Below are 72,089 nucleotides of genomic sequence, written 5' to 3'. Positions count from 1 at the left end.
TGCACGTACCAGCTACTATCACTTGTATATTATATTAAATGGCATGCTTGAAGCTGGGAGGTCAGTTGATTGCAGAGCTTTTTTTACATGCAATGCAGCGGCAGGGCTTGGCGAGGGCATCACCGCATGCCAAATTGCACGCGTGAAAACACGCGACAGCTACGGACATGCTACTCGCCAGTAGCTGATAAGCTGCTACCGATTGAACATGCCTGCAAGTATATATTTAGTTTCGTTTGTAGTAGTTTGTAATCATGTCAAGATGGGTAGATGAGAACACAATACAAGTTTTTACGTGTGTACCAAGATTACGTGTCTTTGAAACTCGTGCGTTTCCTAATATACACGTTATAAATAAAATTACACATTATTGTAACATTACTTTAGCTTACAAATCGAATGCTCTTCTTATCATTACATTCCTAAGACCTTGGTTTAATAGTTCTGTATTTGAAGCTATAGTGCTTAGAACCCTGATAATTGGGAGTTAGCAGATCTTATATCCCAGTGTCAAAATAAATCAAAACATATTTTGTTCATAATATAAGCACTTTTGTATATCCTGAATGAATCCTTTAATGTTTTATTCCCAAATATTCGTTTAATTCTGTTAGTTCCTTTAAAATGATTTAAACACCGAGTATTGCTTTTTTGAATTGAAATAGAAAAAAAATTATACATTTTGAATCTGCATTATATTGTACTACACATCACTATTCTTCTATACAAAGAACTAACGATTACCGAGTAAGCGAACCTTCCTGGGAATCGATCTATCGACGTTACCGACGTCGTGATGTCGCGTTGCGTCGCGAACAATCTTGCAATTTGTAAAATATTTGGAATAGTCTCGTCCGAGCCCACCAACGAGCCCTTGAGCATTACAGACGTTGCGCTAATACAATAGTTTTAGTTTAAATGCTTAGTAATTCGTCATGACGAAGGCTTAACTTTTTTATTTACTTAATTTCAATTTATAATATTTCATTTCTTTAATTAACAAAGGCTATAGATTCAGTAATAAATAGTAATAATGACAAGTGGAATTTTTGTTTTACGAATTTTGACGTTTTTATTATCTTATCTGATAAATCACATTACCACATTTACTATACGAACATATTATAAACAGTAAATATTTACTTTACAAAAACCTTACCGTATAAAATAACTAATAAATTATTAGAATGTTTATATTTAAATTGTTGGCAATATCTTATTAAGTCACACAAAGAATTTAAATCTTTTAAAAGTTAGAAAAAATATTTCTGACGCAAAGATAAAATATGAGTCAGGCCTGAGTCATTTTCGTAAAAGCTTCTTATCTATCCTAGCCGTGTGTATATAGTTGGATTAGCACAAAAAATGCTTTCTCAACTACTTATCTGTATGTCGCGGGTGGTCTGAACCCAGACATTTCAATAATGACGGTCTCCTGACGCAATGTGGCCGCTCTTTACGGACGGGACGAGAAAAACTAAATTGCAGGAATATAATATAACGATATTAACACAATAAAAGCTAAATTTGAACAAATATAGTTAAACTATTATTATACTTCCTTGAAATTGGTTACGTAATCCTATTGTGAACTGTCTTAGAATTGTAAACATGGATCTTTTGAAGTTATAGAAATGCCGACGCGTTTCAAACACAAACACAGGTAACTTAAATTGGCTTTGTAAATTGTAAAAGACACCGCCCCAATTGACAAAATAAAATTTTATTGCGTTCGTGCCTTTAATACCTGAGACTAAATTTGTTTTTATAAGTAATTCATGGCTTTTTAATTTTTTTAGTAGGATTTTTATGTTATTCGATGCGATATCGGTATCGATATCTGATACGATTACGAGTCGCGTAACGTTATGTATATAATGTGTATACTGAAAGTTCAAATCTTGGATCATGTGATTCAAATCTACGATCAAATATTGGATCGGATAATCTATACTGACCGGCCTTATTGGCTTAACTGGTGATCCATTATCTGACAATAATGATTGTATACAAATATTGTGTTAATACAATTTTCCAAACTATATTTTGTGTCTTTTGCGTTTGAAAACGAAAACTGGCAAAATAGAAATATAAACTGCGTTATACGTGGATTTAGATTGGAATTAAAGTGTATAAAATTTTAACAAGATCGCTTCTGAGTTACGTACATTTGAAACTGTTGCCTAACTAAGATCGCCAATGATCTCTATATTCGATTTTCTAATGCCTCACTTCACGTAGGTACTACAAAAAATGTACAATTGCCATTAAATTCTCAATTAATATCTTTTTTAATTTCAAATATTTTTTAACGATTGAACTATAATGTTGTAATGTTAGTATTATCTGATGATAATGATCGTGTACAAAAATAACAATTGAATTTTCTTACCATTTTAAGAAGTTTTAAAAGAAAAGTTTCAAAGGATTCAAAACTAGAACTAAAACTATATTCGATAAGGTATGTTTTTATGGTATTGGTAGGCGGGCGGGCAAATGAGCCACCTGATGTTAAATGGTTACCACCGCTTATAGACATTGGCGATGTAAGAAATATTAACCAATCCTTATGCCGTATATATTTCCTTTGAAAATACGCCACCAACCTTAGGATCGAAGTTGATATGTCCCTAATGCCTGCAGTTACACTGGCTAACTCACCCTTCAAACTGGAACGCAACAATACTATGTATTGCTGTTTAGCGTTAGAATATCTGACGATTGGGTGGTACCTACCCAGACGGGCTTGCACAAAGCCCTTCCTCTGAGTATTATACCTACACATTTCCTTTATTAATATGTAGATATATACATACATACAATAAAATGGCAAGATAAGTCACTTCGGCTGTTAGAAGTAAGTGTCCAACACGTTCAATTTATGTATAATAAAATCACAAATATTTATATTATATATATATATTAAATTAATTAAAATAATATATATATATATATATATATTATTTTAATTTAATATTTTAAAATGTAATTTTCACATTCAAAATCAATGATATTGTAAAACATGATTTCCCCTTTTCTAAGGTTAACATGTCCTCATTGCCCCAGTTCGGCGCGAACGTTTAACTCGCATGGGCTTAAATACATATTGGGCATAAACATAAGGATGTGGCTCGTTTCCCTGTCGGGACCGCTAGCGCGCAGCAGTCCCTTCAACCCGACGACGACGGTATAAGTGCACCATCTTTGGGTTCACAGCCTCCTATCAATGTCTTTGATGGTCTAGCGTCACTCAGGAGATCTGTAAGGGTGCTAAGGCATGTTCTTAAGGGAGTGAGGAACCTAGCGGCCGGTAGACTGTGCGACATTATAAGAAGGTGTATTGAGACCAATGGAACAACAGATTGGTGTACACTGCTCACATTGTCTTATACTGCGCTTAAATTACCACTTCTGCAGGGCTCGGGTAACCTTACGTCCAAAGTGAAAGCCAACATAATATCCTGTGGCGCACCCGATGATGTCGATATATGTAGATGTGTCGTATAGAGCGTCTTCAGTCCAAAAGGCGATCGAGTCAAAGGTGTTTGAGGGTGACTTGAGGGGGACAGTGCGCTTGTTAATGTCTGATGATGCAATAGCACCGCCTGGTCCCGAAACTCTAGCTTCCTTGAGGTCCAAACATCCATCCCCATCGCGTCCATTAGCTTTTCCTCTGGCGCCGGATCGATCCATACAAATCTTAAAAGTCAAAAAGGAAGACGTAGTCCAGGCTCTAGGCAGTTTTCACAATGGTTCAGCGGGTGGTTTGGATGGTATTCGTCCAGTTCATTTAAAAGAGCTGATTACGAATTCTGCAGCGGACAACGGGCAACGTTTGCTTGAATCTTTGGTTGATTTGTGTATCTTCCTTCTTAGTGGGCAATTAAATCCGGAAGTTTGTCCATATATGTACGGGGCGAGTCTGTGCGCGCTGTCAAAAAAAGATGGGGGCATTAGACCAATTGCAGTGGGGAGCATCTTTCGTCGTTTAGTGGCTAAGCTGGGGTGTTGTGCTATTAGAGAGGATATGGCCAAATACCTCCAGCCACACCAGTTGGGGTTCGGAACCCCTTCGGTGAGGGAGCAATACACGCAACACGTACAATTTTAACAGAGCAGGGAACGTAGATTGTGTAGTGATAAAATTAGATCTTAAGAACGCGTTCAACTCAGTGGAAAGGGACGTACTCCTTGATGAGGTCAGTAGAAACATTCCTACTCTTTATCCATTTCTTCAACAGGTCTATCAGTTCCCTTCTAAGCTCTTCTTCGAGAATTCCCTAATACTTTCCCAAGTTGGTGCACAGCAGGGGGATCCGCTTGGACCACTTACTTTCAGCCTTACAATCCATAAGGCAATCTTGTCCTTTAAATCTCCTCTTAATATATCGTAACTAGATGATGGCACTATTGGGGGAAAGCCAGAAGACGTGAGGCAAGATATCCTTACTTTGATTCCCATCTTTTACAGATATGACTTAGGGTTAGAGATTCACTCGGATAAGTGCGAGTTTTTTCAATGTGGAGCCAGCCCCTTTAATAAATTCTCCCTTTTCTCTTCCATTCTACCTGGCCTCAAGGAGCTGTCTCGTGAAACTTTTAATCTTCTGGGTTCACCTATTTTTCCGGAGGCAGTTCCCGAAGCTATTGAAGTCGGGAGACGTCTTCTTTTACTTGCTCAGAACCGTCTCACTGGGATCTCTGCGCATGTAGCCTTGGTTCTGTTGAGAATGTGTTTTGCGGTACCAAAGATTACCTATCTTCTAAAGACGTCTCCTGTCTGGTTGTTCCCTCAAGATATATCTTCCTTAGACAGCTCTTTAAGTGTATGGTGGAAAGTATTTTGAATGTGTCACTGAATGAAACCCAGTGGAGCCAAGCCTCTTTGCCTGTACGGTCTGGGGGTCTAGGTGTGCGACGAGTGAGGGATGTGTGTCTGCCTGCCTTTCTCGCATCGGCGCGTGGGGTTGTTAGTCTGGTCTCTAAAATTTTATCGTCCGATGGAGGCAGGACTATCATACCTTTTGCTGCTGAGGGAGTAGCGAAGTGGGAGACGCTCTTCCCGAATGCACCCCTTCCTAGATTTCCAGAAAGGAAGCGTTCTTGGGACGATGTGGAGTACAAGTCTGAGCTCGACCGACTTGTCAGTGCGGCTGGGGGAGCAGATTTGGCCAGACTCAGAGCGGTGTCGAGGGCGGAGTCTGGAGCTTGGTTGCAGGCTTTGCCTTCCCCCTACTTTGGAACTCTTCTTGACAGTGACTTTTTGCGTGTGGCTGTGGCTCTCCGCCTTGGCTGCGATGTTTGTCAACTACACCGATGCATCTGCGGATCCATGGTGGGTGCCAACGGTCATCACGCATTGAGTTGCGGACGATGCTCGGGGAGATTTCCCCGACACCACGCTCTAAACGACATTGTCCAGAGGGCCTTGGTTTCGGCGAATGTCCCATGCGTCCTGGAACCACCAGGTCTCAGTCGCTCCGATGGCAAGAGACCAGATGGCTTGACACTGGTCCCATGGCAAAGGGGAAGAAGTTTGATATGGGATGCTACCTGTGTCAATATCTTCGCGGCCTCCTTCACCTGTCCCACACAACACGGACGGCTGGGGCGGCTGCTGAGAGTGCAGCAGCGAGGAAGCGGGAGAAGTATGCCCCCTTGTTTAAAAATTATTTATTTGTGCCACTAGCGTTCGAGACGTCGGTATGTTGGGGGTCGGATGCCCTCAGTTTAATAAGGGAAATTGGCTCTCTTCTTAGAGAGAGGGGATTTGAAAGTCGCTCCGGGTCCTAAATCCTATGTAATGATCATGATTATAAGTATATATTATTTGTAATTATGATAGTTATATGAAAAATAAATGACCTCACTTATTTATTTATTTTAACAATATTTTAAAATTTTATAAAAAAATTGCTCTAAGTCTGAAAAACAAGTCCTAAAGGATTAACAACAAGAAATAAAAAAACCTGAAAATTTAAAACAGAAGCTCCTTTTTGAATCCCTTTAAAAATGAGCAAGTAAATGTAGACCCCATTTCACAATTCACTTCCCGTCAAAAATATTACACGTACGAATATTTTGGCGTCTCAAATAAATCATCGCTCATTTTATTCACAATTTAGCGTCGTAAGCGGCGGTCTTGTCGACGTTGGAATCAAATTGCACTACATCATAAATAATAACCAATATTTTGTTTGTATACTTCATGTTATATGAGCTCATACAAGAGTAATTTCTACGTGATCATAATAATATTATAAAGTTTGTTGTAAGGTTTGTATTTACCGATTATTTTATATTTAGCTTGTAAATTGTAAATTTATGATAATTATGATAATGTCTTAAATACTAATTCACAATATGAATACTTTTTTTAGTTAAAAATTACTAACTTCAAGTATTTTTTAATCATGGCCACCCTGCATAAATGGTTCTTTATTTTTGTTATGTTACTGGAACAGCAGAGTCGCGCAGTGGAAGCGTGCTGGGCCCATAACCCAGAGGTCCGTGTATCGAAACCACGCTCTGCTAGAAGACTTTTTAAAAATTGTATCAATTCATGTGTTTTATGATCGTCGCTACCCTACATTATTAGTTCGTTATTTTTGTCTCGTCACTGTAACAGCAGAGTGGCGCAGTGGAAGCGTGCTGGGCCCATAACCCAGAGGTCCGTGGATCGAAACCACGCTCTGCTAGAAGACTTTTTAAAACTTGTATTAATTCATGTGTTTTATTATCGTCGCTACCCTACATTATTAGTTCGTGATTTTTGGCACGTCACTCTAACAGCAGAGTGGCGCAGTGGAAGCGTGCTGGGCCCATAACCCAGAGGTCCGTGGATCGAAACCACGCTCTGCTAGAAGACTTTTTAAAACTTGTATTAATTCATGTGTTTTATTATCGTCGCTACCCTACATTATTAGTTCGTGATTTTTGGCACGTCACTGTAACAGCAGAGTGGCGCAGTGGAAGCGTGCTGGGCCCATAACCCAGAGGTCCGTGGATCGAAACCACGCTCTGCTAGAAGACTTTTTAAAACTTGTATTAATTCATGTGTTTTATTATCGTGGCTACTGTATATCAACGGGTCGTAATTTTTGTCAGATCACTGCACCATCAGAGTGGCGCAGTGGAAGCGTGCTGGGCCCATAACCCAGAGGTCCGTGGATCGAAACCACGCTCTCCTATAATTTTAGATTATGTTTTTATTCAATATTTTTTATAAAAAAATATTGTACTTTGTTCTAATCTTTTCTAATCTCTTTCTTTGTAACTTTTATCATCTTTTTAAGATTTAATAAGTTTTGTTTATTTTAAAAATAATCACATGTTATTATCCTACTGCTTAGCTAATGCCTCTTCGCTATTTAAGGAGAAGGTTTATCCACCACGCTGCTCTAATGCGGGTTGGTGGATGTTGCTTATTTATAACAACTAAAATGATAGTGATATTACGTTAATTTTACTCATTTTGGGTAATAATAATACTGAAAAATAAAAATTCCTTTTTCTTTACATAATGAGCAAATTTAATCACCCACACAGTAACGATAAAATCTTTGATTACAAATATTTATTTTATAAAACAGACGAAAAAGCAACACAGAAATGGTTTCCTAACGGTTATATAAAACATATTTCCGCTGTTAAGAATACACCATACATTACAGAAAAAAAACATTAAAGGAATGGGTACACAAATGTATCTCATTTCATAATCCACTTCACGCCAAAAAATATTACACCTGCAAATGTTTTGGCTCGCATCGCATTTTTGTTTAGAGCTAGTGGTTTCACTTTGCTTTTTTTACATATAAAATATAATTTTTTTTTAGACGTAAGCTTAAGATTTAATTTCTTCACTAAAGAGCAGTGATTTAAATTAGTTTATGTAAATCAAAACTGCTCTAAAAGCTTTATATTTTTTACGAGTAGTTTCGGAGATATATAACGATGATTGAAAGACATTTTGAATAAAAGCCTAAAACATGCCGTAGTAGTAGTATTAAACTGAATAGATACCTGTCTTCCTCATATAAAATTTATAAAATTATAAAAAGGCTGCCTGGTTACGCGTCACTCGGAGAACGTACTCACGTACAGATCACCTGGAGCGATGTTCAGATTGGATTATGTATGTATTTAAATCACTGTGTTTGATTCCAATCGATGCGATAATGTAGTATGTAATTTGTTATATATAAGTAAAATATTGTAATTTTTAGTATCAATTTTCATTTAGCTTAAAGTATAATCATTATAATTATCAGAATGGGCTAAGAAAACAAATAAGTTAATCATTTAATTAACGAATTAGATAATATTTATTTTTAAATTTTATACCAAAGTTTTACAGAATAAAAGCCATTTAAGAATTTTCTATAAAAGCCATGTTTATCGTTAATTTCTATAAATATTCTTATAACATAATTAAACTTTAATAATAAAAACATGAAAGGGAACTTTAGTGCGTAACTACACGGGTTTTATGGGAAATTCATATTTTTTACTCATATAGATCAAAAGGTTTAGTGAATTGTATGATGTTGTACTTGATTCGTGTTTTGAATGGATTATAAAGCATTTGAAATACCAGCCAGCCAGAGTTCGATGTGGAATGAATTTGGCCCCAACATTTTATATTGCAATCTATAAAGCATATTAAAATAGCAAACTAGTATTAAGTAGTATTAAGAATAAATTTGATATAATATAATTTTGTATAATAAAATTACAACTGGACCAAATAATTACAAACATGATATTTACAAATGATTCAAAATTGATAAATAAGGCTTATTATACTATAAAAAGAGCAATTTATAATTTAGGTTTCGATTCCCTCGGAGATGTGTTTAGGAATATTGGTATATGACATTTGCATCACAGTAAATTTATACAAATATTTTAACATATCAATCATTACACAAAGAAAAGTGACATACATCAATTTAACACTAGAAATAAAAATAAAATAATCACTCCAAGCTTCCGTCTTAATAAAGTTAATCAATCGTTTTTAGGGCTAGGTATGCGCAGTTTTAATAAATATCCGTAGTCGATACTTGAGTTGTCATAAAGCAGGCTTCAATTAGTTATAAAAAATTAATCTTATTAGTAAAGCCAATTACTATGATACTGAATATATGTCTGACAAAAATGCGTGGATTGAATTATTGGTGGATCTCGTGTAGGAATTAAGTGTATGTAATTAATAAAAAAAAATATTTTTGTAAAAATAAAAAAGGAGTAAATGTACTGGGTTTCTTGCCGGTTCTTCTCGGTAGAATCCACACTCCAAATCGGTGGAAGCGCTTGACGATTCATAAGTGCTTGTAAAAGTCTGTTTTAATAAAAAATATTTCGATTTTGATTGAATTTGATTTATACATGATGATATAAATGATAGAGGAGCTTGGAGTTAGTATTCGTTGATGTTCATATAGGATACATAAATATAATTGTATATGATTATTACATGTAATTTTTTCATCGTTAAAAAGAATATCTACTAAGTTTTTTGTCAGTTTTTCACAGTAAAGTCTTCATTTTACACCGTTGATAGCTTTATATTAAAAAAAATATATAAAATGGACTTTTCAAAAGTGCTTTTGAGAACCTTTTTGAATAAAGTATATTTTTACTTTGAGCTTATTACTGGAATACAGAAAACAAAAATATAAATATCGAAAGTACCACGTTAAATGACTAGAAATGTATAATATAATTGTTAGCTTCTGTTTGTGACATCGAAACGACTTGCTTTTGTTGACATATTCATTAATAAATAATATATATTTTTTGATACAATAGTGGCTATGCTAGGACTTGCTATTTAGCGCTGTAGTAAAGTTTTAAATAAATTATATGTAACAATAGTACAATATAATATTTTTATACAATATAATCTTTAGTCATGAACGCAAGTGCCATCGCGATACTGCTTAAATAATCTGTCAGAGATGCAGAGGCCTATATTATTATAATATTTTTGTGGGGAAATGTACAACAGTTTTCCAACAAGATCAGAAAGCATTTAAAATAACTAAAACTACGTTACAATTAGTTTATGGATTAGCACAACTTGGAAATGAAACGATCAGAATAAACGATTATGATTTGATTTTAATGTGTTGGCTTAGTACCACAAAAATCAAAAAATTTGACTCGAGAGGTGGTGGTACTGTCAAGTTATTAAAAAGTTTTATCATATAGTTATATTATAATTTACCGTGGGCAAATCCAGAACATAATTTCCTAGAATACTACTAGAGAATTAGGCGTAGGAACAAGAGTGTTACATAATTTTCGGAACATTACTAACTTCCTGTAATTCCATGTTTCTGAGAATTCTAGACAAGAAACCCAATGAACTTTGATTGGCCCGACTTAATATTGAATATCGGAACCTCAAGACCGGATGTAATCTTCGCACTTTTAAATCTAATAACGCTTCTAGAATCTTCCAGCAATTTAAATTCCCTATAAGAAATAATATAAGCTAGTATCGTAAAGATTTCGTGTTAAGAGAATGTTCTATTAAGAATAAGCTTTTAGACGTGATACCGGATAAACGCAATGCGTGTTAATTAAGAGTAACTCGCAAAGCAAACGCTTTTCTATTTATGTTTATCAATCTTATTAGTATTTTTATGGCCTTTGCTGTGAGAATGTATAAATGTTTGTTTATTATTCGTTCTTATTGAGAGCACGAAATGTTATTCAATATTTGTTAAAATATTCATCAAAATTCATTTTTCATTCATTTATATTTAACCTAACTTTTATTTCATCTACAGGTATGTATATAGTTTATTTGGAGTTAAAATACTTTATCACTTTGATCAAAGCTTATTATTGTAAAGATTAGTGAAAAAAAAATGAGATTTTAATATTTTGTAAAGTTTGCCTTTGGAAAGTAACCCAAATATTTAATTGCTATATAAGAATTAGATCTTTGAATTGCATAGTAAAGTTATTTAGTTTTCGTAAATTAATGACTTGCAACAAATTAGTTCCTGTAAATAAACCTACTTTTATGAATATCGACGGTTTTTTTTAAATCGATTTATCTCAACATATTTTCTAAAATGACATACTATATCGAAAATCTTATTACAAAAGTTCAGTAACGTAATTTAGTTTTTCTTACAGAACGGATTAAAGTGTGGTAGCTCGGGCCATAAATCTATGGATTAAACTAACCCAATGTGAGATAGCGATCGGCCGTCCGCAAGCTTTCGATAATTGTAACGATATAGATAATCTAGGAAACGGGGAAAAATATCGAGGACAGCTTAGATAAAATATAATTGAATTTAAAATTGCTTTCTTCCCTTCACTTATATCTGTAATTTAGATTTATGACTACCTCGTTCGTCCTAGGTTCAAACTAGGTCAGGCTATTTAAAGTTATTTCGTTTTTATGTTTGGAAATTCACAGTAGCGTCTGGAAATTGTCATTGTTAGTGCTTAAGCTATCTTGCCTCAAAAAGCACGTAAAGCCGTTGGTTCTGCATCTGTACTCTTTCCGGTCATATCGGCTATGCCGTCCCATCGGATTATAAGAGTGAGGGAAAAGAGGGTTTATTTTCAATCTTTCCGTTAAGCAGGACCTGTTGCAGTATTTAGCGGAAAGATTAGGACATTAGTTATTGAAAGATTTTAACTATTATACGAGTAGTTTATAATGCATCTCAAGATATAAAAGTAGATTTAAATTTGGCTTAATCAGTACCGCAGGGAACGGCGGTAAGCTGAAGCAACAAGTGTGCTAATTATAAGGCTACAGATCGATAAGATATCGGAATTGTCACTAACTTTACTTGGTAGTAAGGCTTTGTGCAATCCCATCTGAGTACGAACCCCACTCATAGCATATTACACTACTGCCAAACGACAATAATTAATAATTGTGTTCCAGTTTGAAGAGTTAATATTTCTTCCAATGTCTATGGGCAGCAGTGAACACTTACCTGCGTGGTGTTCGACACCGTGTTAGAGATATATAAATATACTAAATGTATCGGTGTCGCTTACATTATTTATCGAGAAATACTGACGTGTTTCGAGAAGACTATGGCTTGATTTCAACGCGTCCGCTTCATGATGATGGGAAATGAAACCGGAACATTTCATAACAATATTATGAACACAGTAATGAAATATATAAATAGTTTGGCGTGAGTTATGACAAATAATAATAATATAATATCCTGGGACATTATTCACCCACTGCCATCTGATTCCAACAACCAGACAACTGATATACTACATTTACTACTTTTTTTTGTAAATACATACTTATATAGACAATTACACCCAGACTCAGGACAAACAGACATGTTCATGCACACAAATGTCTATCCTGGGTGGGAATCGAACCCACAACCTTCGGCGTGAAAGGCAAGTATCTATCAACCATGCCAACCGGCTCGTCATTAAATTTTTAAAGACTTCGGTTACGATTTGATTACTATATAACCTTGTTTATCTAGTTAAAAAAAATAACAATGTTTGAAAATACTCATTATATTAAAATACTCTAAATAAACGAATGCAGAGGGTGCCATACGCTACTTTTTCTTTGCTAATTTACAGACTCAAAACTTTTATACGTCTTTCTGTAAATTATGAGTAACCCTACATCCCAACCGTACATCTACATAAGGCGTCTAATGCTCTACTTCCATATATTATTTTCGTTACAATCTTTTACAACATGTAAGCACATATTACATTTTTAAAGATAAATGGTTTGTATTTTTCATGAGTTAAAGTTTGTTTCACAAATATTGTTTCACATGATACATAATATTTTTTTTGTAAGTTTCTAATTTGCTGGTGAAATAAGCATATAAAATCATAATTAATTTTTTCACGTATAGAGCTTTATATATGTATATGGGTAGCTTACTATCTTTGTAAAAAATAATCTGAAAAAAGAAGTTGTGATAGACAATCGGATAATATAAATATTGTTTTTATTCCTATAGCTATTTTTATTTACTTTAAAGATTAAATATATACACATGTCATAAATATTAACGTGAAACCATATTGACTTATGCTAAAGGGACTGCAAACAAAATAAAAGATTATAAAATGCGCTCCTTAAACTGTTTGAGTGCTGTTCGTAAATTCAATTGCCATATTGAAATAAATTGCTTGTAATCTTATACCCAAACAGCCGGAAAATAACCGAATGAGCAATATCAAGTTACACCCAAGAATGGTCTCACTTTTGTTTTTTTTTTTTATAAAGCTCGTCATACGATTTCTTTAGAAACTCGAACATATAGACAACCGATAATATCTCTAAGACCGAACAGAAATATGCGCGTTGTTTGTACTCATAAATTATCAAGTTCCAAAAAATTCAAATTAATTTAATGTTAAACTTATATAATACAAAAAGTTTATGATTCAGTTTTCTTTATAGGAGTCAATTAGTTTCATTAATTACGATGTTTTACAGCTACAATTTAGTTTTATTGGTATGAAACATTTTCTATTGGAGAAATGAACCGGCACAGAGCGATCATAAAGAAATTATTAGATAAGGTATCCCATAATTTCATGTTATAAAATGCTAGATGGAATAAATTTTGGACAGAATCGTTTTCGAGAAATCAACAAACATGATAATTAAGTTATAAACTAAATAAAATAACCAATTCGGATTTGAATAATTTAACAAATAGTTATTCAATATATCTCTACGAATCTTTCGAGTTATAAGTAAACAATATCAAAGAGCTAAAATTTCCTACTCAAAACAGACTGCTTATTACCAAGTATTGCTACGCAAATATTTTAAATGAAAAAAAATCGAAATGTTTGAATAAGGTAAACCGTGGGCGTTCCGACAATGAGCACGTCACCGAGTGCCCTTTGAGCTGTCAGCCCCTTGAAGGAACCGGGGCAATTATATTGAAATCTCCCGCAATGCTATCTTTTAGAAAAATAATACTGCTCTTGCGCTAACTGACGTAAGGAGCTTATTAGCACGCCTTCCGTGACGGACAGTAGGGTCCTTTTTGTTTTAACTCACAGCTTAGCTAAAACGCTATTTTTTAAGACAACGCGTACGGGAATGGGAATTATTTTCTTTTGCAACATACTTTTTAAAAAGACAGGTCGGCACGTATTGTTGTTAAACTGCTTTATCGTCTTAATAGCATTATATACTTTGTAAATTATAAAATGAATTAAATTACAATACATAATTGCAAAAAGTATGTATTTAATATATGCTTTTTGCAAATATATAACAAATTCCATCAATACTATATACCGTTGTTATACGGCTTATAGGATGAGTGAGCCACTTTAGTTACAGGCACAAGCTATATAACATCTTAGACCCATGGCTACGGAGTTATACGGAGTTATTAGTGAAGGTGACGGTGGCCCGTTTGCTCGTTTACATTCCACAAGAGAAAAAAGTAAAATTTGAACTAATTTTAAATAAATTATTTTTTATAATTCAAGTGGTTGTGCAAGCTCGTCTGGGTAGTAATATTTATGCCAAAAAAATGTCGGTTCAGGAGATTTACTCGTAGTGCCCAGCGGCAGGATTAGATTTTCTCTAATATTTGCATATAAGGAAAAAATTAAGATTATTCTTATTCAGTTCAATTGATTGATACAATATATGAATATATTTAATAATTTTAGATATTTTTGTCTTACACTACTTTGATATAGCAGTTTCAATGTTGATATATTTGTTTAAATGTAAATATAAAACGCTCTATAAATGTAGATAATATATAATATTAACATTTTGCATTAACTTCCTTTGAACTTTACATAAGTTGTTCTTGTTACCGAGATCATTATTTTCGAGATTAATTTGAAAATATTTAAAAAAATAAATAAATATAAATATTGTTCGTGTACAAAGTCGGGACAAACACAGATATATAAGTGGATTTAAATCACAAAGCCTTATGTGACGAAAAGTCACACCATAGAAAAGTCGGAATCACACCAAGTGAGTAAGTAATATATGATGAGTCAGTGAAGCCATTAAAGCAGTGCTTTCGAATGTGATTGGCCGGTCTAGAGTAGGAGGTATTCCAAAGCCGCCGTAAACCCATTAAGATATCAAATTACCCACTACGCCCAAACCACGGATCGTGTGACTAATTGGTATTAAGGTGCTGTTATGTCTTAATTAAATTATACTCATAATTCCCCAGTAACTCTGTTGCGGTCCAGGAATTTTAGTACGTTACAAATTTCATACAATACAGCTATTCCTGAGGCGAATGGGAAATAGTACGTTAATTAAGGGATACAAGAAATTATGTTTTTTTCGTTTTCGAATACTATTTTATTCACTTAGAAGTATCTTCAACGCACACGTTCTTTGTCTTAATGTTCTTAATGTTTGAAAGACAAATAAAAAAAAAAAATGTTCGCAAGATTATTTTCCAATTTTATTGGAAGATATAGATATATCTTATGTATGTATCATTCGATTAACATTTTCTTTAAGTAAAAAAAAGAACTTTAGTGGTAACATTTCTGAATTAAGTAACGAAAAAATTTTGATTGTATAATAATTTTTAAAACTACATTTCAATTACTAATTAACCCAGCGAAGTGACCTTGTATTCAATCAATATGGTAGGACATACATACATAATATTATATATTAATTAATATAAATAAAAGTAAACCATAATAATAAAAGAGAAGGTAGAAACTGGTTTTAATTTTTTTATATTCAATGTAAGACTTACGAACTGTAATTAAATTTATTCTTAATGTTAATTCTATTATTTTTGTTTAGCGGGTGAATAGTTAAACAATGCTTTGTCTTCTTCTTTCGGACGTCAAATCAATAATGACAGAAAGAGATAAGCCAGTGTTTAACTAGACAGTCGCTAAGCAACGTTTATAAGTAAGGCCGTTAGTTATTAAATACGCTCCCAATCTAAGTATCTAAATTGTAATGGCACTTTGTGCCTGTAATTACACCGGCTTACCCTTTGTTCCGGAACACGGCAATTTTTTACATTGTTTTTTTGAGTTAAAAGTGGTCGGGACTTCTCAGACGGGCTTTAACTTCGTCCTATCAACAAAAACATTACCTATAAGGTTATGTATAATTTTACGTGATTTTTGATGATTGTAACAAACTTACTTTAAAATTAAAAATAATATTAATTTGTCGATAGTAGGTAGTTAGTATGTAGATTAAATCTTCATAAAGGAATTAGTGAATGTAAAAATATTAATTAGCGTGTGTATATTGAAATATATATATTATAAGATTGTTAACACCAAATTTTTACAGTTAGTCATAAACAGGGATAGTTTGCTAACACGACGAAGAACGGTCGAGGGAAATAAGGATTTCTTCGACCGTTAAATTTACGACTTGTCCCAAGGAAAGCCTTGTCTCCCACCCGAGATCTCTTTTTATAATTTATTTGGTTTGTTACGACCGCACGTCCTTGTTGCTTCCATGAAAATAATATACGTCCTCGCAGATGGACGTTGAATTTTCTCATCGTGCGCTTTAAAAAGATTGTACGATTTTTACACGAATTATATACTACATTATTAAAGAAATTTTTTTTTCTTTCTCGTCAGTTTTTTTTATTTATTGCTTACGTAAATCTTTGCAAATTATATGGTAATGTTACTCACTATGTAAAACATAAAGCCACTGAACCAAGTAGACGGCAATCTTTCTCATAATCATGTGGTCACGTCCAATCTTTTCGGATGGGGACTATGCTCGCAGTGTGTAAAATTTATGGAAATTGCATTTCCGCATTATGTCCAATAGGAGGGTGAAACATTACGGGGATTCGGTGGTACTATGACAGTGCAACGACACGCAATATTTATGAATTGTACGGTACGTTAATTTATTGAAATTAAAACAAATTTCAGTTACACACTATGTGGAATGAAAGCATCAATTATATTAGGCTATGCATGTATGACATACTCGTATGCTTCCCATTTAAGGTATACACCATACTTTTATCTCTTGTCTTGTCTATGAAATTTAAGAGGTCTACATATAAATTACACCTTACATTCTATAAAATATTAAAGTTTAAACAGTAACAGCCTATTAATGTCCCACTGGTGGGCTAAGGCCGCCTCTCCCTTTTGAGGAGAATGTTTAGAGCTTATTCCACAACTCTGCCCCAATGCGGGTTAAATTAATTAATAAAATAAACACAAATTAAGCATATGATTCAGTGAATGCTGATGAATTCAGTGGTGCTTTCCCGGATTTGAACCCACGATCATCGGTTAAGATTCACGTGTTCTAACTACTAGGCCATCTCTGCGATTAAAGCTCAAGTCAAAAATTACAAAATTCTAAAAGTTGGGAATAATTCTTGGCGCAGAAACAATTTGTATTATGGTTCAGTACCTACTTCAGTTCCCTGTTAAATAAATACTTAAAAACAAGTTACTCGGTTCATGTATTCTTATTACGAGAGCAAAGTTAGCTACTTATTAAAAATTTTCAAAGAAAGAGAACCGCTTTCCATATAAAAACATTAAAAACTCGACTTCGGTCGTTGCAATCTCTTTAAAGTTATAACGGAATCATAAACACAAAGATCCTTTTGGTTAACTCTTAGGATAATAAAAGGAAACTCATTTAAGTTAGCGAACGATACCGAGCAAGTAGCTACGGCTACTGACGGCCATCGTATTCCGAGCCATCTATAAAGGATCAGAGTTCAATGTCTTCTTGAGCATTATCTAAGTGTTAATACAACTGGTATTAACTTAACTAAAGTTGCTCTTCAATTTATTTTATTCGAACAATACTGTGATTTATTTTGTTTTTATGCTGTACTTGATATAGATAGCATTTTAAAATAATTACTTTTAATTTTTTTACTTTTATAGAATAGGAAGGCAGACGAGCATATGGGCCACCTGATGGTAAGTGGTCACCAACGCCCATAGACATTGGCATAGTAAGAAATATTAATCACCTCTTACATTGCAAATGCGCCGCCAACCTTAGGAACTAAGATATTATGTCTTTTGTGCCTGTAATTACACTGGCTCACTCATCCTTCGAACCGGAACACAGCAACACATTAGATATTTTAGCTCAAAACTGCTGCTTTGTGGTAAAATATCTGTATGTATATCTAAATATCTGATATGAGTGGGTGGTACCTACCCAGACGAGTTAACATGAAAGTTGCAAGTTGAATGGCATTTCTAATTTTCTTATTTTCTTTTATACATTTTTATCCAAAACGCCTTAAAAAAATAACAAACACCAGCGCCTCTATAGTGAACATTTTTTTTTTGCCAACATGAAAATTATTTATTAATTTCTTAAAATCAGTCTAGTATGGTTATATAAACTTTTAATAAAAATTTTATACATTTGACTGTTAGTTGACTTCTATTATTGCAAGCAATCAATAAAGCCAATTTAATGATGAATAATTGAATTAATGAATTAGCAAACATGCGGTCTGATAATTATGTGCAAATAGAATGGTATTTACATATCTATTAACATCTAAGTAAAAAATATTTCTGTATATATGTTAAGCTTTTTTTTTTAACGAAGTTTTCATAAATTAGATGGGAAATGGCAAAGTGCAGTGACCACGCAGATTTTAATCGAAAGTCGTAGTTTCAATTTCGAGCAAGTATTTAACGTGCTTTTGTTTGCTTTTGAAACCTGTATATATCGAATGAAGTTCTGACACATCTACCAGCCTGTAGTGGAGCAAAGTATTGGAACAAACTAAAACAGTGTTCTTAAAAGGAGGGAAGGCAATTACCTAGCGGTGAGACATTTACAGGCTATTATTTTACTTCTTTTTATTATTTGTCTTTCGTTAGTTTTAATAAAAAAAAAAAACAATATTAAAGTGATATATATAAAACTCAAAGCCATTTAATAATATATCTCAATCAAAATTGATACGTATGGTAAGCGAGATAAGGAACAAAATCGTCTTCAATGTTGGTGTGGCCATCCTGGTCAAACTTATACCCGCCAGACTGACAAAGTTCTAATCGAAGTAACGACGTGCGCTCATCGCTTTTGTACTAGAAACTCTTCTGTCTTCAAACAATAGTAGCTTGGCGGTGAAACTCGATAAAGTTTTGAACTCGAAAAGTTAATTTTTACGGTCGAGAATGCTACGTTTTTTTTATTTACACACACCTATAAATATCGTTTTTTCGCAATAAAACTACCGTAACAACAATTTCGTAGTAGCTTAACTGTTAAAATAGAAACCTTAACTACAATAGAAAAAAGTTTGCAAATAAACAAAACATAAATGCTAATAAATAAACCGTTAGTTAACGGTACCGTTGCAAAACTAAATTATTGTCTGTTGTATACGCATTTAAAAAAAACATCGTCCGTCCCTTAAGACGGATTGCAAACCACCAAAGAGCTTGTTTTGTTTTTAAGTATGAATATGAAAAATGCAAAACTCATTTCAGTGGAAAAATAATAAAATAAAAAAAATGTTAAATAAGAATGGCTGTATCCTTCTCTTAGTGTTACGGTTCCATCTTTTCAACTTTATATTTAAATACAGAGTAACGAAAAATAGAAATAACGGTGTATCCCTTTAAGTAATTCAAGAAATGAAAATGAATATGTTTTATGTTTACATAACCTAACTGTAGTTTTAATTTTCATTAAAGTGAGAATTATGTACATATTAAAGCTTAAATAAAATTCATACTTATGCTGTTTTGTATTTAGTGAATAATAAACAACTAATCATGTATAAGATAATACGATAAACTTTTTTATTAAGATTTTTTTTTCAAATTTCAACTTATTGATTGAAATTTACCCTAATTTATTTCTTTGTAACTCAATTATTATTTTTTTCATTTTCCATTTCATTCATCATTTTGATTTTGAACTTTCAGCTCAAATAAATTATTTTTGCTATTGTCTTAACTTTTGTATCAGTAGTAAGTTGGAATTTAATTGGTGTGTGAAATAGTATATATACATAGACTAAGTTTATTTTCTATTTTACTTTTTGTTTCTTAAATATTATAACAAAATTAAAAAAGGTACAGCTTACAAAGCATTATATTTGTCGGAAGACGAAATTTATTTTATAATATCAAGATTAATTTTAAAGATATACTTCAATGAATTTGCTTGTTTTGTCATAGCGACACATTTTCGAGCACAGTGAGATACGTAGCTTTGAGCAGGAGTGTTCCATACAAGACGAGAAGAATAGTCAGGTATATCATATACATACAATATATATATATATATATATATATATATATATATATATAGTAACAACATTTAAAAAATTTTGTATAGTCAATGTTTGTTTACGATTACGTACGAAGATTACGTAAAATTACTTTCTATATTATAATTTTAAAATTAACCTTAAATAACTATTTATTGTTGATATTATTTACCACAACGTTATAATTAAAAGTACATTAAAAGAAGTATGTGAAATATATAAGAAAATTCGAAAAAAACATTAGCTCAAAAACAGCCTCTATTCCGCGAGCCATCTGTACTTGCATAGCAGAAAGAACGAGTAAAATAAAAATGCCGAGACTAAAGAAATAAACGAAAGTATGCATTATTATGATGACGATTTCAGACAAGAATGCTTTGGAGAATCCTTGTGATGGAATTTTTTTGGAGTTTTTTCGCTACAAGGGACAAATCATTAACAAAATAGACACGTTTAAACTTTATGAATGTTTAATGTGGCATGTTAAAATATATGTTTAAAAAGCAGTCCTTAATTAAAACTTCTATGTTGTTTAATTTAAAGTAATTGTTACATCTTTTTGTGTTAGGTATTTTAATACATTTATCTAGCTGTTATATGTGACTGTACTAAAGCATTTGTAAGTATGTATGTCTCATGAACATTACGACAATGTAACGTTTGTATAAAGCTTCGTCGTACTAACAGGTTAATATATGAAGATGTAATAAAGGTAAGATTAAAACTGAACTTACATATGCGAACACAAATTATTGTGTTTGCAAATAACGTTAGGTTATAAACCTGGGTGTGTCGAATTAAATTCTGAGAAATGTGCATCCAGTAACCTGTATTGCAGCACGATGGAATGAGCTCCATTCGTCTCCATAAGAGGACAGAAGGCATTTGGCCAGTAGTGGGATATTTACGAGCCGTTACTTTATTTTTTTATTATTCATAATGATATCCTCCAGACCGATTTCAGTCACGGCGGCTATTTTCAACAAAGATAAGTCAACTGCGGGGGAGATATAATAGTACTTTAATTTAAGGTTAAAGTTTCTTATAGCACAATGGTGACCACTTACCATTAGGTAGCCTGATAAGTTTACTATAAGCTTACATTGGTCAAATCCGGTATTTAAGCCCATGACTTCGGAATTTACATATATAATCTTTATAGTTTTATTACTATAATTTAATTAAATATTATTACGTATTAGTATGTTATCTACGCCAGCGAAGTTACAAACCCAATTTTTCTCTTAATAAATTACAAAGCCCTAGCGGCTTCCTCTTGCAGACTGTCTGTTTTTGAATATTATTATCGTTGAAAATACAAATCGAAATGGAACATATCAAGATATTACTGATTTCAAAATTCAATTTATATCTATGAGTTTTCAATTAAATGTTTAAATTACTTATTTCCAGAAATATACAATATTTTAATCATTTATTAACTTAAATAAAATGAAGAAATTTTTTATTTTGTATTTATTAATTAAAATAAATGAATTCTATATACTTTTCCAGAACAAACAATACTTAGTTGAATTTAAATACTCTGGTGATTAGGTAAAAAAACCTTCGCATTTATAATATTAGCAAGGTAAAATAATAATGTGCCGTCTCATGTGTGACATTGCTGAGGTCGTCTTCGGGTCAATGACTAAGTAAAATAATATCGAACTAGTATTAGAGATTCCTTACAAGTTTAATCTGGACTCACATTTTTATGTCCTTAAAAATAAAAGAAACAAAAATAATTTTGTTTCTAATTTTGACTGGGTTGTATTTTAGTGTATTTTCTTTGCGTGAATGTTTGAAAGTTATTATGAACACTTCGCCAATATTTGTTTAGATTTGCATATATCTTAAGACAAATGTATATATCAACTATAACAATTGCAACGGAAGCGTTTTATGAACAATTTATAAAAAATATATAAGCAAAAGCTATAAAGGAATAAGCTCCAAACCTTCTCCTCAAAAAGAGGAGCGGAGGCCTTTAGCCCAGCAGTGGGACATTCACAGGCTGTTACGGTTACGGTTTATAAGCAAAGTTGTGATACTTGGCTAACTAAGACTTTAGTAGCCTTGGATATTCTTCCGCCACGCTGTTCCATTGTATGCTTAATAATATATTAGGCAGTCAACTTAAACTTTACATAGTACATGAATTTGAACATGCAATTTTCTATTAAGATACGTAATCTTCTATTTACTGGGTCATCCCAGCTCGTGTTTAATCACATCGGTTATTCATTGGTATACTCAGCTGCCGTAAAGATATAATCAAATCAGCTGTTTATATTTATTAAAATAACTATTGAATAATAAAGTTAAAAAGTGGGAAATATTTGAAGACGATATCACACCCAGACTGTTTCTGTTTTCGAAATATCTCTTATAATAAGAAAAGTTTATTTTATTTAAACGCATAATAAAGGAAATCAATTAAACAAAATAAAACAAAAGTACTTTTCAATATTATTTCGTATAAATATTTTCATGTAGAAACTTCATTAGGGGACGATGTCTAAATTAATAATTAATTATAAATTAATTATCTTTGTTACTTTGACGGGCTTTGTAACTTCTTTTATCATAATGACTACTTATCTCTTAAATAAGCTGTAATAAAAAATGTAAAACAATTGAATTTGAGAAAGGCAATTTGCTACAAAGGACAAGAGCTAATTAGCAGTAAGAGGGGAGATGAACAACTAGCGCAGCTTAAAGATTAGTTCACAAAACAGTTTATAGATATAAAAAAGACGACGGAATATTATAAAAAAATAAGACTGTTCAAATATAATGAATGACGGCACCCAATAACGATGATGTGGACAAATTTTATTTTCATTAATATTATATTTTAATTCAAGTGATAATACTATATTAAAATAATATATTTCATACGCATAAATGCAATTAAATTCACATATTAAACAGGCTGAAAAATTGAGAAAAGTCTTGAAAATTTTGCACTTATTTTGATTGGTAACTACATTAGTTTTTTATTTACATATCTATCTATATATTTTTGAGAAAATAATCAGAAATCACGAAAACGAACAATTTGTGCAAAACATTTTTAATGCATTTCGAACATGTTTATTATAAGGATCAAAACTCTAAAGAACACATTAGGATTACAGTATATTCTACAAATTTCAGTAAATCACGAAAAACTTTTACCAACCTGTTTATTGTCATAGTAATAATACGAATGCTGTGTAAAATAAACAATTAAAAAAAACTCTATTGACGAGTTTCAAATATAGACAATACAATAATGGTAAGCTAAAAAAAATTACTTCTATAATCCAACAATAAGGGATAAATTAGTTAATCATTCACCAGATACACTTTACTTGGGAAAAGTTAAAAAAAAAACATGAGCTTCAATTTGTATCTAAGGTTGGAAGGAAGTGGCTGAGAGGGGTTGTTTAGAAGAACGAGGAAGTTAATTAGTAGTTGTAAGAGGCGGTCCGAGCACTAGCACACGAGAGTTTATAGGCAACTAGTGGTGTTAGCAACATGTAAAAGCAACTGAGAAGAAATTTTAAGTACAACTTTCCTACTTTTTATGTATGTTTAATCACTTTTTGTTCTTGTTACAATGTTTGATACGATGCATGTATTGATATAATAAAATTCCTAATAGGGTAACATGGAACTAAAGAAGCTATAACTGGCGAGCGTCGTAAAATGTGAATATGATTTGAGAATAACACTTTGTTGTAATTTTTTATTTAGCCTGTTATTACGTTTTAAGAAATTTAGTTACTTTATAATACATTGAAATATAACTTTCCGTTTTACCTAAAAACAGAATAATAAATGTACATATAGTATGGACTGTACTGGGCATATTACCCAGGACTCCAATCTTGGATAACCTGTGAGGTGTATAAATATAAATATAGTTTACGTTTGCTTTTGTGTTTAACAATGAAGGAAGCCTGCACGTCATCACGTCAAGCGGTCATACGATCTAAACATTTTCCTTAACGGAAGAAAAAGCCTTTGGACAGGATTATACTTTTCGAGTTTTTACCTTACTTGTTATTTTAAAATGTTATAAATAGTATATACTTTGAAATTATTCCATCGCAAATGAATTACAAATATCCCGAAAATATAATAATGTAAGTAGGTTTTCAGACACGAATAGTTGAAATACATTTTTTATCAAGAATAAATTAATTGTAAAATCAAATTCGTACATTCAATATTTTTTTAATACCTATATATGTTTTATATTCGCTTATAATCATTTAATTTCATGGCTATCAGATCTGTCTCAAAATGATTCCAATAAATATAAAATCGATTTTTAAACGCAATTTGTTATCATAAATAAAATATAAAATCTAAAAATTTCGTTTTATTTGGAATGGACAAGAAAAAAACATTTCCATTTCAAATCGTTAAATATATTACTTTTACGACATTCTGTAAAAAGGTATACAAATTTTTATTTACATATTATTGAAGTTGTCTCAAATAGTTTTTTCAAATATATTAAACATATTAAACAATACATATTTAACGTAAAATAACTTAATTTAGTAATTATTGTGCAAATCGGCCAATAACTCGGATTATGAAAGATTAAGGAACGCAGACTCAGGTGTGCAGAATTCATTACTGTTTGCGATATAATTCACGATTAGTCAGGAGCGTTATCCGATGACATTTGTTATTAACAATATGATTTAAGATACGCTAAAATGTTATAAAAATATACGTTTTGGTTGCATATATTTTATATATATTACAATGTATTAAATAGGAATATGCTCAAGCAATGACAATAATTAATTATATTGGCATATTGAAACTCTTTATGGCCGTAAAAAATATATATTTTGTCTAACATTTCTAGATTGAAGATTAAAAATGTTATCTAGACATGTATGCCAATAAATAAATAAATGAGTTAGCTATATTTTAACATAATATCTTGGGATATCGAATCATAGAGAAGATATAAGATTTGGCTTAAAAAGTTCATTTCATGCCAACAATCTATGTACATTAAAAATACATCGAAAAAAGCAATTTTCTGCACTTTTGCATTAAATTGTAATAAATAATATTTGTATTACAAATTTAGCTTTTAGTAATTTAAAGTCCCAAAAAAAAAAACAAAAAAAAAAACAAATTAAATTAAAAGAAAATTGATAATGAAATATGTTTAACGTTAATCACGTATGAGTGAAAAAGGATTGACAGATATCAGTAGCTTAGTATTAGTGTTACAGTTCAATTTCGTTATTAGGACACGGATTGAAAATCAATCTGTCTATTGGTATATTCTAAGGTCGATTTAAATCTCTAATTGTAGATATTATATTCCATCGTTAATCTCGATAGCAGGAAGGCAAAGATTTCACTAACCCGTGTGGATAGGATAGTCTTCACAGTTGGTAGAATTGCGGTTTTTTATTGAATAAGTATATAATAAAGAAGTAACCTGGTGGTAGGGCTTTGTGCAAGCTCATCTGGGTAGGTACCGTCCACTCGTCAGATATTCTACCGCAAAACAGCAGTACTTGATATTGTTGTGTTCCGGTTTGAAGGGTGAGTGAGCCAGTATAATTACAGGCACAAGAAACATAAAATCTTAGTTCCCAAGGTTGGCGGCGCATTGGCTATGTAAGCGATGGTTGACATTTCTTACAATGCCAATGTCTAAGGGAGTTGGTGACCACTTACCATCAAGTGGCCTATACGCTCGTCCGCATTCCTATTATATAAAAAAAAACCCAGGTGTTACTACGGTACCCTAAAAATAATGTAGTAGCTCATAAATATCCCTAAGCTGTGCAAAGATAATAAATATGTAAGCTTAAACAGAACAACATTTTGAACGTATGGAATTTTAATTCATTTACCATTTAAAATTCAAATTTTGAAATAAAAATCAATCGAAAAATTAAATGAATGAGGTAATTAAGTCTCCGATTTTGTTCGATTTTTAATTTAATTTACATAGATGATAAAATATATCACTCAAAATACAGTCATATAAAATCATTAGCATTTAAATTATAATTCAAATTTTTCCCCACAATCATTAAATTTGAATGTAAAATTAAATAGTGACTTTCTTAATACTTTTATTAATATTACAGACGTATACTATTTTAATTATTTTGTTATACATATATGTATATATATATATATATATATATATATATATATACATTTTTTTAAAGATAAAATAATATGTTATTGTTGGATAATTCTGCTCAAAAACATCGTTCTTTCATGTTGTAGTCTGTCTATGATAGATAATAATAATTTCTTGGCCTCGGTTTCTGAATTCAAATGTCTTTTAATTTAAGTTAAGTCGTCACCAGACCGGTCCTTATCATTATTGGATGTGGTTCATGTAGGTTGTATGGCAACAAAATAAAACATTTTTAATCATAAGCTATGCTCGATAAATTTAACTTAAAGAAATCATTATAACGATTTTTATCATCAAGTGACCCTTGCAACTTAATGTAGCGATTTATAAAACCTTCACCCTTGAATACAGCCTTCTTTATGATGCTATAAACCTTTCATAATTGTCTGCAATTGTCAATAAACTACCGACGGATTTCGTTCATTAAAAACACAAACATGAAACGATGCTCGTATTATATACAATTTTATATCGACGATTCCATAACTAGCAGTACTTAATTACTTCAGCAAGAAAAACAAAACTTCAAAATATATTGATGCATGAAGAACAAAACTGTTAAACCAGTAATATATATATATATATATATATATATATATATATATATATTATCAAATATAGTTATTGTGGTATGAATGAAACAAAATTATCCTTGTGACAAGTTAATCAAGTTTGATAAACTATGGCAAGTTTGCTATGTTGCTCGCCTTAGGCGTAATTATGAATAAATAAAACGTCGATCCAATAAGTAATCTAAAAATATTTTGACTTAAATTTTTTTTGAGTAATTAATAATGTTAATTTTAGAAATTAAAATATTTGATAGATTTGACTTTTTTGTATATAAATAAAAAAGAGGATGTTGAGAACATGCTTAATTTGTAATCTTAAAAAGCTACATATAAATTAAACCATAAACAAGTTTTTCTATAAACATTTTGAGACAAAGGCAGGTATTTCCGCAGACTCAGCAAAAAAATCTCAAAGTATCAATTTACGATCGACGATGTAGGTCCGATAGATAGTCGGTATCAAAATTGTGTGCAGTCGTCCACAGGCTCGTCTAGACAAAGTCTGGGAGATTAAAGACGGCGAGATGAATACAGCCAGCTCGGAGATGTTGAAGAAAACGAAAAATGCCTTTTCGTATAAAGGCTTGTTCTGTCACGTACACTGTGTTCTTATTTAATCCTTTTGCAGGTTTTGCGAACGCTCTGCCTTTTGCATATAACTGTTCGCAGACTGTTATATTAAACATTTCAAACGTGAAACTTCTAAACCAAGACAATTACTTATAAAATACAGCAATAATACGTCATTATTATTAGTATATTTATAATAAAAGTCGAAGATAAATCTTTTTATAATTTTGTATACATTAAAAATTCATAAACGTCTTTTAAAACAGAATAGCGTTATTGTTGATACGACAGCCATTAATATTATTAATATGGCTTCACGACGCGAGAACCATAAACTTGAACAAACGAGAGAGGCGGGATACTTTTAACCGCCCGAACTCCCATAAAAACGCAAGCCCTGAATTAGCTCGATTCTTTGTCACCCCTTTTGAACAACCCTAAAATTTCTACTACCACCGTCTTTGTCTAACAATAACCACCACATTCCCATCCGTTAAACTGCATCAAGGAAAAACAACGTAAAACCACCCGAGATGAAACGAGATAGAATAAAATATATGCACTAGTAGAGAGGACAGAGAGAGCGACATACGTAGTAGTAGCCATGGACGTGTACTTTGTAGTGAGAGTGAAGGAGAGGAGGGGAACCCTCGTGTGGGAGCGAGAAAGGCATAAAAATTAACTATCAGAGGGGAGAGGAACAGAGCTTCTTCAGGCGGGGTGGTTAGTCCGCTTTCAACCGCGCTCGCGGTAGCGTCGGCTCTCGGGAATGTTGAAAGGCGAACGATTCAACTTGTGGAAATAATTTTTCTTGTGTGCGCTATCGTTGTCAACACTGTTTTTTTTTCGTTCAGTTTTAATTTGTTATAACCACGCTGATTGTGTACGGCGTCATAACTTTCGTAAAGGATTTCAAAAATTTTATTGGACCTATTATCATGTTCAACGTGCAACCAAACTTACGTTTTGAATAAAGTTACGTTTTACTGACTAAAAACTTTATTATGTCAACATCGTCATTCGGTTTTATGTGCTGGTTATGATAAGAGAGGAACTTTAAAGAAAAATCGCTTTAGTTTTGACGAGGAATACCAAAGAGAATGTGTGCCAAAATGTTATTATATAATTTTTCCTTGTTTTCCGCGATCATAACCTGGATTGGAGTGCTAGCTGAAGAGGAAGTGTCTTCACCTTTACGAGTAGCACAGTGTAGAGCTACATGCTTACAAAAGGTAGGTAATACTATCAAAATAAGTAAAAAAAAAAACGAAATGAAATCTCTTTAGTCCATTCGTTTTCATGAATAATATGTTAAAAACTATTTATTTTATAAATTTAAATATTTTTCGAAAAACATACAATAATAGGTTACCGAAAAATATTATTTAAATTACCACCGACAAAAAAAAGGTATGAAAATGAAAACTCAATTTGAATGCAATTTCACACACAGATGCAAACTTTGAACCTATAGATTGTTCATTTTGTCCTCGAATCAATCACCGGTCTACTTCAATCCACCGACGGGCGTTGAAAAATAAATTTAACTGAACCGAACTTTATAAGCTTAATAAACGTTTAAACGTATCAAAGGCATTACGTTTTATCAACGTAAATACTTTATATGTCAGATGTGGTCAAAATCCAATCTCGTATAGACATTTGTCTATTTGTACATAGAAAAATTTTATAAATAGAATTAGCTTATTCATATTATTCACACGTTTTCTTACTTGGTCTTTTTTCTTAAATGCATTCCTTTATTTAATATATATAACAGTTATTAATGGATTACGAGTATGAGTGATTTTATATAGTACCCACTACGACAGATATTGCAAAAATTATTTCAATGAAATTAATCAAATAATAACAAGATATTTAAAAAAAACGTGTTGTTTTATGTTCTATATTTGTTTGTGGTGTATAATTTAGTATTGTTTTACTTCATTATTATTGCACTATTTGTTTTCTCATCAGTAAAGAGCTCGCATTTCACTATCACATTAACACTTTAAAATATCACTAAAGTTGTTTTTATTTTTAATGGTGTATTAATTCTGCTAAAAATTTTGTTTTAAAATTCGTATTCGTTTCACTATTCATTGGAAACGTCATGTATTGTGGAATTCATTTGTACAAAATAATAAGGTCTGATAATACGATATATTTTATGCATTTAATAACATTAAAGTTTGTTTTATAAATAACGTTTAAGAACTATTTTTCGACACATGATTATATGAAAACTTACGACAAGTAATTTTAAAAAACTTTAAACAATTAGTTAGTATTTGATTTTCTTTAAAGATACCACGCTACCGAGCACACGATGAAGTGCAAGCAAAATATTATAATTTGACTTGTGATGTGAGATTCGGATTTTTAAACCAATGGGTCATCTGACTCTACCTCATATAATAGATAAGAAATAATATTTTGAGTTCATTATAAAGAATTTTTGTTATTCATTTATCATTTTCGATACAATATTATACAGATATAATATCCTATTGAATACTTTAAAAAAACTTGAATTTAAAAATAAAACACAGTTAAGATTGCCACAATTGTGCTGAAAACTCGTTCTTCATAGAGATTTTGTTCAAGATTGAGATAGATGAACAAAGTTATAAAACCGATTAAGTTTCGTATATAGGAATGATAGAGAGATTTCCTAATTTATTATTTATCACCACATAAAAATGTATAAATTGAATTTAAAAATTACGTACCATAATATAAGTACACATTAATTAATATTACTAAAAAAAATCGTTCAGTTTCTCCACTGCAATATAATTCATTAGATAAGTTTGATTTGTACCAGTTATAATCTTGAAAAAACGAAAAGTCAATAAAACATAGCAACTATCACCAGTCCAGAAGGAAACGCAATTATGTAAGTAAGAAATGTTTATCGGCGCACTGTAAATGATAAGCCAGTACAATTTATATCTACCAATATTTACAGATAGGATTTATCTAAACGGGTTATGCTATTTATTTGAATCGTTCCGAACAGGTTGCTCGGTTATCTGTATTGGAACTGTGCCTCCATAAATGTAATTTGTATCGACTATCCTTTTATATGACTAGCGGCCGCCTGCGACATCGCCCACGTGGTCCTTTAATGGGACTTCTTTATTATATCTTTAGTGCCACCTGATAAAATGTATCATGTCTTTGATAGAAGCCTAGAAATTTATCGATCGGTTGCAAAAATATTAATCATAATAAAGTTTTTTTTGAATATTAATTACTGCCGTTTATGTTTATCCAATTAAATCCAACACTTAAATATAGAATAAAAAGTTTTCAACTTCATGTTTTATTAAAAACTAAATGTCTATGTAAATGTTTTTTTATACATAACACAAAAAATTATATTTTTCAGCTTCCAGCGCAGATATTAGTGTATTATTCTCTACGGGTTTAATACGATTCTTGATTGAGTTTTAATTAACTTTTTAAATTTTACGATGAGAGTCAAGCAAGACAATTTGAGTTTTATGTCGTTGCTCAGTCGTAACTTAGTTTTTATCAGTATAGATAAAATAATGCTTATATTAAAAATGTAACATCATGTTTAATCTGCATTATGTTTCTAGATATTTATAAATTAAGAAAATTTCCCAGTATTTTATTTTTTTTTATTAAAACATGCAATAAAATATTCTTTTGCACATATATACATTTCAATTTGCACATAACTATTTTTATCTGTTGAAATTATTTTATTTTACAAATCAAAGACATTAAATTTCAATTTTATGACACTGTTTTTGTTTCAATACATAAAAGTAACAATGATCTTTGTGTGCAACAAGACATTTCACACACACACAATCATTGGACGTAGATTTTTATCATAACATTCTTAAGAAAATACCGACTAAATTAACCCATTGTTTCAGTTAAGTACGTAATTTGAGTCAATTTAGCAATTTTAAATATTTATACTAAAAGAGGATGTTTATTGCTTTTAACTATTCCAAATATTTTTCAAAAAAATGTTTCGAAATAATTAAATTTATTTAAAAAATGTAATTGTTCTCTAACAAAAGTGTTGGTATTTTTTTGCTTTATTTCTTATGCTGTTATCGATATGAGATCTATTAAACGTATTTGCTAATATATCAGACAATGAAACCCATATCACACACATTACGAACGCATTTCAAACATCGACATCTGTTTATAATCCTTAGTATTCACTATGAACACGTTCCGTTTAATTTTTTTGCGTAACGCCTCACTTTTAGTGGACCGCTTTTTTGTTCGAATCTACCTGCTTCTAAGATTAAACACAATAAGAGCGGCATTAGGTTGTTTTATTCTATTTTGAAGGGACGTTCGTGATGTTTCCAAGGGCGGAAGGATAGTACCTCTATTCACATTGTGAGTGTGCGTCAGGAAGCACAAAATATCTGACGATGCTTAAGAGTAATGATAGTACAATAGAACTGTAACTTTATTTTTAAATTTCGAACGGTCTTTTTTTTCAACTATTCGAAAAAGGCTAGATGGAAATAAGAAATTTAAAAAATGTTATTTAATTATGAATTACATATAATAATTATTAGGTAATTAACGCAATATACTTTTAACTAAGTATCTATTGCTAGCTATTAAAAAATTAACGGCATAGTGATCTATGATAGATAAAATGTTTTGGCTGTCTACTATTAATATATTTAATTATACTTTTAATGCGTCATTGATTTCATTTATTTTATTTTATTAGAACTCGTTTAATGTAATTAGTGTAATTAGTGCTACTTTAGAAGAGTTTGGTAACATAAGTTATCTATAGAAATAAATCTCAACGTAGGTACCGAGATAAGAGAATGGTGCTGTTAATAACTTGGCATAAAAATACGCCGGAAAAAACTTTCCGATGAGGAATACTTTATGAGATATATTTTATGTTTAAATTATTTAGATAGGTAGATATTATATTGGTAGTAGGGCTATGTGCAAATCTGTCGGGGTAGGTGATAACCACATATTCTACCGCCAGCAGCAATACTTCGTATTGTTGTGTTTCGGTTGGAAGGGTAAGTGAGCCGGTGTAATTAAAGTAACAAAGAACTTCTTAGTTTCTAAGTTTGTCGGCCCATCAGCGATGTAAAAAATGGTTAATATTTGTTACAGTGCCAATGTCAATGAGTGATTGTGACCATATACCATCAGGTGGGAATATGAGTCGCTTAACTAAAAAAAATTGATATCTGGCTTAGATTCAAGTATGTCAACTATAACGAAAAGGCTAGTCACAAACGATCTATATTTGTGTGTGAGTGATCATTTTTCTTAAATATAAGTATATATTTTTAGTTAAAAAACATATTTATAAATATAAAATCTTTATAGTATTTGAAATTATGTTCATTGTATTTTGTACCAGAAACTAAAACCGGCTTAAAATAGTTATTTAGGCATCGCAACAAAAAGATCAAGAGTAAAAAATGTAGAGCCGTATTGTGTCATTGTGGTACTGTCGACAGAACATTTTTTTTATTGTATTCCATTGTAACAGTGTCCTTTTTAAATATATCGGTTTGTGTTTTTCCATTTCTTCTTTTTTTCTGGGCTTCGTATGTAAATGAAATATTTATATATTATTAATGAACTATGGCCATATTTTATTTCTACGTATCAACATATATTGAATAAAAAATAAAATATTCACAATTCACATTCAATTTTGAAGATCAGTCAAAATTTTTAGAAAACTTGGAGCATTAAAAAGTTGTAGTTTTCATTATATATTTCTTTTAAATGATGTATTTAGATGTATGTGTATAGATATATTACTACAATTAAAATAAATGATCTATGATTTAAAGCTTAGTAAAGGTTAATTACATCATACCCATATCAATACCTACTATATTACTTCTGTCGAAAACTTAGTTTTGAAGTATTTTTTATATTTCCACTTCTAAATTCCAATTGTAGCTTGACTGTTTTTTATCTTATGTTTTCTTAAAAGCGTGCCTCTGTGGATGAGTACTCGGAGTTTGTGTACACGTGATGAATTTTAAAAAGTACCTTCAGAAGTTAAAGTTATAGATATGGATTTACCTTTTAAGTTTAGTAAGTGACTTGTCATGTAAAATATATAACGCTTTGTACATTTAAAGTTGGTTTAAAGTTAATGGTATTCAAGTTACCCAACTTAGAAATTCAAAGTTAGACTTACTTTAGTTACTTATTTATTCTTTTGTTGTAGGATCTTAGTTAAAGAGGGCTGTTGAATAATTTTACATATAATATTGTATACCGATTTAAAGATATTACACTTGTACATCAAGCTTATTTAATTTATTTATATGATGTAATTATAATTACAATATGCTCGAATTATTGATTTAAATGAAATACAGAGTAAAAGTTAATGCTAAAAGATGTTATTTTTAAGTAATTATAAATATATTATTAAATATCTTCATCAATATTATCAAATTTCGGTGAAATATAAAAAAAATACGTAATAAATAAAAACATATTGAAGACAGTATCATACATTGTACTATTTAAGCAATTTTGCGTATCACTAATAACTGATATATTTAAACGAAAATGGGAAAAAAATAAACGAACCTATGAAAAACTCGAACTCAAAATATACTCTATTCGAGTAGGCTCTTATAAGCACTTTTGAATCCTCATGTTTTAGGATTAAATTAAATAGAAAACTATCATCTGAACGAAATGTAGATTCTACCGAAAAGTACCGGCATTAAACTCGGTAGTTACTTTTTTTCATAAATTAAATATACCTTATCTATTGTTTTGTGTGAACAGACTTATCTATTATTGTATTTTTAATATAAGAATTATATTTACTAAGAGGCAAAGATAAAACGTTCGTGAAATTTTATAATTGAATCGATAGCCTTGAAAATAATGTATTTACAGTACAGAGACAGTTATAAGTTTATAGTTATAAGTTTACCTTTACTTGTGTTAAAACAATGATTGTCCTAGTTATTATCAAAATAATCTATATAATCTTAATATATACATAATATGTTATTGTAAGCATATTTTGTTGCAAATATAGTTATTAAAACTTTATTAAAAACATTCCAAAAAAAGGCGTGAGATCCAATATTAGAAATGGATCACTATTTATCGTACTCTTCTTCGCTTAAAATGAAAAACCTTAACAAATGAAGTGAAAATAAACAAAATATACTTATTGTGTATCGATATCAGTTAGTTGTCTAAGTTTTGTAAGCACGTATGCTGCGAATCAAAGTCTTCCTTCCAGGATCACACTGAAGTTTCGTCTATCTGAACCATCATCGGAATCATGTATACTACATAATTATTACTGTTGTTTGATATTACATTAGGTAAGATGAACACTCGCTTTGTATTTTATTTGACATTTGAAAGTAAATTATTTAATTTTTTTCGTTATTAGTGATAAAACATTGTTTATATAGACACAATTAGTTTACTTTTTGTCAAACGTAAAAAAGCATTTAAGTGTCTTAAAATCTAAGATCGCATAATGAAACCCTGATTAGATACTTAAGACCGTTTAAATATCCTCTTTCGGTTTCATTTCTACCTACTTTAGCTGGAATATTATTTTATCACTAAAGGTTCAGTAAAAATTTTTTAAAGTAAAAAAACACTTCAAGGTTTCGGATGCACGTCCTCGCTTAGAAAAAATAAACGAGATACTCCAAAACGAAATGACCCGCGTTTTTGTTCACGATTTGTTTTCGTTTTTGTTACGTTCGAGTTCATTTGGAAGTAGCCATGTCTGTTGCTTACTGAATTAACTTAAATTGCCGTCTTTTTATGCTTAAAATTTTTTCTTTATTATTTCTTCTTTACTCGTAACTCCTACAATTGTCAAAAGAAACAACAAACCCTATGTATACATATCAAACTACAAAACTAGATGTGCATGTATATTGTACACCTATTCTATTTATGTTTAGAAATAGTAATTCATAAATCTTTAAATATGTAATGAAGGTTTAATCCGTTTTAATCTAACCGGATACAGAGCCGACATTGGAGGGATTATAACGTTAACGTTTTTAAAGATGTATAATTACCAGACATTCAGTTCATTTTATTAAGCCATACTATAATAATAAAACTATCATATCACTGTACAAATAAAATATTTATCAATGTGTTTCTACAATTATAAAGGAAAAATCTACGAATACCGCTATCATTTCATATCATAAAACAGGAGTCCGTAATTTATGAAAAAGGCAAGCGTAAGCGGCATATCTTGCGACCTCACCTCGTGAAGGGTGGCTTATCCAACAAGGTAGTCGTAATAGAGCCGTAGACAAGAGCGTACGATTAATGATTCATGACCCCTCGTAGCTCAGTGTCATCAATATTATTCTGTTTGTATCTCGCGCTTGGCCCACCCTCGCCCGCGCCCCGTTCATACATAAATAAGCGCGACACGTCGTCTTCTCTGATTACATCGCACCGAAGTAGTGAGAAATAGTGTAGTCGGATGCTGAACCCGTCTTTTGTTCAATATATTCTCTAGAGACACAGAATGAATAGTTAACACTGTGAGCTCAACGTGCATGTTTACGGTTTCGGATTTCTCCTAAAGATTCTTGATAACGTAGGTGATGGAATTTATTTGTCTCGTGGTAATAAGCTGATGTTACAATCGGCTTTGGTGTGAAGTTGTTACAAGTCGATGCGTATCGTTTGGTAAGGCGTCGGCTGTTATTTAAGCGCCTTTTGTTTGCCTATTACAAAGTCAATGCTTATAACTGAAAGATGCACTCAAAGCAAACCACTGTATGAAACAAAACACTAACGAAAATAAAGAACACACGATACATTCATTATTATTATTGAACAAGATATTTTAAATTGTAAAAAATCAAGATAAAAAAAAACGTAAACGACTTAATATTTTAATATAAATGTGACGTGAACATTACTTATTGGATAGACTTAGCCTTTCGGAGGTTGACAATAAAAAAAACACGTCGTTACTGGAAATTACATGACTTACAGTTAACTCAAAACTTAAAATAGTATCTCTTGTCACGCAATCCGGCAATAAAGCTCGTTTTGTACAAAACCTTAATGTCTATACATATAACGAGATATACATACGTTATAAGACAATTTTGTCTAACTCACGAATAATTGTTACAAAGCAATTTATATTTCATTTTAATTTTTACTATTGCTGTGTAAAGAAAATAAATTATTGACATTTTTCCAAAAGCAAACTCATTGTTTTATAAGGTAGGTAATTTTATAGAAGTAATATATTGTTTTCGTTTCAAATATGTGTATTAATTATCAATAGTATTTCCAAACATAGCATATAATGTCAAGTATATAGATAAATATATTCGATAAAAGATACGTGCGTGTAACGTTTTTGTCTGGTAAGTAATAATAATAATATGTGGTTATAAAATTATAGTTTATTAATATTACCATTTAATTTAATCGCTTTAAATTAATTATTTTTAATGTACTCTTTAAGCATATTTAAATATTGATTCGGTTAAAGAACAACAGTACGACATTGTTTATACTTATAATACAGTGTATACTTATAATAAAGTCAAAATTAACTTTATTCATTGTTTACAATACAAAAAAATAGTACAATAGGTACAAAATATGGTACAATAAATTTCTTTAAAAAATAAACCTTTGGGAAAATAACTTTTTCAGCAAAGATTTTTTCTTACTTTAAGAAAAATTTCAATATATATGTTAAGGCTGTGACTTTTTGAATGAAAAGTACCGCTTCTGATTATTTTTAATCATTGCTGAATTATAAATATTACTGTGAAGGTGATTTCAAAAAATTATTTTATTTTATTAACATGAACATATTTCGAGCTTCAACCGTCTTATCTATCGCCATCCTTATAAGTCAAATGAACAAATTCAATATTATAAACATTGGTATTCGACAGCGGAAGACTTGTCCTGATAAATGATGGGCCGCTACTGGTACATAACTTCGCTTTTAATCCTGAATGCCATTGTATCGCTGTCCGATTTTTGACATCACCGTTTCTTCCACGAGCGACACCTACGGGCCCCGTTGGGTTTGTAAATAACAAATTAATGGCCCTCTCCTCTTTATCTCAGCTGACGATCAATCAAACATGCACGCTATCTAATGGTCCGTCGTTCTGGCTTATCGTTAATGGGGACGTTTTAATACTAATAAAATCTACGACTTTATCAAATCAACCTTTTGGACATCCACATTGTTCTATCAATGACATCGTGCGATCAATAAATCACGTTTTGATAACTTCCAAAGAGGGTGTAGTGTTTAATGAGGACTAACACGTAGGAATGTTACCGGACACTTTTACGTCTATACAATAAATTATACTCTATAGTTATCTACTTATTTATAAATAACAAATAGCTTTGTTTTTCTATTTTAAAAAAGAGATTAAAAGTACCGTTATTTACAATGGACTGGATTATTGTGATATGTTATACACAAAATACCTTTATCGTCAGGTTCATTAAGGTATGATGAGAAAAAAATCGTTCTTGTTATTATAAAATACGAACTAGAGTAACAGTTTTAATGCGGCGGCAGTTTTGATTACATATTTAATACTTCAGTAAACTATTTAATATCATTTGTGAGTTGATTGGGATTCGATTAAAAGCAGCTGCCCTCTACAGACTAAGCCCTGCACAGCGATGAAATGGAGATAGTTTTAATGCTCGTAAATTTCGTTTTGAGACTCGAACGTCCGATCAACTAATCGCTCTCGTTGGGATGTTGACTAACTTCGTAACTAAAATTTTCGAACAAATAATCACGCCGTCGAAGTTACTACTTGCGAGTAAAATAGTGCTCGGTCGAACAATAAAAAAAATGTATACTCATAAATAATACTCTTATTCCAATTAAGACAATTCTATAGTATTGTTTCTGTAGAAATTGTTTATTGTACGTAATTTTAACGAAGCTTTTGTAATATAAGAATTCACTGAGGAAGATGATGCTTCACGCATCGGTAATTTCGTAATTTTAAACAAAGCACAGTAGGATGTCCGTGATAGGCGGGGCCAAGTCGTTGCGTATACGCAACATGCGAGCTTATAATATAAAAGGGGTGGGCAATTGATCATAAGTGGGGAGACGTTATTTTCTTTCTAATTAATTATCCAATGTTCATAGCGTTTTTAAAAAAACAATGTCCTTACGACCGGTTCGTTTATTTTTACACAAAGCAAATAAGGTGTTAAAATTTATTGTCTTCCTTAAATTCCGTTTCGTCTTAGACGCCCCAAATCTTTTTTATCTTAACATTAATCTTTTGAAACCCATAAAAAAAATCTTTGGATCTCACCAAATATTTTGTACGAAATTGATGGGGGACCGTCAGTTATCATGAGCTCAAATCTAAGACGCTGTGATCAAAATTCCTAGAGGTGTCGATACAAGGTAAAAGTATGTCAAAGACTTGAATGATCGCTATTTTAATTTATATTAACATACTTTCTTAAAACACAAAGTTTCAATTTGAACAAAATATTAATAAAAATGTGAGATGATATATCGGTATACAAGGTGAGCAGTTGCGCTACATTAATGAAATTTAAAATTTAAATATGCGACTGCGTCGTAGAATAAGTTGAGAAGTAACAGTTTTTATAAGGTCTCCGCCTTCTTAGAAGTTCCAATAATAGTTTGAGTAGGTATATATCACTACTGTAAAGCCACTTAAAGTGTGAACGATCATAGGGGCTCGCGTAGGCCGCGACACAGTTGGTTCTACTTACAAAAAACATGAGGCACCCCGTTGTTTTAGAGGAAAAAAATAATGAAATATGCCTCTTTATAACAATTTTTTATGTTAAACGCTGAGAGTTTTAAGTGTTGTATTTAAAATGAAGACCGCAGTAAAGAATAAAATTTAGTTACGTTGTTGTTTTTAAATTGAAAGGTAAATTTTGTGAAATAAAAATTTGATGGTCTCTGCATATTAAATGGTATAATAATTTATTATAAAGTGGTCATAAATATTACATTGTATTATTAATAAATTTTGTTTTAAATATGAAATGAATACAATAATACGATTGCATATGTTTATTAGGTTAATATTTTTCGAAATACATTATAATTTTTTTAAAACTGTGAAAGAAAATATCACAAAGGCATATAATTTTAATTTTTCATCTTATCTATTATTATATACTAATTCCACACATTTATCCATGTAAATCTACAACAAAGATAGGTAATAATAATTACAAAATAATCGAAAACTTTGAAGAGTATTGTAAAACTCAAATAACAATAGCAGGTCTAAATTTGAAATTCCGATTCATCTGAGTAAACACGAGAAATTGGTAGACAGTCAACAGCAATAGTGTGACAAAAATACAGATAGGGGGTGTCGGGCGATCCGTCTTTTAGGCTCAGCTGTCATGGCCAATAACACATATCAATGTTGCGTGCATTTGGCTATGCCACTCTTCGTTAATTTTAGTATCACCAATGAGCTACAATGTCACCAAAAATAATTATATTTACCATTCAACTTATTTAAAAACAATATAAATAATCGGTAACGTTTTTGAAGTCAGAAAATAGAAGTTTTATTTATAGTTAAACTGGAATAAAACTTTATAACCTTTTTTATAATCTGAAATTGTCTGTTCTTTTGATATATATTTTATATAAAATTGCGCAGCTGTAACAAATAATTGTGAAGTTAATATTAACTGCTATTTCTTTCAATACATAAGAATATCAAAACGTTCAGAAAAAAAACCATTTATTGTCATATTTCTTCTTTTAACCTTTAAACCACCTTGTCAAATAACCTCTTTATTTTAATCCTCTACGCTTGCAAAGGTTATTTTTTTGTAAGCATCTCATTTTGTTTTAGGAATAACGATGCAATCAAATGGTAACCCACGCATATGAACGAATATAAAATATTTTAAATTGTGTTTTTGACGCCTCGACGCTTGTTCAAACAAAAAATATTAACAATTTAAAAGTTATAGTTTATAGAGTACCCGAATCGTAAATTAAGAGTAGATGGAAAAATTGGCATGAGAAACATTTATTCGTAACTGTAACAAAATAAAAAAGCGATTCGCCGACTTCTTCTATACATAAAATATAAATCAAACTTCAATAATATACTGTGAACAAACATTTAATTAACCGTATCAATAATTCATCTACTTCATTGCTGTTTAGAAGCGACGCATAGACAGGTTTATTATCTTTAGACAGATATTTTAACGAAGTCGAGAATCTAAAATAAAGCGGGATATGTCGGTACATTTTTTGTCCATTGAACACACCATTTAAGTCACAATCGTAAATTTTATTGAAATGTCGCAACAGCGATCGCCGCACGAGATGTCTTGTCTTCGGGGACGAATTTATGCGTAATTCGTAAACAAATTGACGTGCTCGGATACGTTCTTTGAAGAGGACTCCCGCTTCATGATTTGACACATCTTTGAGTCTTTTTTAAATATTTACGAGACAACTTGCTCCCAGGGAATCCTTTGAGTACCAAATTTGTCAGACTATATAGCTCTGTTATTTCGAAAAAAACATACGCGTTTCCACCAAGCGGTTATCCATCCGCACAATTAAAATTTTGTACCATTTACCAAAGTTAAAAATAAATTTAATTAGATAAAGGAAAATGAAATGTAAAAATAGACGCAGTCATTCGTAAAAGTGAGTCACCGCAGCTGATTTTACGTACTGTTTGCAGTTTTAAAGACGACACCTCAATGCATTGTCGGATTCATACGGCTTCTTAAGTCGTAAAAATATCGCATTACACAATAGCTGCTGATATCTTTTCGTTTAAATTCATTTGAAATATAACTGAATATCATCTTGTTCTGCAAGTTAAAACATAGTCTACGGCAGCATTCTTAGAATGCGAAATAATGCGATGCCAAAGTATTTAAAACCTAAAAATTAAAAAATAATAACATTAATTATACACTCGACTCTTATAGATTTGTTTGAAGTACCTTTTAATTTGTGGTAAATTCAATCACGGGAAACAGACGAAGTGTCGTAAACAGGCCCGAACTCGGGCGCCCGCGGCGTGAATACCACAGACCTTCAACAAGGCTTCCTGCTGTTAAGTGTTGCCATCCAAACGGCTATTAGCTCGATTTTATGCGAGCCACGCCGGGCGTTCGTACATGTTTATGTATAATTGACTCTTAAATATTGTTCTTTCGGTCGTTAATCGTGTTAATCGGACATATTTATAGGAGAGCAAGAACAAAGAGTCGGCGTAAGCGGGTGCGGAAAGGAAAGCGGACAAACTATAAATACATCCCCGCCTCCATGAAACTTGTAAACTAAATACTAGTTTCCCAATTGAAGCAAATTTTTTATTTATATTTTAGCAATTGGAAGTATTTGAATGTGCTTTTATAATTAAAAAATATCAAAGAAACAAAGTGATAACAAAGTATTGCAACAACAATGCGTAAATTTGATGTATGTTTTAATATTATGAAAATAACTATGGCTCTTGAAGACCCAATACATTTCCGCTTGTTAATTAAGGACTCGTGGCCAATGTTTATGGTAGGCAATAGTCACAACAATAATACATCTTGAACAGTGCATTTCCTTTCTGAGCTCCAGATAAGTTATCTGATATCGCAGTGGTATCGGAGTAATCGGACTCTGTCGACTGTCCGTATTTTATTTTGTTAGACGCACAAAAAGTTCCAAGTACACAACATAACATTGACGTAAATAAATATGTATTTACATCTACTACAGTAAACGACTTCAAACGTACAGATAAAAAAAGTTGTAACTGTTTCAATTAATTTATATTTTTGTAAATTAACAAAATAAAAATATAAATTTAAAAAAACTATATTCTAGTTTTTAAGTTTAAAATTTGAAATGTGATAAACCTTCTTGATTCGATTTTATTTCGCGATCGCCAAAATATTCAGCGATTCATAAATAACTTAACGAAAGCAATGTATGTTGTGTCTCTTTAGGTAGTTGCTTTTAACATGTGGGTTCCTTCCCTTACATTGTTTTGCATTCCGCCAGCTGTGTTTGTTCACTGTCTGTTCCTTAAATTAAAAAAAAAAAGATTTTGTTTTTTTTTTTTTAAGCTGTCCTCTTCGCCCACGACTTTATGTGACGTTTAGTTTGGAATGAATTATTCTTATTGTTGCGCCTCGCAGCATTTACGCAACGTTGCATAAATTATGCGAAGGTTTTATTTTAATTAAGGCTTTAAATTACCAGGCTTTGTATGAGTACGTTTGTTTTAGGTTTAATTTGACCGGCTTACAATGATTTACTTTATTAATCTTTCCGTACTACGCCACGTTGGGCAAATAGCGGCTTTATTAAAAAGGCTGGAGTATTATCAAAATTGATGGCTACCATTACGTTTTATGTGTGCCGGATGATCAAAGCTAAAGTTGACCAGTTTAGAACATGTTCTGTAATTTGTCTCCTAATTTTGAACACACCATGAATCGACTTACCAATTTAATCTACACTCGAAATTCATCGCTTAACGTTTTGTTATTGAACCGCTTTTGAACTTGTTTTTGTTCAAACACTTGCGCAGATTGTGTAGTGTTCGTTTTTATTACTTGACAAGCATTAGGTATAAGTAAAGTGCACGTTTTATTTGCGCTTTGAGTACTAATCAACATCGGTCATTATCCTAAGCCTCACTCGATCATAACGAAGAAAAATAAGTTTTGATTTATAGCTATGCTTTAGTATACATGGTTTTAACTAGAATTAATTATTTAATTAAATTTAAAAATAATATTAACTTCATTCATTTATGAAACTTCTTTTATTTTTACTTAAAGTTACGGTATGCATTATTATTTAAAATAAAAAATTAAGGATTTGTAAAATGAAATTAATAATTAACAAAACAAACTATACTTCATTAATCAAATTATTAAAGAACGTGTTAAATAAAATTAACATGAAATCAATTACATTAATATAATATGAAATATTCAAATGATTTAATGTAAAGTAAAATATTCACATAACAGACAAATAAATAGTAAATAATTTTTGTCTGACACTTACAGCTAATTAAGTTTTAATCAAAGTAAGTTAATGGAAAGATATATCGTAATAACAACCAATAAACTATAGAGGTCCATTCTACGCACTCAAGCAAATATTAATTTAGTTGTATAATCATCTTATAATTGAATACGTTACGCATTACTTTTGATAAAACGTATTTACTTTTTCTAATTGCAACTGGTGCAAAAACAGTCCCCGACCGTAGATAACGGTAGTGAGAGTTCAGTGACCGCCTTCGATCATCGCTGTGAATGAACAGTAATAGTTATTACATATGTATAATGATTGACCGACTACACCAAGTTATGGCTCATAACGACTACACAAGTACTAACATTGCATGCATGTTAATTATTTGTCGATAAATGCTTGGAATATTCGTGGACGCCAAGGCACGGCTATAACTATTGTTGTATTGTTGTATCATGGCACATCAAATTAACCTTGTTAGATATAAAATGATAAATAGTTTAGATATTGTTGGATAAAATAATTATAAAGAAGCATCGTAGTGATTATAACATTTTCTATCTATATGTTTGCAATTTGCTTGTAGTTTAAACTTCTAATTAAGGAACTTAATATTTCATGTTTTTCACAATTCATTAAATAATAGCATATGTCTATAAATAAAACATATACAATGTTATATACAATCTTTTTGTATTGCATAATAAAGCATTGCTGTAAAAATTTTGTAATGGCATGTGTACGTTTTAGAATTTAACCTCAACTTATTCACATAGAAAAAATTTAAACATCTGCCCCAATATTATAGTCGTCTCCACAATTACATTTTACTTTGAATGATGTGTAGAAAAAAGTCTTACATTATGTCATTAAATTAATTGATTATAGTCGTAGTTACAATACTAATTTGTTGTTTTTTTGCTTACAGGTATGAAGGATGACTTGCTACCATTATAATATAGTAAGGTAACCAAACGTTAATAGCAATTATTTAGGGTTGACATAAATTTGTCCGCATAAATCGATTGTAAATCGCTATTGTAATACCACATTCATATTGTAACTAAAGCTTTCGCAAACATTTCGTGGACATCCGTACCGTTCTTTTGATACAGAACGGAAATCGTTGTAATTGAAATTGGGTACGACAATGTCGCACGAACCCACAAATAAAATGGCCGCCGTCTATTCTGGTGCGAAGCCACGATCTAGTATCATTTCAATAAAAGTTGTTGTATTGAAAAGTGACAATGGGTGCCACAGGAAGCGATGCGCGTCCGTGTATTGAGGCAAGTGAACTGTTTATAATTTGTACATTGTGTATGGATTGGAACGCGACCGTCAAGCCATTATGTGTGGACGTTTGGATACACTTTTTCTAATTGACTTTTACCACTAAATGAAGGCCAAACTGTTGCTAAATATGCTCATTCACATGTTCTTAATACATTGAAATCGATACTTTTGATAGACATTTCCTGATTTGTTATGGAAATTATGATACGTTTTTTATATAAGATTAAATAATTTGTTTGAGAAAAAGTGTTATCTTTAGCGCAAAATGTTTTAATGTTCTCACATTACAACTGTTTCTTATATTATACTGTTTTTTACAAAACGACCGTTGGTTGGGAAAATAATTTAAGAAACATGCAATCTAATGATTAGCATTGCCGTTTTAATCTTCTGGGATCGCCGCCGACAAAATCTTTAAATATTCATTAGGAATATTTTATATAAAATTGTTACATGAAGTTATCTAAAACGATATCAAATTTATTTTAAATATAAAAATAAGTGATAATGGAATAATCATTAACGTTCGAACAATCTATAAAAAAATCCGGAAAAGAAAATATTTACGACCTTATTTATAAATTGTTTTAGTGGCTGTTTAGTTAAACACTGATTTCTCTCTTTCTATGATCATTTATTTAACAATCGAAATATCACACAGGATTGCTTAACTAACAACCCTATCATAAATTAATAGTATTTAAAATTAAATTAGCGGTGTAACTAAACGATACTCGGAACTAATATTAATTGTGAACATATTATAGATTCACGTATGGAGATTACAATCAGAAGTTGCTTCTGCAGCTCTAAACTTACTAATGAATTAAAATACGAAATAAAGCGAGGTCAAACGGGTTACACTAACATAGCCTTGTCGTGTACTCCATACCAGCTATGTATCTTGGGAAAACATTGCACGAGAACCTGTATTACCTTTCCGCTTGTTATAAGTTGTCAATAAACACGATATACGAGTACTATTAAATTAAATTATTGTCTAAAAATAATATCATAGACAGTCAGCCATTATTATAAGCAACTATGCCAATTAAAATTTAAAAAATGATTAATGAAGAGTAACATTTTTTTTTTTATAGAATAGGAAGGCGGACGAGCATATGGGCCACCTGATGGTAAGTGGTCACCAACGCTCTTAGACATTAGCATTGTAAGAAATGTCAACCATCGCTTACATATCCAATGCGCCACCAACCTTGGGAACTAAGATTTTATGTCCCTTGTGCCTGTAATTACACTGGCTCACTCACCCTTCAAACCGGAACACAACAATATCAAGTATTGCTGTTTTGCGGTAGAATATCTGATGAGTGGGTGGTACCTACCCAGACGAGCTTGCACAAAGCCCTACCACCAGTATAATTGACATTTATTGTTTTAAAAAAATTGAAAATATGTTATGAGAATTATAATTAAAATTGATTTGATTAGAATAAATAAGATAATTAGAATACGCCAAAACAGACACTTCCTTATACCTCCGACCGATACCAGCGATGATTTCCTAAACCACGTGATTGCAACACTGCCAACTTCTCAACTTGGGACTGCTAGCGCTAGTGTTGGGAAAAACCAAAAAACTTTTATTTGCACCGACTAAGGATTTAAACCTATTCGTATATATCGTAGAATATATGTACACATAATGTACATATAAAAAGCTATACATTTCTTACGATATATTTTCCTTTATTATGTAAAAATCTGAAAATTTCGCAATATGAATTATATAAAGGCATACTATATAATCTAATGTTTAGTAATCATCGCCGTCAATTTATGAACTGCAATATTGCATTGCAATTTAAAACCATGAAATCTGGGATGCTATATATCCCCTTCAACCACCCTTCAAACCGGAACACAGCAATAGAAGTTACTATTTGAAGGTAAAATAATTGATGACTTGGTAGTACCTACCCAGACGGGCCTGCACAATGCCCTAACCATACAGTCAAATAGTGGTTTTCAAATGGGTACAGTAATTTCCAATTAAAGCTATAGAAATCGAACTCAAGTTATTGTTTTTTCCTTGTACAGAAAACTGACTATGGGCATTTCTTATTACAAAGTTTGAAATGCAATTTCGGATTTTTTTGTTTCTGCAATAAAGTTTAATCTCTTATATTACTAGTTTTTACAAGCAACAAAACGTTCCTAACTCAATTTACAATTTGTTTTTTTTTTTATGAAACGTATTAATAAAAACTTTAACTTAAATTGCTACGTTATTTCCATTACATCAGATTTAAAGTTTGAGCTTCCTGGTGGGTCTATCGAGCTTCTATCGCTGAGCCGTTTATTACATTTTTGTAACGGTCGGTGAATTTGTTAAAATAACTGGTAATTTAGTCACGCGAAGTGAGGCTAACATCGTCATGACAATTGTTAATGATATTTTAAAATAAAATCAAAATGGGCAAAAGATCATTATTTAAAATCAATATGACATTAGACTTTTTGTGGTATGGGTAAACCTATTGTGTCCGCAAAATTGCGTTGAGTTTCAAGACGTACAACTATAATGCAACTACCACCCTTCATTTTGGTGGTTATAGGGCGGGTGGTGATGGATCTGATGAGTGAACTAGTGTAATTATAGGCCAAGGACAAGGGTCCAATTATTTTAGATATCCAGCAATGATATCTAAAATAAAGGGCAATGACCAGCAGAAACCACTTCTTTTAGTTTCTACTAATGTCTATATAGAGTAGCTCATTGCTGGTCCATCTTTAAAAAACGAATTAAGGGACAATTAGTTATCATTTGTTTTATTTATCATTATCTAATCTTTATCATTATGCAGATGATTTGCTGCTCATTCTTAAGTACAATTAGCTCTATGCTCAAATCATCTCACAGGTCTAGAAATATTTCTTTCTTTTTCTTATTTCCCACATGTGGGCTTTAATCTTTGAAAACGGTACTTTTAATCTTTTAAAAGATCTTTCCTGTCCAACAAAACCTACTAAATGTGATCAAACGTGAAATCTATCTATCCCGATATAAATGTTTGAATCGATTATTCATTTCCAAAAATGTTTTCTATTTTTAATCCTTTGTATAAATATTGTATTCGGACAAGTTAATTTTTTATCGCAATCACAATAAACTTGAACAAAAAGCAATATAGAAATACTTCATCTTCTTAAGTGCTCGCCACAAATGCGATAAAATGCGACGGAGACTAAAAATAATTCAAAGATTACCTTCATTTAATAGTGTACTATAAATATATAATACATACAATATTTTTAAGTCTATACAGTTTCATTTCTCGAGTATATCGGGAGTCTCGTTGTAGTCTTGACCTCACAGGCGCAACCATTTGTCAAGCTGAGCTGCATTGAGCCGGCCTTATCTAAGAAAGCTGGATTTAGTTTGTATCGTATCAGCTGAATATCCTGACTCGATATGCGAGCGTACAAACGTATGGAGATATTGTATATTGATATAAATGGTTTTCAAATCTCGATTTTTCCAACGTCGATTTCTTTATTGTTATAGCGCTATAATATAATACTAACTTTGAAGCAAACACATTAAATATAATTCTTAGAATAAACCGTTTTTATGTAACTTATACTAATCTTTTTTCTTGTGTATGTGCGTCTGTGAGTGTGTGTTTGTGTACTTATGCAATCTGGTATTTGTTATAGTAAGTAAATAAATAACAATAAATAAATTAAAGCATGTTTGAAAAATGACTTTGTTAGACGTATTAAAAATTGAAATGCTATGCTTTTTAACTTTCATAATTTTAATAAAGACTAGCAAAATACACAATACGAACAAGGAACAGCAACCTATAAACAGAGAAAGCCCGCTAAGTAACTCAGATAAGTAGGCAAGTGGTAGTAAGTAGCTGTGTGGAACGTTTACTTGCTATTGTTTTTGCTGTATTAAGAAGTGTTGCTCTAAGTGGCCAGCCTGACTCGGTAACTATGTTAATGTTACTTTTTGCTTCACATTCTAAAGTGCTTGTTCAATGTTCCTGATTATTTAAACAATAAATACGTACCTTATAATAAAATATTCATATGCACTTAAGAATTTCGTGACTTTTTCAAATTCGAAATTCCAAAAAAAAGTAATATATTTTTTTTTATTTACAATAAAACTATTGTATTATTTCATATTTTACATTAAATTGTTTAAATGATGCACATTGAATGGAGAAAATGTGATTTTGCCTTCTGTATAGAAAAAAAACAGTCCGATATGAAAAAATAATTTTTGCGAATAAAATTTGATCTAGAAACGCAATCTTGCTGCAATTTATGTATTTAACAATAATGAAAAAATATAAATTGTTTTGATTTGATTTTGAAAAACTTTTTATTTACTGCAACGTACTATAATTAAATATACAAATCGATCAATCTCTTTCTTATCAATTAATATCTAAAGAATAATATCTGGAGTACAAATTACCGTTCCAACGATCTAGTTTTTGAACGTCAAGTCAAGCCACACCGTTATTTCTTCATCAGCATCTGACAACTTCGAAGCAAGAGTCAAAGGTCCCATTCTCAATCCAATTTATTTTCATCAAAGTCAGTTAATAGCGTCTTTTTTATATTATCTAAAATATTTTAATTAGAAAGTACACAAATGAGAATCTATTACGTATACAAACGGACTTCAGTGCGAGCGTGACCATGCGACAAAGACAGGTATCGGATGGTGGGCTCTTCAGAGTAAATTGGATACCGATCGAAGCGTAACGATTTTATCTAACAAAAAAATGTAACCCTTCTTTTGATATCTTTACGTAATTTTGTGTACACAATAGAATCTTCTCAGTTACCTTATCTTACAATTGCTCAAATAAAAACATAATGCGCTGAACGAAAAAGTAAGCCTTTTAATTTTTATGTAATTGAATTTATAATTATTATAATTTATTTTTAAAGATCGAAACGAAACTGTGTATATATTATTAACACATCCAATTATTTTTGTATGTGTTTTGAATATTACAATATATTTATATGAAATATTTATTCACTGTATAATATAAAGAGTATCTCTTAAGTACAGGATTCAAAATTTAATTTCCCAGCTTACTCTGCTACGTGTTGGTAGATTTGATATAAATTTGTAGCTCTACATTTCCCATCTAGAGGTTGTAGATTCTAACCGAGACCCTTCAGTCTCCTAAATCACCCCAGTGAGCCTCACCTCCCCAAGTGATTAGCGTTGCCGTAAAATCTACAACAAAGCTATGTACTATCTACATAGATTTATCTCGAGACCAGAATGAACCATCATCGTAAATTTCCGCCTTACGCTTCCTCTAAACTCTTCTATTGATTTATAGCTTTGTTTTAAAAGTTAACATTTTATAAAACAGCACAGTACCAGTTGTTTCCAACTGTCTGTGGCATCTGTTTTCTTTCCCCAGTTTTTGGCCATTATGGAAACTTTGTCATTTAAAAACATGCGCCAAAGATGTCATAATAAAAAAAATATATTTGCAGTATTTTTTTCTCTTCTTGAACATGATATATTAATGTGTCATAAATTTTAACTTAATTGGAAGTGATTTAGATGGGCACGTGAATTGTACGTCTCTACCATTATTCAGAAGTAATAGCATTGATGAATCAAAAGAAATGTCTTCGCAAGATAAACCCTTATTAATCCAGATTTGGTAGTTGTTTCTGTTACGGTAATGAAAGAAAAGTAATTTATATTTAATTCTTATTATCTATAAATCTAAAACCATAAGTATATGTATATTTTATTTTACATTTGAAACCTGGCATAATTATTTATTATTATTCAATATCGTAACTTAAAAAGTTAATATTTTGTTTTAATTCGAATATGAATATTTTTATAAATAAAAAAATGTAGTATATAATTGTAATTATTATATTTGTTTATGTATTATAGAAAATGTATTTTCTAATTAAATGCGAAATAGTATTGTAGTGCGCACTCAACATGTCAAGACTAGCTTAGCACGGAAGTAATTGGCTGTAAATTAACTTCTTACAAGTTGGTTAGTTCAAGACTTTACTGTAGTTGTTCGCTTAACAAATAAGGATGTACCATGATAAGGAGAAAATTTACTCCGCTGAAGAGTTTTAATATCGATTTCACACTGTATCGCACTCGAGCATCTTAAAGTTTCATTGATTATATATATGATATTGATTCGCTTATCATATTAATACATGAATATTTAAAAGGAAAGATGGAAACACAAAAATTGGTCGTTCATTAGTTCGTTTCTATGGATAGTACAACAATGATGTCGTCGCGAAAATAATAGGACTTGGATGACAAATGGTTGCGTACGTCATAATATTCCTTTTCTACTTATCTATCTGAAGAACGAGGTGGAGTCGTAATTAGCGGCAGAACTGCGACATCAAGTGTACGACGCATGCCCATTTTTACATTTCAGAGAATACATCAGTTAAGGCAGAGTAGTTTATTTTGTTTCTCTGTGATTATTCTTTTACGATGGCACTTTTTAAGTCAACACCTCCCGTTTTTTTCTTAGCAAAACTCTATACATGAGTATTTTTGTACAAAGAAATATAAAAATAAATTCTAGAATGTATCTCCACTTATTGACATATCCGTCTATCTCGTAGATGTCTCCGTGTTTAAAACTTATACATATTCCAGTATCACTATAAATACATTTTAAAATATTTCAAATAATGGAAATATTAACATAAAATATCCTTCGTCATTCCAATTTAAAGTTATTATTTAGAAGACATAACGTGAAAGTATTTCTTCGACGTAACAGTTTATGATATCATACATATGCAGATTACATCTTAATCCAGTTGAGAGTTTCTAAGCGAGTCATTTACATTTTGAACCCGCGGTGCTTCGCCTTAAAAGCCGTTGTACGGTCTGAGCTAGAAGGGATTACCTCACTTTACTCGCACCGCTCTCCTGTTTACCCTCAGGGAACTGAGAGGCATTTATGGTGTTTGTGTCCCGCTCGTGTAATTCTTTCAGCCTGTTTGTCTTGGATTAAACGCATGTCTTTGCTTTTAACGCTACTGTTTACTCGCTCGCCTATATAAATATTTGTAAAAGAATGCGGCCATTTACTTTCTTAGTTATGAACCCTTTAATTGCTCTTATTTTTATACTTTTGAAATACGGCCGTGATAAATAAAACCCGATGCGGTCGTAAACACAATCGTAAAGAAATATTCGGTCGAGACAAGTTAAAATAAAACATAATGAATTATCAATATCATTGGTATTGTGAGGTTTGATTTGATATGGGTTCCGTATCGTTTCTCGTCGATTTCGATCAAGGAAATGCCTAAGATATAAGTACATCGTGCAACTGTACATTCTACTAATAATATCATTGTTCACGTTTTAGATCGATAGGCAGCAAGTCGGGCTAGGTAGTAACGGAAATTACAAATAAGGTGTATTGAATATGATTTGAAGCATGACACCGTTGACTACCGCGTAGCTGTACATAATGATATTCTTTGAATCTGTTTATGCAATTTATGCAATAGAATACAATAATCGTAAACGAATTGCTAGGGTTTATTTGATAATGAACCTTAGAAACACAATCAATGAAACGTTTTTGAATCAAATTTATTTAAAATTTTACATCAATATGTATAAAGCTATGGTTTATGCGAATCTTCAGGTTTCATTCGCTAATAAATAAGAATAAATCGATCGCATCTAAGCTTTCCTGAAACCGTAAGCAGAATAAACGAGGTGTCACTTAAATCAGATACATAGAGAAACATAACCATTTCGATGTCGTCTTTACGCCTTCAAGCTTAGTTGCGAACAGACCGCTTGGTCTCGTTGCACCTCGCACTATTATAAAGGAAACACATGACGTAGATACCAACAATTGATTTTATTGCAAACTTTTATAGCTTTCTATATAATTTTATATAAATAATCCATTACTAATCTATGCAAAGATTAGATTATAATATAAGACAATAAATAAATGTGAATAAAATACGTAATTGTGAATCTTCTTTTGAGATTTACACAAGTAGGTCGTTGTGCGCAAGCGCATTATGGTCATCAGAAATAAAATGTACTATTTTTTAGCTGTTTAAATCTTGAAAATGTATATAAAAAAACTAAAAATAATCCGTTATATAAATATAGAAATTCAAATAAAATTCGAATACACATGTGTGCATTCATTCATACTTGCAGAACGAGCGCTTGGTCTGATAAAGGTATCGACGGAACCGTCAGCAAAAAATGTTCCATTTATGGATTCCCATAATATTACTTGAGTATCAGTTGTACAAAATCACTGACTTAGCATGACCCAATTGCATAGTGTGTCTGTGGATAATTTTCGCATTGCGGCCATCGGATTCGGTGCCGATATCGCTTTGTAACGGTCCTCGTATCGGGCTGCATTCTGCGCATTTCCTTCTCTTGCATCGTGATTGCGCTGACGATATCTCGTGTAAGATATTATATTCAATATACCTGTGTAAGGTTTAAATGAGGACTGACTTTCTAAACGATACAAACGATAATCTAAGATATATTAAGTAAGCAATAAAAACCGTCATAACAAGTGTTGACAAAAAAAATGTGCATAGAGAAAGCTAATATGAATTGTATTGTGGTGATTTTTGCGTTGATGCTTAAGATTGTGAATAAATACCATCTATAACAGATAATACGTAATGCAACGCTAAATCTTAAAATAGATCTTAAGGCAAATAATGATCATTATATTTTTTTGGAAACCTTTTTACATACCAAAAATTAAGTTCTACATTCGACCGTAATATCAGATATGACTTTCGAAATCAAAGATCACCGGTCAAACAATCAGAGATTTGATTGATTATCCCGATCGAAACACGCTTCGTTAGTAACCGCATCCAAGCGCACATCTGTCGCATGCTCCACGGAACTTCTGAGACTCACAAAAACCGACGAGGCCGGCTAGACAGGGATGGATATATAATATTGATGTACGTCAAAGCGGGACAGCTGAAATAAATTAATCCCTAACGGGTACCCACTGTCCTTCAACTTCGATGGATTTGGAAGATTTATGTTCGGTTCGTAAAAACTTAGTTTAATAGGAATTTATAAGCTATATTTAAACCTTGACTCTCATAATATAGAACGCATACGACAGTTTTGAAATTTTGTTTCGTCATTGATATTTCAATGTCCTTGAATTCTTTGTGAGTAGATCACATCTGAAACCGAAAATTATCGATATTCGTCGAGTCAAGTGTTGTTGAAATTATTAATTAACGTAATATTTCGACAAATAAACTCTTAATTAAAGTATAGTGTAGTTATCATTACTATTGTTCAAATTTATTTGAGTTTTTTAACATTAAATAACGCATACAAAGTAATTGCAAATAAACATTTACTTTACAACTTTGCTATTATCAATATTTAACATTGTCTATATTTAAAACTGATATGTTTATTGTTCTTTATATTTGTTGCTCATTTACTTTTATTAACTGTATCTTCGGTAAGTTTGACGTTGATTTTGAAATGCGAGTCCATAACCACTTAACGTACGAAGCCAGTTTTCTTATTGTAAATGCATGCTATTGTCTCCAGCGAGATATAAAATACCGATATGATCCTACGACGTCTTCGTCGCAAGAAATATTCAGGGGATACAGCCCACACTTTTAATAGCGGTTACATCATTTCCACACAATGAGAGCGCCGTCCACACCCATTCTCTGTCCGTATGATTTGAAATTATAGCACCGTTTTATTTGCTCTCAGCGCATTTATATGCGGTCGCCGAGTCGCACAATGTGCCACAATATTATATGTTAAGGCACTTCCATACATAACGCGCCACGGCCGACGACGAGGAAAGTGTCGCGTCCTCTCATGTGTCGCGAGCGCGACTCGCGATCGCGTGGGAGGCAGAATGAAGCAGTAATTTAATCCTTGATTGTGTTCTCATTTAATTTATACGCAGCATAATCAAATTTGGTACTCGGTTGTGACCATTTATACGAATGTTGGCAGCTTGATTTAATTCAGGCTGCGTGCCTGCCTTTCGCACCCAATCGAGACTTTTTCGAAATTTAAACAATGTCTATTGTTTGAATTTTATTCAAATGTTATTATTTAAACACTTTTACACATAGTAACTCGTTCAATTATGCAAGTAGCGTTTATCACTAAAAAGGCTTAATTGATATTTATACCCATGCATAATTACTTAATGAATAATTCTTATAAAGAGATCGCATTCAAAATTTATGGCTCCGAAGGTGCCAATCAAGCTATTGTGGATATTAGCGCATGCCTATTATCCTTTTATTACTAAAATAGATTTTTAGAACGTTGTAGGTGCAATTTAAAAATAGCTTAAGGATAGTTTGATATCGTCATAATTATAGAGGGACGGTTGAACCGGTACCGGTTATAAAAACTGAATGATGCTATAATGTAACGTCAATAAAGTAAATTGGCAGGATACCGCGCCGGCTATAGGTATAATAACAAAATGGGTCAACACTTTGCTTGGCTTAAAATACAAAAACACTCGTTATTTTCAAATTACATTTAGTTAATAATAATACGTTAGCTATATTATAGTTAGTTGATAATACCGTAATATTCAACCGAAGGTATTCGTTAAACGCTTAGAGTAAAGGAGTAGATTTTTTTTTTTTTTTGGGACACGCAATAAGAAAAGTTAGATCATATTTTCAAATATAAATCCATTTAAACTTTCTTATATTTTTTAACAAGATAAAACAAAAGTCTTGTCTATCTATACGACTTAATGAATTCCTGATCACGTTTTTAAATATAACGAATGACATTTTATAGCCTTGTTCGCAATAAGATAAAATTGTAAGGGTCTGTCAAACGAATGAAAAAAGTTGTATAAAAAAGATTCGATGTATATAATAATAGCGAGTTGTGCCTTGTACTCGAGGCAATAAATGCGGACTATACGAGTCCATATTTCATGAAAAATTCATATCGTAGCCGCGCCCTAATGATGCCGATGCCATCTTTTATTGCCAACGGGGATGTATCTTTCATTAATCGTTTATTCTGAATGTTGACACGTACATAATGTATGTATGAGAACGTCACTCAAACACACATGCACGATGTGCTTTCCTAGAAACAATAACATAAAAATGACATATCATTTTGAAAACGTTTGAATAATATTTTGCTACGTTTTTTTTTAAGTATGGCAGAGTAGAATATCTCTCGGTTCTTTCATTTATAGCGATTCTATTATATATATCTTGTATACGAACGGATGACTTTTTATTCTAAAATGTCTATGTAACGTCAAACGAATATGTTTGTAAATGTTGACATAAAAAAATTATAACTTTCTACATCGCTTTTTTCTCATCTCTCTTATAATTTATTTACTGTATATATTAATACAATCCCTACGATTAAATAGTGAGTTTGATCTTTGTTATTTATGTTAGTACATTGTTCATTTTTATATTCCATATTTAAAATCAAATATTTTAATTCTACTTTCAAATAGTCATTCCATAAACACTTATTTATCTGTGTCGAAATAAGTTCAGTTCATTTTTGTCTTCCATATCCAATAACCTAGTTTCCACTAAGAACACGCTGGGAGCTGAAATTGAATTTCTACTTGTAAAAACCGTCCGGTAATAGAGTTTACCTTCAGATCAAATAAAATAACAACTAACGTACGGGAGAGACAGTGCACACATTCGAGCTACGTTCACTTATTTTACTTGCCGGGATTTATCTCGAATAGTCTATTTGCCAAACGGCTTTTAATATTACAGATTTATAAATATTATTTTAAGGAATCGACGTAGGTTGTTTTACTTTAATTGAATACTATTGAATTAATGAATGTTTTATTGGCAGTAAATAATAACAATATATATTTAAATAATACATTACTTTCAATCGAATTAATTAAATTAATATTATAAAATGTCATTTTTATATTTTAACAGAAATAATAAAACAAAATGTAGAGAAGCATAATGAGATAACACATTTATATTTTAATTTGCATTTAGATTATGAAATTATCATTCCGACTATAGTCGAGACTAGGTTCATTTAAGCCTATTGTGCTCAAATAAAGGTACAAAGGCTGTTAATTTAATAAATATGTTTAAAGTTATATATAAAATTGTATTTAAATTTAGTATAATAAGTTTTAAATAGAGAACTCTTTATGATCAAAAGATCAAAAAAACATGAAGAAACAGTGAAATTGCTTTTTTAATTTCCTTTAAATTAAGAATAATAGCTACTGGTTTAATCTTTTTTAATTTGATATACTTCTTTGGTGTAATAGTAAACTAACCGGATTCCTTTATTTTTGCTACGGTCTTCGTCGCGGTCGTACCTCTCCTGAGAAAATTACATTTTTTCTCCGTCATTTGGCGCGCTAGCTCAGATTGTATTTTATCTTTATGTGTAATCATAATTCATGTTTTTTGCTCTCTTCTGTAGAAGAGATTGCTAGGTGTTTGAGTTTTATACTCTTATCTGTTTTACTTGTAAATGTCACACTTGCTATTTTTTATTAAACATCTCTACACTCGATATCACTTATGTGATGAAACTTCAAGATTGAACTCCGACTGAGATAAAGATATTGTCTCTTTTTTATTTCGTTAGTTAGCCTTGCGACGTTGGACAAGTGCCATGCAGCTCTTCAAACAGAATAAAATGAATGAAAATACATATAATCATAGACAAATAATTATATTTCATAACTTAAATGTTTACTTTGTAGATCTTTAGTTTGACCCCCTAGAGCGTCCATGCGCTACTTACAAACGAAATGATAAATGAAGATCATCGATAGTTACTGTAACATATACGCTGATGGATTGATTGTGAGCAGACATGTGTGCCTATCGATCGATTAGTTTCTACCCAAACGCGGCCCCAGGTTTCTCTTATGGACGATTATGTTTAATGCCCTTTAAAAATGTTAAGTGTTTAGCTTATGATATCCTATCGTTTAAAATGTAGTCCTTTTTTCTATCTACTATAATAGATGAGTTCGTGTAAAAATTCCGTCAGTACCCGTTATTAGACCCGTTAGATGAATCAAATACTTTTGTTGATGATTATATAACTTAAAAGCCGGTAACTAGCTTTCGCTCTCGACAATCCATTTTTCTTCCGCTTTCTATAACGGCGTTCGAAGTCAAATACGAAAGATTAATTTAATAATATTCAATAAGCGTTGTTTGATTAACAAAAGAGTAATCTGTGGCGGCATCTAACACAAATACGAACCACTCGTCGAGCTGATTTCAATCACCATCATTCATTATTCACTCACTTCCCTTTGCATTTGCCGAAGTATATTCGCCAGTTTTGTTTTGTTTTACTTTCATATTTCAAAGTTCTCGAGAGGAAGTGCGATACAATACTTGTTATAATTGAATTGATTTCAAGTTTATGTTCGTGTTTTTGTTAAATGGTAGAATTGATTTGCATTCATTAAAACATTTACTTACCTTTGACCCAATTAGGCAGTTCACGTAATGTCTCCGCTGTATCTTTTAATTTATAAGTATTGTATGCGTGTTTCTCGAAAGCAATTTAAAAAGGGTATTATGATTCATTGGGTAAATAAACTGAGGTTTTATGTATCAGAGTAGCACGAAGCGTAGCACTCTCGAGTGTATTTTTTGTTATCATTAGTTGACGTGAAATAACACTTCTGCGTTGTATCGTGATCCAAAAAAATAAATTGTGTGAAAAATTACGATGATTACATCTAATAATGGACGTCGGACTTGTTTGATGGTTAATGTCAGAGATTGGCATCATTAGGCGCAATGATAGTGACCTAGAAGGAAAATAATTTTATTTTCTTTACCGATTGACTGCATAAATTGCATTGCAAATTTTCATTGTTTTAGACATATAAACTAAAACAGTATATCTTTGTTTATAAATCAAAAGGTCATATTTTAAATGCTATCTCTTAATAAACAACTTATATTATTGCAATTTTATATCAGACGACACTAAAAGTAATGAGACATTCTGTTATCAAACGAGATACGCGGCCCATTAAGAGATATTTCTCATTGCTAGGTATGACGATAAAGGTTAAAGTACTTCTGCAGCTTCGAAGCTCTCAAAGGTTCCGATAACCACATTAACATTTAGTGAAAATAGTATTTGCTTAACGAAATATTATTTGCAAAGTAAATTATTTAACAAAGATATTCTTTTAAATTATTTCAGACGATAAAACATGATTGTATATTAATTTTTGTTGCGATCTTTGGAGGTCAGAAAATAAAAGAGACATTCAATTTAAATTTTATTTTTAAAACTTTAAATAAACTCGTCAGTCATCACGATTCTTACGTTTGAAAATACAAACCCTTCGTCAAGTAAAGAAAGATTTGACATGTTCGTGCCACTGTATGCGTTCGATGACTGTCCCTTTTGCCATATCATGCAATTAAAACGGTCCATCGACAGACAGTAAGCAGATGCCCATCACTGTTATCAAATACATTAAACTGAGCGCTCGTTTCACGATTTCGTTTTTCGTTTTTTCATTCCCATAAAACCCTCTCCCGACTTAGATAACGCGTAATGCGTTGGCTTCTGAAGAATAATTAAAAGTCCATTTTTATATTTACTTCGATTATAACACTGAGATGGAACACTAATTAAGAATTCGAATGTTCATTACGATTCCAAAAAAGGTTTTGTTATCAGGTAGGTATATATCATTATAAGAACTGGTTGATTGCATGTCGAATTACCGGCAGTTTTTTAGCTTCTTTTGTTTCGGAGATTTTGATTGGTTACATTTTGTTTTATTTAAAAAGAAATCCTACACAATCGTTTAAGTTAATTTACCTTTAAAAAAATTGCAAAGGCTTTCGTAAAACTCCCATTCAAGTCAAATTGCTTGTCCAAATCTACTTTACCTTTGGAATTTATATTTTAGGGAAAAATGTGAACCCTTGAAGGTTCTTTATTATGCCTTACTGCGGATTTAATGATCCGGTTCTCTTATGAAGACGGCCGAAGACCTTAAGAATAGGTCGTTTTATATAAGAGTGAATCTTCATCCTCCTGAGCAGGATAAAACCGCAAAATGGAGCTGAAGCTAACTTTAGTAGCATTTTGCGGTCAGATACACTTCTAGTTTCGTAAATTATATCCTAGATGCTACCGTAGTGCTGGTTTATTGACTTATGCTAGCACTGTTAATCGTATTTTTGGCATGCACGATATATATATAAATTATTTTGCATAGTTTTGTACTTCATCTGTGGTGTGGTGTTTTCATAAATGTAAAAAAGTGACATCGAGTCATAATAACGATAAAAATGAGTAATAATAGGCGTTGTAGGTTTTATCCTTATATATTAATTAAATTTAAGAATATAATTTTTTAAGCTTATAAATTCAATAATATACTTACCAAATAATATATCTATATAGACAATATTACTTTCGTATAAAAAGATATGATAATCAAGGAATGAGCGGATAAAAGTTGATACCACACATCCATAGTATTATGGAGTTTATTAGACACATTAGGTGTATTGTGAATGTTGTCGTCTTTTATCTCCTCATCGAACTGCGAAAGGAATGTCGGGTTCTTGTTAGTTGTTTTTTTATATATTTAATTGTAAATTAAATCGATTTTATTTAATGTTTTAACCTTTTATTTGTTCACAGTTCGCGGCACCACGACCTGGCGGGGAGTCATCGTGTTTGCAGGGCCCCGACTGTTTTATGGTGAGCATTCTTTTTTATTTCTGATCCAATACAGTTTACAAAATAATAATTCACTCTTAATATCAATTAACCTTAGCATAAAATTATAAATTATAGTTAGGCGCGGTTATTGCCTCTTGCTATAAATACTCTTAAAATAAATTCTATTTTATTTCATTGAGAACCATTCGATAAATTAACAAACAAACTTGTTTCAAAAGTGCATATTACGTAATAATTAAACAGAATATTACTTTTTACGTTCGAACGTTACAATAAAATTTTATCTTTGAATTTCCGTTAAATAATATGATTTTGCGCGTATATCTATCTTCTTTGGTTTAATAGCGGGATTTCATGTTTGTGTACACACGTTAACATTAAATACATTTCAATTAAGCGTACACTATCATAATATATATTATTTATTTTCTTTATACGTGAAATATACGCTATGAAACATACTACATTGAACTAGCATCAGCTTTGTAACGTGTTATTGAACAGGATGCAACGCACATTTGAATCGAGTTTACGATAATGCTGTGCATGAAAAGGTTGTCGAACGAAGTTGCACTCAAACGTTAAACCTTAAACTATGTAGTAATGAAATTACTTGCTTAAATCAATAAAATTACCACTTCAAAGACTCCGCGGAATCTAGGCGACAGGACATTTTGTCAATACCAGTAATTAATAACCACGGTTCAACCCGTTCTCATAATTATTAAAGCTTACCGAGGCGAGAGTGGGCGTCAAGTTAACGTCAACTCCAACTAATGAGTGTTTCAAATGACAAATGCTGCATTTCTGTTGGCCATCTTTCTCTGTTAGTCGTGACGTGTCTCTTGTTAGATATGATTGGATACTTTATTCGTTATTGATTTAATTGGTACAGGATTGAGCCTTTTAAATATTTATCTAATTTTAAATAATAATAATCATTGTATTTTTATTTATATTTAATTTATTTGACTATTAAAACTAACTAGTTTATCTAACTTAATTTTGTAGTTTAATATTTATTTCTAGATAGGACCAGTAAATTACATTTTGTTGTTGCAGTGCTGGGAAAATTGTGAACTACTCCAATCCAACTTCCAAATTTGGGGTGCTGTTTGTGATGAAAAAGACATTTGCGTAAGTAATCTCTTCACTACTATTCTATATTGCAGCTATATTAAAATTCGAGACTAAATTTTCCTTTCTCCTGCAGTTCCCCGGCTGCAAGGTTGCTTGTGAATTTCACACCGAAGCTGCCCGAGCATCTCAAACGCAACCAGTTATCCACACAAAGGGCGAAGGTGTGATGAGAGTTAGTGGAGCTTTAGCTCGCTGGCCACCACCTGCACCACGCGCGGCTTCGCGTCCAGCTCCCCTAGTTTATGTGGTAATGCGTCGAGCTGCAGAAGGTCCCTGGAGGCAAATAATTCAAACTCAAGCTTTAGCGACCAGAGTTCCATCAAACAATGAAGGAGCTCTCCTGCGTGTACTTGTTGTAGATCCACAAGGACTTGTCACAATCTATAGTCCAGACGAGACATGGGTAGCTCATGATACAAACACCTCAAACCATGACGAGCATAAATGGATATTAAAAGAAATATCCCTAATTCATCAAAAAGTTCTTGTGATTGGAGAAATTGCTTGGGAACCAAGAATAGCACGTGGTGTTTATCTCGTCACTTGGGAAGTTGACGGTGGGGGCTTAAAAGGAAATTTGTTTACTGATTCTACTCGAGTAACTTTGTCTTTATGGCCGGACACAATCTACCACATTCAAGTAGAACTTGTGTCTCGAACACCAGGAGTTGATAATGAAAAATCGGAAACTATGACTATTGACACAAGTCACGCTCAACGTGTTTCAACTGAAAGTGTACAAGATGTTGAGGTTAGTGAAGGAGATCGCCTTATGTCAGTACTAGTTAGTTCAATGCGTGGTGAACGTGTACCAGAACGTGCCCCAGATTCAGAACTAATTTTGGGATGTCTATCAGCTATGATTGCTTTTGGCTTAGCCGTACTTGCTGCAATTGTATGGAGGCGAAGACGACGAGGTACTTTTCCAGGAACTAACGTATATGTTGGATCTTCTTCAGTCCTTAAACGAAAGTTAGTAGAAGATTTCGTTCCCGCACCACATTGCTTTCAACCTGTGATTTCTCCAGAAACCCCGACCAATGGAGCTGCATCACGGGATGTAGTTGTGTGACGTCATAGTTTTGACATGCTGTCGTTTGAAGACCGCGTTTTCAGTTCCTAAAGTTGTCGGACAAAACTTTCGCATAAAATAATTGATTATAGTGCAGTGGAAAAATGGATTTAAGAATGTGATACAATTAAATAAGTTGTGCCAGTGAAAGCAAGAATGGCAATAGATTTATTTAAGAACGATTATTTTTCGTTAATTATTATTAACATTACACTTGATAATCGGACGAACTTTAAAAGTCATTGTACATGCTAAAATCAAACTATCTATATATGATTTTTGGTACGTAGATTTAGGCCAATTGTAAATTAAATGTACCTTTAAGTGTATTTATGAATCACAGTAAGATAAACACCAGATATGTTAGTATTGTAAATATTACGAAAACATGGTAAACCATAATTTTCTAATTATTAATTGATTTTAATGTGCTGTAAATATATGTGTCATAAGGAGCAATTTTCATCAATAAAATTAGAGATAAGGTGTTTTTATCAATTCTGAGATATATCTGAAAATGTATTCCTAAATCGTTTGCAGTCTTTTAAACTATATTTGTAAAAGGGCAATAGCGTAAAATATTGCCTTTTAAACTTCATTTGTACTGGAAACACATCTCATAGAATTATAAAATAATAAAAATATTTTTACAGCTAGTCCTTATCATTGTTTAGTTATAGTTCGTAGATATTATATTTTAAACTAATTGCGAATCTTACTTCTCCTTATTCTAGAGACTTTACGACTTCTTCAGCAATAATGGTACATGTATGTATTTGTAAATATTTGAAACATTTATTGTAAAAACTGACAGAGAAATTATATTTTTCTTGGACGTAAACAGATATTTCTAAATGTTATTAAATTATCCGTACTTTAATCAAAAATTAAGTGGTTTTTGTTCAAAAAGTAGATATTATAGTAAGGCCAACATTAAATTCTCATGTAATAATTGTTAAATCATGATGTAGTCAGATTTGTTTAAAGTTCATGTTAGCTTAAACAATGTACTTAAAACTTTAGTTTGTTGTAGGGCATAACATTAAAGCCAAACTTTTTTTGAGCTGTTAACGATTAATATATTTTGGTTTATTGATGACCAAAATTATATAGTATAAGTTAGATGCTTAGTTAAATTTATTTATTTTTGTGATTAATTTCGTACCTTCATTCGAATTTGTAAATAAATATTACTTGCTATATTGACGCAGCTAAAATTTAACAAGTATGAATAAATATGTCTGCCAAATTACAAAACGTTTTATTTATACAATGTATTTATAAAATTATGTGTATTGGTTTAAAAATTCTAGTCATCCTTTAAAATATAGCTTATATTCAATTTTAAACTTTACACGATTTTTAAAATAACATAATAGAGCCCGTACATTTGTAGAGATTTGCTGCACCGTCGAATTCAATAAAAGCGATAATTCCTAGAAAGCTTTTAAATAAACATTAACTCAATGATACAAAGGGTTCATTGGTCGACTGGTGATTTAACTAAGACTCGAATAAAACCGTACCATTGTCTAGGGATTAACGTCAACAAAATTGTTGTCCACAGGCGCTTGATCAAACAAAAAGATTTGTGCGTCAAGTTACCCTTAGGACCTCTTTACTTCCAGTATTGAAAGCAACTCAACCATACAAATGAAACTGTTGGCTGTTACGGCATTTGCTTTTTTTTCTCTCATCCCATTACCTGGGAATGTCATTAAATTAATCTTGTAAGAAGCTACCGACGTGATAATTAAAAAAAAAAGCTTATTCAAACATGCAAATGTGAAGGAGGTTCTATGTAAATAACGTGTAAATTGGAGATAGCTGTAGAGTTTGAACCATAATAGTCTGTATTCACGTTCGCTTCGTCATAAATCAAGTCCCTAGATTAGATATGAGCTTTTTTGTTTTCACGTTGTTCGAGTCGAATCCAAACGGTATATATCTTTTAGACAGTTAAGATACTGCTCATTAGTATGAACTTATAGTTTCATTATAAGTTTTTAAAAATAAAAATATATTTTTTTTAATTTAATAAATGTATATTGTGAGATGGGGTAATTTATTTTAGTTACCCATTTTATTCTTGGCCCGCGGTTCCAGTATAAAGCATAGGCTCATAAATAACAGGGAAAATAGAAGGTGAATGCTTCCACGAGTATCCTTTTGGGAACGGCCAAAGCATTCTTTTAAGATTTATTATAGAACTTGAGCACATTTCTTATTCCTTATGTACTTCGCGTCCGATAGAGCCATGAATTTGGTCATTTCTTTCAACGTTCGAACACTTCTTTAAAGATTTGGCAATGACTAATTCATTTGACGTTAGAAGTATAGTTTGTATATCTAAAATCGTTACTACAAGGCACTACACTATACACGGTTTAATAAATAAGAAATATTATTATCTCATCTATCAAATTATATTAGAAGTACCGAATAAAACATATTTTATTTTAATTCTTACTAAATGCTTACTAAAAATTATTATAATCGAAATCTGATTGACTATAAGATAAGACTAACACACACTAGAAGCCTCAGGATTCGACGATTACGGACCTTTCCTTAGATAAGGCAGATATAAAATGCAATCGATATATTTTATGTCAATTTTATCTTAATTGCTAGTGCATGGCGGTATAGAACAGCCTTACTTGTTAACGTTTGTCGATTGCCTGAGAAACGATCTAGCTAAGTATCGAGGCAGGTTACGAAATTTATTTATTAGACAGCAAATGAAATAGTTGGTATTTTGAAGACTAGAGTTCGAGATTGTATCAGTGCATTTAAATGGAATAAATAAATTATTGTTTGTTTATATATCCACGATACAATTCGCATAAAATTATTGTCAGCTTATTATTTTTTAAGATTTCTTAAATATTTTGATTAATATTTCTTATTTTTTTTTTAGAATAGGAAAGCGGACGAGCATTTGGGCCACCTGATGTTAAGTGGTCACCAACGCTCTTAGACATTGGCATTGTAAGAAATGTCAACCATCGCTTACATATCCAATGCGCCACCAACCTTGGGAACTAAGATTTTATGTCCCTTGTGCCTGTAATTACACTGGCTCACTCACCCTTCAAACCGGAACACAACAATATCAAGTATTGCTGTTTTGCGGTAGAATATCTGATGAGTGGGTGGTACCTACCCAGACGAGCTTGCACAAAGCCCTACCACCAGTAATAGTATTTACAAATATTAAATATATTATCTATTATTATATGTTTAAATTAAAAAAAAACAGCATAATTTAGCAAAAAATGGTAGAGAAGGTGAGAATGCATTCCGTATTATTGCTGTATGCGCCATTTTTATTATACATTTACATATATTTTTATATTAGATTAAATGAAACTAAATATTACAATATTGGCTTTTAATGAATGAAGCCGAGAGTTGAAATATTTATGCACTGTCCTACCTACATGTAGGATAAATATGTGCCGCAACCGGTACCCTGCAAGAGATTGTAATACTTTATCTAACGTCATCTCAGAATACCGATTGGACGACGAAAATTCACATTACGCAATTACAGCAAGAAATAGCAACTGTCTAGGTAGAAATTTTCAAGTGACAAGTGGATTAAATACCAAGGATTCCGAGACATAAAAGTAAGAAAGTCATCAGAATATAGCCAGAGGGCTGTGTACAGGCGATAATTTTATTACAATTTCAATATTAGTAATTTACAAACGCTTCGGGTATAAAATAAGGCTAACGAATATACCGTAGATATAACAAGCATAATTTTCTTTAGAAATATTGCATAAGATTTTCTTAAATATCAAGTTATATTTAATATCTTCAATTGTAATGAATGTATTAAGTCCTTAGTTTTTCGAAAGCGAAATGAAAAAATAATAGCCAAGCTTAACTGGTATTCATTTATTATTTTGGCTAATTTAACATAATTTTAGCTATGTATAGCATCAGCTACACATCTCTATTGAGTATCAACTCGATAGATCTCTCAAAAAATGTTCTCAAAATTTGGTACTATTTGTTATTGAGTAATAATAACAAATTGTAATGAAATATTACAATTATTTACTAATTACGAAACTTTTGTGAAATAATATTAAAACTATAACAGTATCAATTGTCTTGCTAATAGAAGATTATGAATCAAAGTTTTGTAGGTTGCCCTTATAATAAAAGCAATATAAAACAAATATATATATTAATAAGTAAATTATACTTATTAATAAATTATTATTTTTACATACTGATGTTAATATTACATTTAATTTTGAATATTTTTTTGTATTTTATATAATATGAAATAGTCAAAACGTTGTGCATTTCATTATAACCCTTTAAAAGCATGCTATAAAAGTGCCTACAATGTTGCATTTTAGCAGAATAGCGTCTAATTACTTTCACGAAGTTTAATTTAATCTGTTCGCTATCAAGAACGATACGGCCAATCCCCGAGGGAGCCATGCGCCCGCGCAGGTAATAGGCGGCTGTCAGCGTGTGGGCGATCGCTAAACATCACCTTGTAAATACTGGTAAATATTTGTCTTCAAGTAATTACTGTAATTGTTCACTCCGCTCCGTTCTGCGAGACGTTGATACGTAGGCAGTTTGAAAGGTTTATTGAATGAATTTCAAGATTTGCTTTATTTTGTCTTTTAACATATTATTCCATAATAAAAATACATATAACAAGCACGTATAATACAAATAATAAGGTGTTAAAAATAGTGGTCATAAATATGCATCCTTCTCCTTCTCAATAAATGAGCTCACTGTCCCAAATCGATTAATTAAATCGGACTGATAGATGCTGAGATTCGCGCGTTCAAACACGCTCTTCGTTTTTAAGTACAAATGTCACTCAAATAGCTTGAAACGATATTTGGTTGATATAACAACATCTCTACTCAACTTAGCGCTAACACCAATAACAAATTAATATCACACGACGATTATATAAACTTAATCGGGAAACTGGAATTTAAGTCGTAAATCTGCTACTTACTGAATTAGACTATAAGTTTATGATTATCATCTTATCGAAAGTAACTTTTGTCGCTTGTCTCGGATCAACGATTCTTGAGAAATAATATTTCAAATATAATAGCGTAGATCTGGAGTATATATTTATTGTAGTAGCAGTAGCATTAATTACAGGCACAAGGGACATAACATCTTAATTCTCAAGGTTGGAAGCGCATTGGTGGTGTAAGCGATGGTTAGCGTTTCTTACAATAGCAATGTCTATGGGCGTTGGTGACCACTTACCATCAGGTGGCCCATATTCTCGTCCGCCTTCCTATTCTATATAAAAAAGTAGCAGTAACAACCTGTTAATGTCCCACTGCTGGGCTAAGGCCTCCTCTCCTTTTTGAGGACAAGGTTTGGAGCTCATTCCACCACGCTGCTCCAATGCGAATTGGTAGAATACACATGTGGTATAATTTCAATGAAATAAGACACATAAGGTTTCCTCACGATGTTTTCCTTCACTGTCAAGCACGAGAATTATAAACACAAACACAATATATCATATATACATTTATTGATAACAAATTATATCTGATGTGCTCATTGATAATGAAACCGTAATTATTTAACTTGTTTTGAATTGAAATAATTTTCGTCCCAGTTGGTGTTTCGTATATAAATTACAGAATATTGTTTTGCTTTATTTCTTAAATATAATTAGTGAACATGTATCGTTTTATAATATACTATTTGAGCTTACTTCATTTTTACTTTTACTTTCACATTTACTACAAATTTTGATTTAAGATTTTACCGCGTGATATATTTTTTTAAATATGAACAAATATTTTTACGTAAACATTATTAAGCGTATATTTCGTCCGTACTGTATGTCTCACCGCAAGTTATTTATCTCACACAAGACAAAAACATATGTATATATATTATAGTTTTCTTTATATTCACATTAAGAGAAATGACACAAATAGGGGTTTATATTATCGAAGTGAGCAGCTTACGGTAATAGAGAATAAGTTTTTGTATTACTTTAGTAATTATACCTAATTTAAGATTTAATTTTATAAATAGAAAAAAAAATTACAGAAATATTTTAGCACGATAGCTAGTTAAATAGAGCATGTTTGCAATAGGTTGATATTATGGTAAAAGAGATTATTTCTTTCAAACTAACGCTAAGATATGTGACAAATCCCTACTTAGCGGTAAGCCTGCCTTATCGTTGAATAAACATTTAAATTTATCCTAATAATTTTATTACTGATACTATATAATACAAAAAATACTCACCCAGTTGTGTTTTTTTCAAATTAAACTATTTTTACTAGTGCAATGACTAACTTTTTTTTTTCTTGACTATTTGTTCAGAACTATATCTTTATTATTATAAAATATTGAAATCCTGATGTGAATCATCGTCAAACACTGTAATCGGACCAACAATTAAATATGCAATATCGTTTTAAAACACATTACATTGTGACCAACAGGTGGCGCTGATCGGCCGCTAATTACTACGGTTACAAACAACCGGTTATAATAATTAGAGATGGGCGGAGTGGGCGTTGCCTCACTGGCTGGTGTTAAGGCGTGGTCGCTTTTCGGCGATGCCAATTCATGTTTAATTTAACAAGCGATCGAGTATCACAAGATCACGGTAGAGCCACGCTGAAAACCTTTTAACATATTAAGACCATCACAAAAGATTGATTTCATCTTCCTTTTAAAAAAGTAATCATAAAGAGAAGTCATTAGACCTTACACAGTGTACATAAAGTAAGTTTTATGGGTAGATAAGTTGTTATATGTTTAATCTTCAACGAGACTACACAAATATATAAAAAGAGAAAACTCTGAGAAAAACAATCATAAGTATTTTGATTATGTGATAAAAAGCACAATATGTATCAACTTAATATATAAAATAAAAACAAAAAGCCCGCTATTGTCTTTGTGTCAATATACAAAAGCTCAATTAGTTTTCAATGCGCGTGCGCAATTCGTGTTTAACTGTTGTGCGTGACCAACGACACCAGCGAAAAGATACAGTTACATGCCATCGAGTTCTTGTAATTTGTATATTTGATCCAACATCAAATTCCAACGTATAAGTTGGTTACCAACTTGGAACAACTTTGTCATTATTCGTTTTTAGAAATCTCTTTTATATATTTATTACAATGTTATAACTCCTGTTGCTTAGTCATAATATTATTTTTAAAATGAAATAGAAATCATTACAGTTGTGAGCAACAAAAACCGAAACAATGGGTTGGACGAAAAATTTGTTCAAATAAACAATTTTATCAGCGATAGGTACATGTCGGCCTATAAAAGACTTCTTTAATTCACTTGCAGGTCCTATCACGGACTTTTTTGTGAAATGTTCGTGAAGTTGTGAGTTTTATTGCCTACGTGAGGAGTTACTAGATGGGCCGTAAACAGTCGTATCTTACAAATTGAATGTCGAAATAAATTACGTACTTATGAATACACAATATTGAATGGTTCTTAAAAATAAAATTGAACGCACACGACGTTTGTTTTCCTCTCATTATATTATTATTGACTTTGTGAAGAAGTTAATTAATAGCTCAACAGCTATAATATCTCCTACGAGTGTAGGATAGTATTTGAGAGCTGTTGTGATAGGAATTCGGTCAAGAGGTTATTGTTATTAAATTCAGTGAGAAACATTTACGATAAGATGTTCGATAATTTCACTTCATATTCTATTTTAATGAAGAAAATTAAGACGCTTCCAATAACCTATATGATAATAAATGTTACGGGATATTGAAACTCTATTTTTATCCGCATCCAGGCTTTAGAATAATTTAAAGTTTTTTTTTCTTTTTAATTAACTGACTTCAAAAAAGGAGGAGGTTATCAATTCGGTTGTGTTTTTTTAATATTACCTTAGAAAACCGTAACTTGTAAACCGATTTGGAAAATTCTATTTTTTGTTTGAGATGGTATACTTCCCATTTGATCCCCTTTAAGTTTGATGAAAAAGTGCCACCCTTTATGGGTGAAATAATAGTAGATGAAATTTGTTATGGGTTTACTTAAAGTTGGTTTTAATTTTTAAACATATTATTCAGTTATAATATAACATTAAACGATATTTTATTGATATAATAAGGATTTTATAATTGCAATGCCACTTTTACACATATATTTACATCGTAATTGCGTTTTATGTGAAAGAAGATTACTCACCTTTGCACATAAAACTTATTTACCAGTTTACGTAACAGTTAAAAAATTATCAAAAAATTTTTTTTATTTTTTTCATTTAAACTAAAAGATATTTCTAACTATTTTTACAAATAGGATTCTTTTTGAAATCTTCTCATCATCATCTTATTAATGACGCACCCAGTTAGCAATTTATTATGAAGTTGATATTCATTTAAAAATTCGTAAAAAATTAATATTGTAATCTTCCAAAAACGAAAAAAAAACATAATCTACATATTTCTTATTCATTGTCTTGATTGATATATTATTTCATCTGGCACTTAAATTATCCACTTTTGTCTCATAAATATTTGAACAGAAAATTTGAATTTAAATTAGAATCAATTATCATTAACGCCAAAAGCAAAGATCGAGACAGATAAAACACATAACTAAATCGCGATTTACATCTCGTTCTGCCCACGTATTTTTCACTATTGCCTAGAGATCGTATCTACCTTAGATCAAGCAATTCTATGGAAGTTACATACCTACATAATCTAATATTAATGTCTATTTTATGTATAATTAATTTTTTTTTATGTTTAAATATAAAAATACTAATGAAAAAAATGTTTGTGATTTAATAAACTGAGCGAGTCTTTAGAAGTTAACTTTATAATAAAATATATATATATATATATATATTATATAATTCAATTCAAATTCCTATTTTGAATGGGATAACATTTCTAACTCAATATAACTCTCTGTATAAGTTCCGAGGTATCAATAATTGGCATATCTGTAAACCAGTATACGGTAGATCATTTAATTTTCTTAATAATTTTCTATCGGAGTCCGCCTGAGGCGCTCTATGCCGGTCTAGCTCGGTATCGTTTTATGCTTTTTCCTTATACTGTATAATCAATCTTTCTATACAGATACAGAGGCCTAAATGCA

At 31.4% G+C, this 72,089-nt stretch overlaps 1 protein-coding gene and 3 non-coding genes across 4 annotated transcripts; all 4 read left to right on the top strand.

The window, feature by feature from the left end:
• Nucleotides 1-6,626: 6,626 nt before the first annotated feature.
• Nucleotides 6,627-6,698, top strand: Trnam-cau (transfer RNA methionine (anticodon CAU)). Its single transcript has one exon. It is a non-coding gene; the product is annotated as a tRNA-Met (tRNA).
• Nucleotides 6,699-6,790: 92 nt separating this feature from the next.
• On the top strand, nt 6,791-6,862 carry Trnam-cau (transfer RNA methionine (anticodon CAU)). The gene has a single exon. It is a non-coding gene; the product is annotated as a tRNA-Met (tRNA).
• A 92-nt stretch (nt 6,863-6,954) lies between these two features.
• Nucleotides 6,955-7,026, top strand: Trnam-cau (transfer RNA methionine (anticodon CAU)). The gene has a single exon. It is a non-coding gene; the product is annotated as a tRNA-Met (tRNA).
• A 21,312-nt stretch (nt 7,027-28,338) lies between these two features.
• On the top strand, nt 28,339-64,211 carry LOC126769347 (uncharacterized). The gene is made up of 4 exons (XM_050488041.1): nt 28,339-28,828; nt 60,701-60,760; nt 61,805-61,879; nt 61,956-64,211. The coding sequence occupies exons 1-4, from the start codon at nt 28,697-28,699 to the stop codon at nt 62,952-62,954; spliced, it is 1,266 nt and encodes a 421-aa protein (XP_050343998.1). The 5' UTR covers nt 28,339-28,696; the 3' UTR covers nt 62,955-64,211.
• Nucleotides 64,212-72,089: the final 7,878 nt, after the last annotated feature.

This window comes from Nymphalis io, chromosome 7 (genome assembly GCF_905147045.1).
Source record: "Nymphalis io chromosome 7, ilAglIoxx1.1, whole genome shotgun sequence".
NCBI classification, from domain to species: domain Eukaryota; kingdom Metazoa; phylum Arthropoda; class Insecta; order Lepidoptera; family Nymphalidae; genus Nymphalis; species Nymphalis io.
Note: the sequence above shows the minus strand (reverse complement) of the source record. Positions and strands in the feature narration are given on the sequence as shown.

Bases quoted from the DNA above. Each gene is read 5' to 3' on its own strand.
- LOC126769347 (XM_050488041.1), top strand. From the start codon at position 28,697: ATGTGTGCCAAAATGTTATTATATAATTTTTCCTTGTTTTCCGCGATC. The intron at 60,761-61,804 runs GTGAGCATTCTT...TTGTTGTTGCAG, and splicing joins AGGGCCCCGACTGTTTTATG to TGCTGGGAAAATTGTGAACT. The intron at 61,880-61,955 runs GTAAGTAATCTC...TTTCTCCTGCAG, and splicing joins GTGATGAAAAAGACATTTGC to TTCCCCGGCTGCAAGGTTGC.